Source organism: Elaeis guineensis, chromosome 4, assembly GCF_000442705.2.
Source record: "Elaeis guineensis isolate ETL-2024a chromosome 4, EG11, whole genome shotgun sequence".
NCBI classification, from domain to species: domain Eukaryota; kingdom Viridiplantae; phylum Streptophyta; class Magnoliopsida; order Arecales; family Arecaceae; genus Elaeis; species Elaeis guineensis.
The window spans coordinates 137,014,675-137,086,763 of NC_025996.2; the positions used below are offsets into that span (position 1 = coordinate 137,014,675).

At 36.4% G+C, this 72,089-nt stretch overlaps 3 protein-coding genes and 1 non-coding gene across 7 annotated transcripts; 1 reads left to right on the top strand and 3 right to left on the bottom strand.

The window, feature by feature from the left end:
• The first annotated feature begins 1,735 nt into the window (after positions 1 to 1,735).
• LOC105042545 (single-stranded DNA-binding protein, mitochondrial) lies at positions 1,736 to 15,178 on the top strand. Of its 3 annotated transcripts, none has more exons than XM_073256865.1 (8): positions 1,750 to 1,898; positions 3,923 to 3,999; positions 5,296 to 5,378; positions 5,598 to 5,758; positions 5,847 to 6,055; positions 6,207 to 6,307; positions 13,718 to 13,777; positions 14,525 to 15,178. In XM_073256865.1, the coding sequence occupies exons 3-8, from the start codon at positions 5,309 to 5,311 to the stop codon at positions 14,539 to 14,541; spliced, it is 618 nt and encodes a 205-aa protein (XP_073112966.1). In that variant the 5' UTR covers positions 1,750 to 1,898; positions 3,923 to 3,999; positions 5,296 to 5,308; the 3' UTR covers positions 14,542 to 15,178. The 3 variants fall into 3 exon arrangements, with proteins under 3 accessions (XP_010918110.1, XP_073112966.1, XP_010918112.1); XM_010919810.3 differs by having other exon boundaries at positions 3,923 to 3,982; XM_010919808.3 differs by lacking the exon at positions 3,923 to 3,999 and having other exon boundaries at positions 1,736 to 1,898.
• A 2,257-nt stretch (positions 15,179 to 17,435) lies between these two features.
• LOC105042544 (putative F-box protein At5g50220) lies at positions 17,436 to 19,515 on the bottom strand. 2 transcript variants are annotated; one of them, XM_073256867.1, is made up of 2 exons: positions 18,763 to 19,054; positions 17,436 to 18,696 (listed from the first exon to the last, which is right to left on the bottom strand). In XM_073256867.1, exons 1-2 carry the CDS (start codon positions 18,897 to 18,899, stop codon positions 17,739 to 17,741), a joined length of 1,095 nt encoding a protein of 364 aa, XP_073112968.1. In that variant the 5' UTR covers positions 18,900 to 19,054; the 3' UTR covers positions 17,436 to 17,738. The 2 variants fall into 2 exon arrangements, with proteins under 2 accessions (XP_073112968.1, XP_073112967.1); XM_073256866.1 differs by adding an exon at positions 19,065 to 19,515 and having other exon boundaries at positions 17,437 to 18,980.
• A 156-nt stretch (positions 19,516 to 19,671) lies between these two features.
• Positions 19,672 to 28,402, bottom strand: LOC105042543 (uncharacterized protein At1g51745). Its single transcript, XM_010919806.4, has 3 exons — positions 27,643 to 28,402; positions 23,223 to 24,250; positions 19,672 to 21,609 (listed from the first exon to the last, which is right to left on the bottom strand). Exons 1-3 carry the CDS (start codon positions 27,837 to 27,839, stop codon positions 20,291 to 20,293), a joined length of 2,544 nt encoding a protein of 847 aa, XP_010918108.1. The 5' UTR covers positions 27,840 to 28,402; the 3' UTR covers positions 19,672 to 20,290.
• Positions 28,403 to 58,553: 30,151 nt separating this feature from the next.
• LOC140857618 (small nucleolar RNA R71) lies at positions 58,554 to 58,659 on the bottom strand. Its single transcript, XR_012141110.1, has one exon. It is a non-coding gene; the product is annotated as a small nucleolar RNA R71 (small nucleolar RNA).
• Positions 58,660 to 72,089: the final 13,430 nt, after the last annotated feature.

The following is a 72,089-nucleotide window of genomic DNA, read 5'->3' on the forward strand; positions in this document are numbered from 1 at the left end:
CTCTATGATATTTGGAAGTCTCTCGGTCATTTTTCTATAGTGGCTATTCGACACATCTATTGAGAGACAAATAGGACTGTGGATTGGGTCACTTTCTTTGTTGCCGACCACACCGATAAGGAGATCAATGTCCTGGAGCATTGTGTAATATTTTGTATTCTGACTTCTTACACTGTACTTATATCAGAATGATGTGGTCGCATGCTTATAACAAAAAAAAAAGGAACGATCCAACTCGATATATGGTACTCTACTCAAATAATATGTTATGGCATTTGTGATAATTTTATGGAGATCGAGGCTTTCGGAACTCCTCTCCCCTTTTAATATATTGCCAATTCCCTTTCCCTTTCATGTTCCTAATAACACCACTCTTCTTCTTCTTTTTCCCAAAATAACCCTCCTTTGTATGAGGAGAGTTACGGAGAATAAAAAGTTCTATTCATTCCACAAGCAGTGTCAAACTCTTAATTGGGTAAGGCTCTAACTAGGTTAGAGGTTAGGGTTTTGTTATCGAGATAATCTCCTTTTGACAATTAGAGTATCTAGGGAAAATTGTTAGCTTCTTTTTTCTATATAATTTTTGATAGTTTATTTGTTCTTTTTCCCCTTAAATTCTTCGTTTGTTAGAATGAGACTTACTGTAATTGGTTTCTCTTCAATTCAATTAGGATTTTGATTTTTATCTCGAGGATTTTAGTCATAAGTCAACCCATTTCCCTTTGCTTCATCAACTATTACCTCTTGATTTGGTTAAGGGTTAGTACTTAATTTGATTTTTTGAGGAGGGTTCCTTTTGAGATTCTTGAGGAGGAGAAAAAGAAACTAGCCATGAGAGTCCATCTAGCATTGTGGAAGTGGAAGATTATCTTTGTCTATGATGCCAGCCTGATTTTTTTTTTTTGCCATCATTGCTACTTACGGTCGGTTGAAGCTCCACTGAGTATTTACCAATGTATTGGAACTCCCCTTAGGCCCCGACACTAACATCTTCATAGTGGAGGGCCACAAGTAGGGGAGGAACGGTAGTCAGATGGATTTTTTTAGATATCCAATCCATCTCAAATCCTAATAAGACTCATTTAATAATATCTTGTAGGATTTGAAAAGGATTTAAGATCTAAAATTAAAATCGGTTTGAATTTAGGACTTGTTTAAAATTTACTAACGAATATTCGCTATCCCAATCGATTATATATATATAATAGGAACATATTACCTAAGGCTGGCTAAATGTGATTTGACCCACCAATTCAATCTATATTCGACCGCCATAAGCAAATTTAAATTTAGGTTAAACAGATTCGAATCATAAATAAATAAATTTATTTAATCTGTTTAATATTTAGATTAGAGATATTTGACCCATTTAACTTGTTTAAGACCTATTTAACTATTTAAAATATATTTAACTTGTTTCTGACCATTTAATCCGTTAAAAATTTATTTGATCCGTTTAATCTAATTTGATCTATTTAATTAATAGATTATGCGAGTTAGATCGAATTATCTATTTATAGACAGATCAAATTTATATATAAATTTTTGATATATTTAATAAATAAATTAAATTAAAATTGATAATTTTTTTGATCTGCATCAATCCAACCCGATCTTATCCAATCGCCACCCTTGGTATGACCCATGGCTTAACCGCTACCCAAACCAATAAGCCACGGTTCTCATTTGATTGATAATATATTTATACCTTTAAACTCTTTATATATAAATAAATACCCAACACTAAACGCTTAGCCATCGCCTGAGCTTCCTTGTTCGGCCGCCCCAAGCCTCCCACCCGATTGAGGCTCCTGACGACGGAAAAAACAGAGGAAAAGCCGAGGGAAACCGTAGGAGAAATCAACGAAAACAAAGGAAAGATGGAACAAAATTAAAAGGTAAGACCTTTTCCCACATAGTTTGATCATTTTCTTAAGTTTCGGTTGGGGTTTTTTGTCTCAAGCATATGGGATTTTGTGTGAGTTTGTGGCGGTGTGAGTTGGTCCCTTGAGGTTTTGAGAGCTTAATCTTGGTAGAAGGATGATGGTTTTGTGTGAGTTTGTGGCAGTGCGAGTTGGTCCCTCGAGGTTTTGAGAGCTTAATCTTGGTAGAAGGATGATGGTTTTGTGGGGCTTGGGGGATTTTTAATCGAAAAGATTCTTCTTTGGCTACAAAATTCCCAATTTATCGAGTTCTGTTCTCATAATGATAATATGAATATGAAACCAAATCCATGGTGTGAGACTTGCACCAGGCTAAGTTCCACCTTTCTGAACCGTCATGTGGATGCATGAACACGGCCTTTCTCACGCGCTATTCAACTCCAAGGGCCAAATGCGTGTCATGGTAGCTTGCACCGGCCACCACAGAATGAGAGAGACCGACTCAAGGCTCATGGTTTAACATGTCCTCTTCCTTACTTTTTGGTGGTCTAATTGTTTTCTGAAAGGTTCACTTGCTCTTTGATTCTTGCTTGTATTGATTTTATATATGTGAATTTATTTCTTTTTGAAGTATTGCTTTTTCTTGATTCATTGTCTTCTAGATTTTAATTTTATTTGATATTTGAATTGATCAGGTAGGTTCGGATTGATCGGGTGTGTTCAGGTACCTGCATAATGTGACCCAGATAAAGGTTAATTAGGTGGGTTCGGGTACTTGGTGAGTTTACAAAATGGACAGGTTTGGGATTTTTGGATAATTTTGTAATCGGGTTTGGGACGGGTATAGGTAGTAAGATTTTAAACAGGTTTGGATATGGCTAGGGCCAATTTTGCGAGTATCCTACCTGTTGCAATTCCTAACTTGGGGTTGCAGAAAAACCTGCTGAATTGCGAACACAATCCAAACTGGTTTTTTCGGTTCGACACACACACACACACACACACACACACACATATATATATACACACACACACACATATGGTTTGGTTTCAGTTTGAAAAAGTGTTGAACTGAAAAAATTCAATTTGGTTTCGGTTTAAACCGACCCAACCGACCCGTGTATATATAGAAATATATATATTCAAACCCACCAAACTTGACCCAACCCGACCTGACCCATAGATACTTATATATATAAATTTCAATTTTTTAAAATTTTTTCTTATAAAGGTGGTGGTCGGTATGCTAGGGGTGATGGTGAGGAGGGGTTTGAGCTTGACTGATGGAGATCCCTCCTGCTGCATTCCACTTGATCGATGTGCTACCACTGCCTTTGCCAACAGCAAGCTCATTGTCTAAATCCTTAAGGCCAAGGAGGGCGTTGGAATGGATGAGATAAGAATGAGGGAATACTGAGAGAAGGGAATGTGTGGAGGCTTTAGGGGTTGATGTTGCCTACTGGTTGTACAGTAATATTATCACCACATATGTCTCTATCTCTTCCTCAGGGAGTTTTTCTTTCTTTCTTTTTTTTTTTTTTTGTGTTTGTTGTGTGGTGCGGGGGGGGGGGGAGTGCTCTTCAGATAGTCTTTCATCAAAATATGGGAAGATATTGGATGCCTTAAACATAAATGTCCTTGGATTTCTGTAATAATTATTTGCTCATATGTTGTCGTAGGGATTGGATTGGGTTTGGATGAATTAACCAATCACCATTTTGTTGTTCAAGCAACTTTTCGATGTGGAATGGAAGTTTCTTTTAATTTTCCTAATTTAGAATTAGATTTATCAGTTGAGGGATGTGGAATGGAAGTTTCTTTTAATTTTCCTAATTTAGAATTAGATTTATCAGTTGAGCTTATTGAGTCATTATTTAAATTAAATTCATTTTTGTGTACTACTTGCTTCAGTGTATGTCATCCAACTATGATGCAATTTTATTTTGTTATGTTATTGTGTTTGTTTGAATCTTTGTTCATTCCTTGTATAAATGGTCTATGTTCTCAATTTTTTATGTATCTGAATTGTTATATTTCAGATGATAAGTACTTGCATATCTGCTGTAGCGTTGATACCCTGACCAATTCACAGCTCAAAGGCAATGTCCAGAATTAGGTTTAACTATTTAGAACATGTTATTTCCATTTTTTTAATTCTTCGGTTTATCCTGTATTGCTTCTTCCATTCCATAATACTTTAGCTGCTCTTGTAGTCTCAATTTGAATAATAACAACACTACAGAACCATGTATGGTGAGGTGGGTTGATAATTTGTTGTTAGGGCATGTTTGAACTACAAGTATGGCTTTGAGCTTTTGCACTGTTAACTTCAACCTCCAATGCCTCTGAATGGGACTTTTATTAGAACAGAATGGGACTGATTTTTTTTTTTTTAAATTAACTAGATAACCATGCAGCCAGTTAAACCTTGCTTTTCCTATTTTACCCCTACTGAAATTTTTTGATGTGAATAAAAGAGAGAAGGCCATTGTAGAAAACTTAGGTATGGAATTAATGTCTTTTATGTGTGTTATAACTAGAATAAAGTTTGAAGTCTGGAACTATATTTTATGTAGAAGTCATGTGTTAATTGTAACTGATGTATCTTCAGGCCATGTCATATGGATAGTTGCTTGAGGACCCATGGTTATTTTTTCCTTGTTAATTGTTACTACAATTGCTTTCCTTGTTATAATTTGTGAGAGGCTAAGGACCCTTGGTTATTTCACATGGGCCTTATAAGACCCATATGCCATCCAGATTCAATTTCTGCCTAGCACTTAGGAACCACAATCAATGCAATCCACACTTAACAGTTGCACCACTTCTTCAATGGTGCTTTAATTTGCCATTCATGCTTTTTAAATTTCATGTCTTGAGGGTTCAGGGATTCGTTTCAGGGTTCAAGATAATCACCACATAGTTCTATAATGCAGCCATTGATGCCAATTAACACAGTAAACATTGCATTGAATGTAGGCAGTTACTTGAGATCTGTTAGGAAATTCTATATGAATGTTCACATATGTGCTGGAGCTGCATCTCTTTGCCTCTCTGTTTCTGAATAAAGATGAAAAAGAGAAAAAATGTAGAAAAAGAATCAACTTGTTTTGTCCTTATGATGTGTAGTTCTTGTTGCATTAGAATATGGATTCTTTTGCTTGTATTCCACATGTTATTTTGGTCTGCTTTTGTTGAATGAGAGGAATCAAATTGAATGCTTGTTTTTCTCCTCATTATATAAATTTGCAATTCCTTTTCTTGTTAGGTAACAAATAATCTGGTTTTGTCGGCTTTCAAGAACTTCATTTTTCTTTAAGTTATTTTGACAGATGCAAGTAATTGAACTGACTTTGCATGATATATATAGATTTTTTTTCCAATGTTTACTATGTATTTGATTTCACTGCAGCTGATATTTGAACATGGGTTCAATGAGAGGGGGATTTCTCAAGTGTATCAAAGAAGTGACAATGCACTCCAGGTTTCCAATTGGTAATTCTATCTTAACTTTAGGCAAGCTGCCTCAAATATTTGTAAAGGCTGGTATAAGCTTCTGGTAGTTATTCTGTAAATGATTTGCTTTGCAAGAACATGATTGTTAATTATCAAGAGCAATTTATAACCTCTAGTTGGGCATCCATGCAAAATGTAGAGTAAAATGCTAGAAACTTTTGGGAACGCACAGGTCCCTGATTTTCTGCATACTTTCAGGCATGTGTAGAGGGTCACAGTCATGGCACTCCACCATGTCCTTTGATGAATATGAAGAGAAAAATGATATAGAAGATGATGATTTTATTGATGAAAAGAGAGGGTTGGAACCCCAAGGTGTAGACCCCAAGAAGGGCTGGGGTTTCAGAGGTGTGCATAAGGTACTGTTGCTAATTCAGAACTCTGTTGAACTTATTTCATGATGAACTTAAGATGCAAATGCTAACATATCTTTTCTCTTCCAAATAGGCAATCATTTGTGGAAAAATTGGGCAGACACCTGTGCAAAAAATTTTGAGGAATGGACGGACTATAACCATATTTACTGTTGGAACAGGGGGTATGTATGATCAAAGAATTATTGGAGCTGAACACTTGCCAAGACCTGCTCAATGGCATCGAATCGTGGTTCATAATGAACATCTTGGTGCATATGCTGTTCAACAGTTGGTGAAGAAGTATGCTATTATTTGCTCTAAACAATTGACTTCTTCAATATCACATTTCTGGCATTAGTTTATTTGAATAGAAATGGTTTTGACCATTTCTTTCTTTTCCCCATATTGTTTTTAACAAAAACCTTTTTACAAATTTGGTGCCTCCATTCAGCTCTGCTGTTTTCATTGAGGGGGATATTGAAACTAGAGTCTACAATGACAGCATCAATGGTCAAGTTAAAAATGTACCTGAGATCTGCGTGCGCCGTGATGGTATGTTAAGCATGTTATACACCATTCACTAATTATGTTATTTGTTATGAGTAACTATGTTATAAAATTTCTGTTTTCACTTTTGAACTCAATTTTATTTGTTGTTGTTGGATGCTAAAGATGATGATGTCACTATAGGATGGTCTAGAAGAGTGCTTCATAGAGCTAGAGCAAGTTCATCTGAATTGATAATTAGACTAACTTCTACTTGTTTTAAACTTTCATCGTAGAGATAAAGCAGTATCTTTTATTTAAACGTGTAAGGACGAGAAGAAAAAAACTTTTCAGATTGTGAAAATGACAATCTGATGATAAGTGAAGTATGCGATGAGAAAAATTTGCCAACTACTTTAACTAAGAAGAATGGTTCATTTGGCAAAAGACAGAAAAGTGTTATATTCTTAGTTTCCAGTAGAACTCATTTATGATGGAAACAAGAGAATAAATACATGACATTAATTATCTGCTCCACCAATCTTTTGCCGTTGTGGTCTGTTAGATTTGCTGTCTCACCCTCTTTTTCACTGAGGGTGTGAATCATATTTTAATTCAAAGAACATCATTAATCTGCATACCATAATCGGAATTCTGTCGACTTCAAGACTGATGCGGTGGTTCTTTTTCTTGGTCACGCATGTCCATATTTTCTGGCTTTCATTCTTTTGAATGCATGTGCTTTGGCTAGACTGCTGGTTTGGATTGTATTTTCACTTTAGATAACTTATAAGCAATAAAGTAGTTGCTGAGAGATGTTCATTAAGTGTAGTTCATTCCTAGAATCAGATGTAGTTGGTAGCCTAATTGATTGAGCTTTCCAAGACCAAGAGGGTTGAATGCCCTTTTTTCATTTGTCAAGGAGAAGGAATGTAATATTACAATATGAAGCTGCAAACATAAGTACTGGAAAGGCAGTTGTGTAAGCCACTTCGAAGATTCAGCTGAAAAAATCAGGCATTTTCCTTTGCTAATAGATTAGACTTTCACCCTGAGATTCAGTTAGCTAAGATTCAGTTTTTGAGAAAGGTTTGCATGAATCACATATTTAGCAGTGATTAGTTAGCCTAAGCCTCATAAATGATTAATTTTTCAATAAAGTGAGCACATGGGCAGCGAGGCACTTGATTATAATATTAAAGAAACAGTGAGATACTGATTTGAATATTTCATAAGATGAGCAGCTGTTATTGAACATTGCAACCATGGACTTTGATTATAGAAGACAGCAGCATGTGTATTTTGATTAACCAACATATAGCAGCTCTCCACATGATAAAGATGCAATTTTCTTAAATCAAGATTTTACATATAGGATTAGGGAATGACAGGTAGTTGTCTAAATGATCTAAACGTGAGTGAGTTGGCTGCAGCTCTTGCTGCGCTTAAGCTTGAGTCAATCTGGAAAGGATGTGCTCAAGTTCCTCTCATTTAATTCTGAGCCAGCTTGAGCTTTTGCTAGCTTAGGTGGGAACCACAGCTCTTCAGTTTGGAGAATGATGAAGTAACCCTAGCTTACAAGGTGAACTCACTGCAGGAGGGATGAAGAGGAGAGAAACCCCCCTAAATGCTAGTGTGAATTTGAAACATTGCTGTCCTCCATCACAGATCATCAGCAATGGGTTGTCACTGACCATAAATTGGAGATATGGGTGAGAGATCTAGAGATTAAAAACCTGATTTTTATGGTAATTGCTGTCATCAATCTCAGCTTGATAACCAATGCTGTTGTCGGTGAAGGAAGAGGAAGGTATGGAAAGGAACTAGCAGACCTAATATTAAGGGCTTGGGAGATTAAGGTCATGGAGTTGGGTTTTAGCTTTAGGGTTGCCATTCATATATTAGAAGAGGAGAGGGTGAGAGATGAAATGGTGTGGGCCTTGGAGGATGAGAAGAGAAGAGAAGGTAAGAGTATATCTGTGAAAAAGGTTGTGGACTGGTTGTGCCAGTTCCATCAAAAGAAGGGTTGGCCTTGGTGGTTTATCATAAAATCCTAAATGATTGAAGCCATTGTGAGGGTATAATTGTTCATCCTGGTAACTGAGCATTGTATTCATTATATTGAGATCTCAAGGTTGATATTTATTCTAATTTATAAAAAAAAAAATGCCAATCTTTTTAAAAATGTCCAAGTATTTATTATTTAGACATTATTGAAGTGATACATATCATATGTTCTTTTTTTTTTCCCCCAATTTTGAGCTTTGTTTTTCTGAACATGAGCGAGCTGGGCCTAGCTATGTTCAGTTTGTTTATATTTTGAGCTCAAAAACTAGGCTCGTGTTCACCTTTTTACTAGTAGGGTGAGCCAAAATAAAGGTGTATACAAGCTGCTCATAAAATGGTTGGTTCATTTGTGATAATTTTAGGTATGACGGAAGAGCTAGTACAATAATGAATTCAGGGGAACAGATGGATTTGTTGGGTATGTTTGATATTACTTAGAAAGAGTGCATGACAACTTCTACAGCACAAAAGAAGTATCTACTGCATGAAGAGAAAATAGTGTGTTGGCAACCAATAAAAATGCATCTTAGATAACCAGAAGTCAAAAATGATAATTCATGGGAGAAGTTGAAGAAACTAGATGTTGGCTCGTGTTTATTCAGGCACCTATTTTATTTTGTGAGAATAATTGGTTTACATCCCTTAACAGCAAATAAAACTGGAAATCTAAATGTATTATGTAAATTCATGTGCATTCCAATTCATCAAGGACCCAATTTAAGCTAAAGGTGAGAACATGTTATTTGGCTTTGAGTCCTTCATACCTATTGTAGTCAAACTGAATCTAATTCTATGAAAACTGGATCCAACCATATTGATACCAAATAGAAATAAAAAGTGATTTTGTGTTATGTATTTGCTGTACACCAAACAAGTGACGAAGTGCTTTTGCTCAGAATGATTTAGTTGAAGTCTCCACAAGAAGCTTTTTTCAAAAAGCATGCCAAACATGTCTTTAAAGTTGTTTGCAGATTTATGCTATGGATCTATTTACAATATTATGGTGTTGTTGAATTTATGCTTGCAAATGCTTGGACCATGACTATTATGTTTCATGAGCTAAATTTTATAATTTCGGCTTTTTAACAAATATTGCAAGCTTATGCTGTTTGAATTTATAAATAATGAAGTGTTTCTTTGTGCTAAAACATATTAGAAAATTGTTGGCCAATCTAGTAATAAATATAAAGTGATGTAAATTTTGATACTGTCACTGCTTGCATTCTAAAACACGGGCAATGCTAAGCCCAGATGAAAGGGTTGGAGGTTTGATGTTGGGTTAGCAGCCACTCATAAAAGCATGCCAGGCTATGAAGTGGATCCAAACTCAGTACTTATGAATGCTAGGATGTAGAAATAGCCACGTATAGGAGTTCTTAGTGAATGGGGATTCACAATGTTAATCCCAAATATTTGGAACAAGGCTTGATGTTTATGGTTATGTCTATAGATACCCCATGCTGAAATGAATTGTTTTTGTTGCTTTCTGAGACTTATGTTCCTCATCTTAGCAAAAACTAACATTCTATTTGGATGGACAAAATTGTGTGGAAGTTGTTTGTGAGATTTCAATCGTGTTTGAGAATCTGTTCGGTCGAACCTGTGATCTGCATTAACCTCAATGAACATACTTATCAAGTACCTAAAAAAGACGAGCACACTGATCTGATTCCAATTGAAGTCAAACTAAAACCACTATTTTTTTGACTGCTCCAACAACTTATGTTGTTTGTTGGTAATCTTGCAAAAGAGACTATTAACATAGGAATTAAAATTCTGTAGGGGGTTCTCCATAATCGATCACATAGAGGGCTCTTTAAAAGCTGCCATGTTTGTTGGGTCAAAGACATCAAAGTAGACTTAGAAGGGAGGAAATGGGAACTAACAATGGTCTTGTTAGTTATCTCTTCGCTCCATCGGAATTAGGCCTCCAACTGAGACCATACATATTCCATCTCCCATGTAGCCATGTCCTTGGTTGGATCTGGCCAAACTCCTATCACAACGGCAATTAGTGTCGCCATCCAAGTGAGCAACATGGCTCACGCTTTAAGCGGCACCCAATCTCCGAATCATCGAGAGCCACAAGCCATGGCCGTGGTGGTGGCTGTGTGACACTAGTGGCTACTTGGAAGTTGGCATGGAGATGGTCTCTGGCAGTCGATGCTTCCTTGGGTGCTTAGCCAGAAGATGATTGAGGTGGTGCAAAGGGACCTCATCCAGGGGAAGGTATCAACCCCATGAACTTTGAGAACCCATAGGGAATAAAGACGGGGTGGAATCATGAGATTGGAATTGGGCTATGAATTGTGGATTAATGCCTAGATTGGTGTGATCGGAAGAGAAGGACAATAGGGTTGGTCTTTGTGGGCTTGATGGTCAGGGTTGGGATCACACTCGAAGTCTCGGTTGCATCCTCAATGCTATGGCAACTTTGGTGGCTAGTGTGGCAAGGCTTTGGTTGGGAGCCAACGTAGGGCACGGCAGATGGATAGGTGGGGTCTTGGTTGGAGGCTTTGCTTGGATGGAACATGGAGAGAACTAACAAGATGATCATTAGTTCCCATTTCTTCCCTTTTAAGTTTGCATTGAGCTTCCAAATAGGAGGATGTGGCATGTTTTGGAGGGCTTCTACATGATCTATTTTTTCCTACTATTTAGTATCCTCTTTATGGTTTCTTATTCTCCAAGAATTGTTATTTAAGGCAACCTTTGATGTTACACCAACTTTCTGCATATCCTTCCTCGCAACTACTGTCCATGTTATCTTAGGACTTCTCCATTGAATTTTTATTCACCAACATAGTAGAAAACCAATTTGATTTGGAGCTAGTATGGAGGCATATCTTTGCTAGTAATTTATCTTGTCAATTTTGGATAACACTTTGTTGGTTATGTGGGATTTCTACAATGTGCAATCTCTTTATGGTAGTTCTTGAGTTTTTTGCTTGGTTTTCTTTTTTTTTTTTCTTTCTTTTTTTTTTTTGAATCTAAATCTTCTTCCAAATGCTGATGAAGAAATGTATATTTCCCTTTCTCCCTCTTTACTATTGTTATTCTTTATCATGGATTCTGGAACTCTTGAGATCTACTAGAACTTACTTTGAACCTATTTAAGTGAAGAACTAATTCTATTTTACTCATTGACTAATTATCCTCACCATCATGAGTAACAACAAAGTGAATTAAAAATTTTGCAATAAACCTTCCAAAAGTATCACTAGTTTTATTTTTCCTGCTTCTATTTTTATTTGTGGATATTTCAAAGTATATCACTTTATTTTCTTTTTACTTATTTCACAGAAATGGCACAGTTTTAAAACTTTTTGGATGCTTTTGCCTCTTGTCCAGGAAGAAATACACTCTTGCCATTCCATTTAAAAATATGTGCATCCAGCACTCAACAAATAATGCTCATTTAGTACAAAAATGTTTTGGCGCTATCAGAATATATGCATTCACTATGAAAAATATGTGCATTCAACCCCTCTTTAAACACACAACCAGTCTGTGTCTGCAAGATCCAGGGCAGAAGTGCTTAAAAATTTCAAAATTGGTCCATCACTGCCAAAAAAAAAAAAAAAAAAAGGAGGAAGAAGAAGAAGAAGAAGAAGAAGAAAAGACCTGAATATGCAAAAAGGAAAATAAATTAGGCCATTTTTGCTGGGTGTTCTACATTTTGTTTTAACTTTGATGGTCCTTCTCCATTTACAAATTAGTTCTAGACCATAATATTATCATTTCTGAAATAAATAGGTATATGTCCACTCCTTTAGGCATATTGCACACTAAAATTTAATTTCTATTTGTTGATTGTTATCCTTCTCTTGCAATAGATAGCATAGATAACAAACATGGGCCATAGATAACCCATTTCTTTCTTTCTTGCTCCCTTTTTCTTTTTCTTTTTTTTTTTTTTTTGGGGGGGGGGGATCGAAATAAACTGCAAATCTCAATGAGATTAGCTTTAGGGTTTAGTTCATAGCATTAGACTTTGTATGCTATAACTAACTCAAACTATAAGATTTAAATCACAAAACATAGAGCTTAAAAATGTTGACTAGATGACTTTCAGGATGAAGGAAAAATGAGCAATTGTTAACTAAGCCTTCCTCGCTGTCATGTAAAATTCACAACCACACATCCAACGCCACTTTTTATGTGGGATCACATCTGATGTCCCTATCCTTCCCTGGTCCACATCCAAAGATACCCAGTAGCTCTATCCTCAATCATGTACATCTCAGGCTCTCTTTTGTCTTTTATAATCACACATGCTTTGCAAATTGGTCATAGAAAATGCAAGGGCTTGTCTATCTTTTGACAGCCAAAATCTTTCCTCATCTCATCATTCTTGTGCATCTTTCCAATAGTTGTGCCATGTCATCATTCTGAGAATGCATCAGATGTTCTCAATAATTGTGTGAATTTAAGGCAACTGTGTATGGAAATGTGGTGGCTTCTAGGGTGCTGAGTTTTTAATGGTACTAAAGTGCTGATATCATCATGCCATCATTTTTTTTTCTTTTTCTTTCTAAATGCCAAAAGCTGGTGAAGAATTATATTACACTTTGCTTGTGAAGCAAGTTCGACACTAAATCTCCTCTTAGCAGAAATCAACAATGGTTGAACTGCAATATTGTTTAGCTTTTTCCCCTCTGATAGGAAGGATGAATTTGTTGAAACTACAGATGAAAAGGTCTGGACCTTGAAAATCATATTAAAAAAAAAAAATTTGTGTCCCATGATAGAGGCGCAGAAGAAGACTGATAGTCCTCTCGGAAGAGATGGCCAAATTCAGTGCTTATGTTTATTTGTGTAGATAATATGCTCTTCTATCAGGACTTAGAGTTCATACATAGCTTCTCCTTGGTTTCAAGCTGCCATTATATGGGAAGTTGATATATCAGGTGGTCTGAGTTCTCCTATTGGGTCATGCTTGCATTCAGGTATATTTGAAAAAAGAGTGATTTGATGTCAAATACTAGCCGTAGGGTCGTGGGAGTTATTGAACTAAGTTTGAATTACTGAGATACAATAACATTTGAAAGTTTGGCCCACAGCATGGCTGGCCAGAATGTTTGGTACTTTGATGGCTTTTCACTAAATCTAGCTGACTTAATGGGCAGTAGATATAAATAGATGTGATATGGTTAATCTGAGTTTGTAGAAGTATTTTTTCCCCTTTCTTCTATTTTTTGTCGAGGCTAAGGATGTGTGACTGCAAGGTTTTCCCGTCTCCATACTAAAACAGCTCATTCTTTAGTACCCAGGATTTTATTCCTCTTAAAAATTAACTGTATTTTGATAATTTTTATATTCTGAGAAAACAGAAAGCAAGCATTTTATCTAATGGATTTTTTTAAAAAAATGTTGGGAAACAATAATGCGGTTGCATTCTCTTTGCAGGCAAGGTTCGCTTGGTAAAGTCTGGGGATAGTGCTACCAACATTTCCTTGGATGAGCTTCGTAAGTTTCCTCACTGTCCTATTATTATTGCTGTTTGGCCAATATTATTTTTTGTTCTTTTCTTTTGATTAATTAAAAGATGTCCATCATCTGTTGGAAGAAATCTTGTTCTCAGATTTTTGATGGAAATAAACGTTTCATGGGGTATTCTAGAATATCATTTTTCTTGCAATTTTTTTAAAAGATATCTTGAGATATAGGAATAAAGAAGAAACTTAAAGAATATTGTTAAGGATTCTAATTATAGATAATACGAAGGTAAGTTTCTTTCAATGAATTGATTGAAACAGCATGGCACTATTTTGAATATTTTTTCAAGTCTGGTCAAAATATTTTAAAGTGATATTTATTTATTAATTTTGACATATTTAAAGACTTCAAAATTCCATAATGTCACCAAAATAGTATGATGGTGAGTTTCTTTCGATGGATCTATAGAAACAGTATGACGTTTTTTTTACTATTTTCAAGTATTTCTGTGATCAAAATACTTTTAAATGATAATTGTTTATTAATTTTGATATATTTAAATACATGAAAATTCCGTCTCTTCAATTCTTCATTTAACTTCTCTGTTGAGCATATTAAGAGAAGAGCAAAATTGGGTGTATCTTTGCTTTAATATTCGCAAAGAAATCTGGGTGGGTTCCAGCTCTTCCCTTTCTTCAGATTAAAAAGGATTCTACTACGTCTTCTTGACTACCCTTTTCTTTGATAATTACGATAGCATTCAACTTCTGTTGGCAGGAGAAGGATTATTTTGAGAACTCAGTGGCACAGTACCTGCCTTGCCTTTGGGGGACTGACCTGAACAATCCAGTGAATTGCATGCGGGTTTTTCATGGAGCATCAAATTTTTAATGTGTATTTTGTTTTGTCTATTGATTTCTTCATCAAATATGTGGCTGCCTTGGAACTAATTGCTGTTTTCTCACACTCCTATGGGCCTTGCAGCAGAAATGACGACTAAACTGGGTTCTAGCAATCCAAGGCATATATGACTGCTTCCACAAATTAAACTACAGTTATAATAATGAGTTCTTTTAGGAGGAGACTGTAAGCCCATTTGCTTTTATTTTTAACAGCTGGCTTCCTTGAACGCCAATTGGGAGTCTAGCTATTGAAGCATATGGATCGAAATGACTTTGATAACTCAAGACTATGATGCCAAGCATCGTTGAAAGTGATCCGTGGCATTGGCCAAAACAATTAGTGGAACTGCCTCATGGCATGCTAGTTCTTCTTTGACTGACAAAATTAGGGATTTGGAAGGTTCTTTTTAAGTTCTTGTAAGCCTTGCATACATTTATTTAGCAGCTGTTTGAATATTGTTATAACTTACCTGATAATTATTTTCATATATATGGTTGCTGCTGAGGATAGATTAGCGGTTGGAAGTAAGTATGCTTTTTATCATGGAAACTAAAGATCATATGATCTCAATAGAATGGTGATACTCCACTCAGCCAAAAGTTCCATGTGTTCCAAGAATAGCTTGTGCTTGCACGTAAACAGGCCTTTGGATGCTAATGAGGCTGCAGGTTGTTTTGCATCCTATGGACAGTGTCTGAAATGAGTAGTGGGATATTACTTGAGATCCCAAATGGGCATATATGCTGTCTCTTTCATGAGTACTTGGTGAAATGCAATTTGAGTAACGACAAAACGTTAAAAACAAATTATCTTTCTTCAGTCAAAGATACGAAGATACGTACAAAACCACTAGCGCATGCAAAGCCAGTTAGGTCAATATAATCACATGACATCTTAGCTAAGCCAAGAGCATCAAAGCTATTCTGTGCTTCTCGTTAGAGATATGGTTTATGATAACAAGCAGTGGCAACGATAACAGTAGAAACACCATCAATAATAATAGCAGCAAAAGTAGCAGCAGTAGTAACAATCTATTCTCTCTCTCTCTCTCTCTCTCTGCAACTCTAAACCAAGAATAACAAATTGAAATTGCGGCAGTCTGATCATGAACATTGAATGGCATCAGCTACTTTGGCGCTGTCCAAGATGGTCAATGAGAACAGCATGGTACATCTGATAAGGCGATGAGGATCAACTTATATTCTCTTCATTTCCACAGTACACAACAAAAAGGTAAATTTTTATCGATTAGTAGATGGCGATGAACTTGTAAACATCGCATGACTCTACAAAACATTGACTAATTAGTCCATGAGCATGATATAACTTGTTGACCATTAATTTATATTTCGCATTTCATTAATATAATGTGTGCCATTTTATCTCGACTCATAGCTTCTGCTCTATTTGGAAAATGTTATATAATCTTTACATGTATGAACCATTTAATCATTATTTCCTGGTCATGAAATTGCAAAAGCATTGTGCCTAATTGGATTATCTATAGCACTTGCTTGAGTTAAGATGATATCATGTGAATATTTGGCTAATTGATTCAGGAGGAATAGTGGACCCATTGTGGATTGTTGGGCAACAGAGGGCAGCTTGGTCCCTAACAAAGGAGGTCAAGATGGGTGTGGCAAAGATGATGGTGAGAAGGATGACACATTGTGGAGGAAAAGGCATATCGAAACCGCTCCCTTTTTAGTACATATTTAGTTAGAGAGAGTTTGGTTCTAAAATAGAAATGAGAATGAGTAACTCTCATTTCAGCTATTTAATTAGGAAAGTTCTATTTTCATTTCAATTTCAAAAGGAGGTTGGATTCCAACTTTCCTCTAGTATTCAAGTCCTATATTAATTCTAATTTTGATTCCAATCACAAAGCAAACATACATCCATTCTTATTACCATTCTAATCTATTTCAATTCCAGTTGCAAACTAAAAATACCCTTAAAGTAGTAGAAATTGGGTGTGGGACTAGAGATGTGGCACGACCTCAACCTAATATTTCTTACACTTATATCTTCCATAATCCTTGCAAAGTTTATAAATTGTATTCCCAAAACTAGTCGCTAGTGAATTGGTTTTAGGCATTTTAAAAAATCAGCTTATACTATTGGTATCTACTTGTGAACCAAACTCTATATGGTCTTACTCCATCCAAACCTGATGAACGTTGAGTAGGGTGTCTTAGCACCCCAGACCTGAACCACTCATGAAATTACACCTACCTAGCAAGGACCAAATCAATTGTTGGATGAGTAGGGATTGAGTCAAATTAAAAATTAATCCTGAATCCCCTAGGTGTCCAAGTCAGGGAGACCGGAACTGACCTAGTAGAACACATAATTTACCAATGTAAAAATCAAAATACCAAAAGCTCCATAAAAGAGCCTCGAAATGGGGAAGATATAGAAGTAACGAGAGACCACTGCTTGCCTATGTCGAAGTATCATCTATGGTTAAAAAGAAATTATAATGAATTGGATTAAGTTTAGGTCGGGTGAGTAGGTTTTGGTCAAGTTAGTAGTCTCTCGGCTCCCACTGCCACCCTTGTCTATTATTCTGTGATTGGGATGTTATAAATGCTTGATTTTAAAAGTCTATATTTTGCATCTTTAAAGGCAAAATTTTAGCTAGAAAGGAATTTGTAGTAGCTGAACGTACGTTCCACTGCATTATGCATCAATGAGCTTTTTGTAGTCCATCGGTTACAAACTCAAACTTCATTCGACCTTCAGAGATAAAAAGATCATTCCAGCATGAAAAATAAGTAGAAAATCCAACTCACTGACTATCAAATTTCTTTGATATTTCAAAGCAAGAAAAGGATAATCATGTCACCATAATCTAAGTATCATGCAGAATAAAGAAGGAACTAGACATGAACTACTCATCCTCTATACATGATATAATTTAAAACTTTTCCTTGGGAAAACACTGAGCAGAAAAAAGTAGGAACTAGTATTTAGTTTGTAATGGCCCAGTAAAAGAAAAGGATAAAAAGAAACCTGCAGACTTCCGGAGTGGATCATATTTATTGAGGTCATCTTGCATGCTTAAATCAAATACCTTTTCCCCTTATCAAAACTCCGCGGTAAAGGGCATACCAAAAGTTTTGCAACTCCTCCAATCAACCAAACCTTCAATGTCAAATTTCTTGAGTGCATTGCATTTAGCATTGTAGAAGATCAGACTGTCTTGATGTTCTCTATAGTCACGGCACAAAAGCAAAATTTCTTCTTCACTTAGAGTAATTGGACGTCTAATGCTGTAGTTCATGAAACCGTGCATAGAGATTGTATACTGTTTGATCCAATGCTTTCTAGCACAGTCCTTTAGGATCCATATCTCCAACCTTGTTTGTGGCATAACTCTGCATAGACCTAGACACTGTGCCGTAATCACTATATGATTTTGATACCAGACATTGCACTCGGCAGGGTACGCCATCTGACTGAATTCCTCAGAATCCATATTGAACACAATAATCCCTTCGGTTCCCACCCAATGCAAGTTGTCATGCAGTGCCAGTGAATGATCCACCGTACAGGATGTAGGATGGTAAGTAGAAGCATTGATTACTCTCCATGAATATGTTCCCAAAGTATGCACCTCAAATCCAACTCCACACACCCTCGCCAGCAGTCTGTACTCTCCGGTCGATGGGTGGAAGTAGAAGCCACATAGATACCTAGGTTGTATTCTTGGAGCAATGCAAAAAGCTCCCAACCTAGGTTGTATTCTTGGAGCAATGCGAGAACCTTCCAGTGGGTCACTCATCTTAGTACTATTAGACTCGGGATAATTTGTGTACGGCACGCTGATCCACTCTTTCGTGTGAGGATTGCAAACATAGTACTGCCATGCTCGAAAACATAACAAGCCATCACAACAAGCAAGCAGGGAAAATTCAGACTTGACAGGTTTCTGTAAGGTTATCCAAGTAGATTCACTCGTGTTGTTGCTGTTGATAAGATACAGATCAATGGTATCTTTGTGTGTGTCTTCTTTGGGTTGGATGACAAGAGAACTTGTGGCTCTGAGAGCAAGGGAATAGATGAAGGACGAGTCCGAGATTATGGAATAGAATTGCTTGGAGACCCACCTGAACCGGAAGATGGATCTGGTTGGAAGGCGGAGGAGGATCAGAAAGATGATGTCGTTTGCCCAGGACAGCCTACGTTTGATCTCTTCCTGCTTGCTTGCTCCCTGGCTCTCCGCTGCACGCCTGATTTCTTCCATGGATGGTAATCAAATTCAGTAGAAGCGACGGTGGTGGAGAAGGGGGAGAGAGATGCTTCTTGGGAAGGAATGGCAGTTCTACTAGGAAATGAAATCAGTTAGAGAAAATCGGGATGATTCCGATCTGTTCTAATCCGAAAACAAACGGTCCCTTGTTTTGCTCACCTCAATCCGTTTCAAATATGATCCTGATATTTATCTTCTCCGTGAGTTAGAAAGTCTGGTAGGTCTCCTGTAGGCAGAACAAGTACAAAATCCCAGAAAGTGACATCTTTGGGTTGAACTTGACACTTTATTGTAGCTGCCACCTGCTATTATTAGTGACCAATAGATCAGGGTGTCTTGGTCTTCAAGACCTTTTCAGCGGTGCAGCTATACGAGATTATCAATAAGCAACATCATGACTCATCTTGTGATGTTGGCTGCAACCAATAATAGCTGAGATGCCTTCCCTGTGAAGATGGTACCGGAATGCAAGTTCCATTGCCTTGCCTAACAGTAGTTACTGCGAGACCAACATTTTTAGCACATAAAATTGTTTAAGATAAAATAACAAAAAAAAAATCCAATCATTGCAATATCTAAATACAAGGTCCACTCAAGGTGCTCCTGCATTGCCATCAAGCCTTCTATATTACTTTGTACCTTTCAATTTTCTATTGAAGAAAGAAAAACAGTTAATCATATCATCTCATGATCGCATGAACAAATAAACAAACAAACAGATCACAATTTATGTACAAAAGGCAGAAACAGATACAGGAGTACAGGATGTTCCAACAGTTCCTCTTATTCAGAAAAAGAAGATTCTTCAACAGACAACAGATGTGAATGAATGATCCACATCACGGTCTTATGTTTCATATACTACAGAACATTTCTTCAAAGATGCCCCCAATGCACGCTTGAAGCAGCTAGCCATTGACAATAAATTAAACCGGTATCTATCGGGTATATATATAAAAAAAAAGGCGGAACCAGCTAATAAGCTAAATTTGCAGTTAGTACTTTACAGAGATCCAAGTCAGCCAACCCGAAGGACAAAATATTACTGTTATCTGGACAGTGGGTGCTCCTTTACCTCACCAAATACCAGGTCAGCAATGCATGCTGCACTCAGGAACACCCTGCCGCGAGATATCAACTACAGGTCTCCATCTCCATCAGAAGAGAAACACATATGATTGCCATGATATGTTGTAAACAGCCTATCAGGTTCATTTGCCCAAGTCATTTGTCAAACAGAGTCACCTGATTACGCTTTGGAGAGAATATCACTTTCTCCATCTACCTAATGTTTTTACTGAAAATTTTATATGTAAACTTTATTGTACATGGGGCATTGGGGGCAGAGGGTGGCTAAGATTGCCAACTACCACTACCCTAATCCTTCACCGCTGGACCCGGATACGATCAGCCAAAGATGGCCTTCCTACTGCTTCACGAATCCTACTGAAGGCCACCTTCACAGGGACACAAGTGACCAGAGGCACTGTCTCCTCTGGTTTGATAAGACCTCCCAAAATACTGCTACCCCGAACAGTTTTTGCTCCCCTGTTCTCCACACCGAGCTTTGATTCAGTTCCAATAGAAGACAGAGGTCTAGTTTTCTGACTGGACAGAATTACCCTTCTAGTACTCTTCTTCTGGGACTTCCCTGATGATGGTCGGCGGGACTGAGAGAGACTCTTCTTTGCCAATTTGTCTTGTTGATTGAAATGACCAGAATATTTCTTCAGTGGTGCTTTGCTTTCTCTATCTGTATATCGAAGAACATTAGCATCTTCACCATCCAAGACTGATGGGTTAGAACGAGGAACTCGTTGCATGGCAGTTCTTCTTGCAGTCCTCCAGACAGGTGGGGGTGCTGCTCTTTCATCCACACAAAAAACATTTCTAGAAACAAGCGGATCAGTGGAACCATCTTCAAGCATTTCAATTTGGACAGGATGCCCTACAATTGCTTTGCCATTCAATCTACTCATCAGAGAAACCAAAGGAACACGCTCACCTTGATAGCTTGCTTTAACCTTCAAATCCACATCAAACAGCATAGGCCTCATCTTGTCACTGCGACGAGCAGCATAAACCGGCTTATAACACTTGTCAGAATCTTCCCAGTATGCCCTTCGAGCCCCATGAGATGGGCCTCCAGATTTCCAGACTGATGGGGAAATCATATGGGCATCATTTTCCAATTCTTTGAAGCCAGTGTGACTTCTCCCACGACCTCTAGCTGCTTTCAGAACCAAAGAATACCTTCGTCTACCATATCCAGTCAACTTTTCCGCACGACCCAGATCCTTACCAATCAAGTCGACTTCATCATCAGCATAGTTAAACTCATTATTGTAGAAACCATGTCCTGAAGTCCACTGGCTGGAAGCTCCCATTCTGCCCATTCTCAAACCGCTCCCCTTGGTTCCATACATTGCCCCTCTTATGGAACCACTACGTTTATCCAAACTTAAGACAGAAATCTTTCCATCCATCACATCAATATTCGCTATATTGCGAGCACTGCGTTTCCCTTTCACACCCCATTTTCCCAGATCATCAGAAACATATGTAGTGTGCTCTTGAGGAGGTAATTGAGGCACATGACTAGAAGGAGGCACCTCACTATTGTCCACATAAGTGAATTTTTCTGAAACTTGACTTGCAGAGGGCTCACAACCTGTTGCTCCCGATGGCAATGACTTTGTAGTATCTGGATATAAAACCAACATAAAACACGTGGTTCACATGATAAAACCAGTTGCAATATCAAATAGCACAGGACAAAAATTCAAGGGGCATAAAATGGAATATTCAGACTATCAACAATGTAATAAGAAACAATATCTGCTGAAGACAATTAAATGCAGAACAACAATTATTAGCAATACTAAGATAAAATACAGAATTGAAATTAACACACGACAGAGGCTCCACTAACTTCTGGTCTTATAGGTGCCAAAAGTACATTGACTAATAAATTGCAACATATAAGACAAGTTTGACCACCCAAATCTTTTTCTGTTTTCAGCTGGACCTAATGAATTTTGATTCAGCAGCTTTAGTAGTTCCTCTAATTTAAGCAGTTCTTGTTGGAAATAATTAACCATGAAGAAGAATGTTGAAGAATGAAGTCTAAAAAGTATATAAATGACCATCATATATTACTTTAGAAGTCTCCATCTCTCTTTCCCTCTTTCCTAGATTAAAACAGCCATCTGCACCTCCGAAGTGATACTGCATATGTTGACTAAAGCCCAAATGCACATCTCATCTTCTATACAGTTCCCACCTAAATATATGCCGTTAAAAAAGAAGCTTTTAGGAAATAATAGTTGATGGCTATTGAAGCATTTGGTTCATCTCTCAAGCTATTCAAACCCTCCATTTGACCCAGTTTCCCTTTTTTTCCCAATAGCACACAAACTGACAAACATACAAACAAGGCTTGTTCACTATTTAACATTTAGAATGCTTGTTTATAAACTGCATGCACACGTGAAACCAAGATGCTAAAAATATTATGTATTTTTACATTGATAAAGCTAACAAGTGTTGTGTTTGGCTGTTCGCAATGCCTGAAAAACCAAGTTTCAGAACCACAGCTATACTCAAAGAATACACCACACAGACAAAGTAATCTCCACAATATGACAGATAAAATTTCTGCCTAACATCCTAGAGACTCTAGCAGCACAATCCAAAAGTTACTACAAACAAACCTGACAAACCATTTTCAGCTACAATTACTGCCTCACATACCAAGTCAAGTGAAGTTAAAAAATGAATCAAAATAATCATTTTTTAATATTCTTCAACAATCAGCTATGATTCCTGCCTAATCATGTTAAAGTACCCTGCCTGATCATATCAATCTTGCAGAAGCGCAAGAGATATAAAAAAAGAAAAACCATCCTATAGGTGCACGTGCTATCAAACTATATATGTTTAGCTACTTTATTAAGGTGGGGGTGCTAAATCAATCCTGTCTAATTATTTTATTTTAATCATTTCTTACAGCATTACACAAGCCAATACATATCCTAAAAGTGCATGTGGCATCAAACTTTACACGTTTGGCTTCATAACTGAGGTGGCGTCACTATAATTAGTATCGTAGCAGAAGCATCTTTTCCTACAGAAAACACCGAGATTGTTATATTACATACTTAAATGACACCAAAGCCCACCCACAAGGGAGAATGGGAGAAAAAACTCAAAAGTCTATTAGAGAAGCAGCACACTACTACTTTATTATTAAGAAATTAACTTGCTATTATGGAAAAATTATGGTAACATAATGAAAGCTGGAAAACATCTCAGTACCTCCTAAAAGATTTGCCTCCTTATCAATGTCAGTTTCCAAGTATGCCTTTCCAGATAAATCAGAATCATCTACTTCCATCAATCCAGAAGATGCATATTCATCTGTTGAAGTACCAGATTGCTGAAGGCAGTTTTCCATTCCAAGCTGTGTTCCTGGCATTTTTTCAGGATATTCACCATGATCAAGAGAGTCATTTGAATCAGCAGGTAGATTGAAGCATCTGCTCCTTCTTGCCCGATGTATAACACCAGTGTGGTCCTTTCCTTCATGCATTGAGTCAACACCATGATCATGATCAGACTGAAAAGAATGAGGAGAGGGAAATTTTGGACTACTCTGTAGAACCTGATTAAGCGGTCGACGCCTATCACGTTTTTTAACAAGTGACTCTTCAAACATGCCCCCATGTGATCTTGTCTTTTTATTGGGCATGGAATTTTTACTGCTAGCATTATGACTTGCACCTCCCACTATATGCCCAGCATTAGAAATATCCATGTGATTATCAACAGACATTGATGGCTTTCTCTTTGAGGCAGCTATTCGAAGGCCAAAATCCTGCAAACCTCTCATCCTAGGAACATTTTCAGGAATATCCTCCTCCAACCCAACTTGGTTATCATTTTTTCCTTTGTTTATATACATGGAATTGCTAATGTTCTCTTCCTCATTGGACAAACATGCTCTACTTGAAAGCATCTGAGTGTTGTGGCTTGTATGTTTACCATGCACTCCAGGTTCCTCATTTCTCATGGAAGTCTCTGAAGATGAGTCAAATTCCTTTTTCATGGTACCTGAAGGTTTATTTGCTATACTGTTTGAGCTAACCCCCGACTTCTGCTGCTTCATTTCAAGCTGTTTCTTCTCAAGCTCTAGAGCATGAAGGATAGCATCTTCTCGGCGTGCATATTTCTCCCTTTTCTTAATAGGAACACCCTGTGCAGCTTCAGCCCTTTCAATACAAGCATCAAAATCCCCACATCGAAATGCCTTCACACGTTTTGATTTTTCTAAGTTGTACCAGTCCCTGCAAAAAGGATGGAAGAATGAAAAAGGATTTCGATGATGAAGATATTTCATATACTGGTCTCTGCTTAAAGAAATTGTTTCCAAAACTTGGAAAAAAAGGGTGGCAATATTTGGATAGTCAATGGTCAAGCTGGTACATTTAAGGGAAAAAAAAAACTCATTTATATAAACAGAAATTATTAATAAAGAAATTAGCCGCCAAGAATTGCATGGCTCCAAGCAGAAGAAACTACATCTGCAAATGCATACAGGAATTTGAAGAGAATAGAATTCAGTGAAAACATATATGATCAGAGAGTGAAACATAGTAGATTCAACTAAAGTTCATTTCCACCATTAGAAAGGAAGCTAAAACGAAAATGGTGGCACTTAAATATCTTCCAGATGTTTTATGTATACAATATTTTCATTCTGATGTCAATATCCCATTATAAATAAGAAAGGCAGCACAAATTTCCTTTTCGTTTCAAAACTGATTCAGCTATTGCATGAAATGTACCAAGAATGCTTGAGCTGAATCAAACAGGATGCAATAAGGAAGTAAAAAAGGCAGATGAAAGAAGAAAGCTCAAGCAAAGGAGACTGGACACAGATGTAAACCAATGTCAGAGAAACCTTAGGTCGTAATTTAAATGTCTTCAACACATGCATGATGCAGAAATTGTTCACATAATAATGCACGCGTAACAAGTTGAATGTTGTAAAGTTGGAACCAGTAAATACTTAACTGCTGAAAATCAGATGGAGCCCTAGAAATGCATAGTAAAACATCACTACAAGCTATTCCAAGAATTCTGTACCTTCTACACTTGACAGCACTACTACAGAAATGTTAACAAGAGGCCCTGAAAAATGTAAAGATAAACTTAACCAGCTGTCCCCACATATTTTCACCTGAAACACTTAGCTCCAGAAGTTAACCAGGTCTGCAAGATATAGGTGCTCAGGTTTAGTCCAAAGGGTCAACATTTAACATGGTGACAATGATGTTGACATCATAAGATCAGGTAATTTCATGTATAAATAACATGATCGCAAGCTCAGGATGAGAATCTAACAAAATAAAACAAGCAAACAAAGCTACAAAGTACTAAACAGCATCCAATGTAACACAATAGTTCAAATCTTGTAATGCACATGATATCTGAAAACAAAATGCTACCACAAAATTGATATGATTGGTTTCTCACTATCCAATTTACCAATAATGCTTGTAAAGAGTCCTAAATAACCGTATATGTTTCCTTTTAAAAAAATTGTCTGAGCTGCTAAAAACTCAAAAAGTCCTGCAAAATTGTATTTACTATCTTCATTATTTGAACCAAACGCAGATTTTAGTAGTCTTCCTCATAAGCATTATAGGTCATCTTAAATTTTAAACTAACTACTGTTGGTCCTTCCAAGCATATAATGAACAGCTCTGAAATAGAACTATGGCCATTATTAGCTCATCATGACCTGCCTGCCAGACTCAACTCAACATTCAGCCCCCACCTCTCACACCCCCCCACTCCCGCAACAAAAAAAAAAAAAAAGAAGGAAAAAGAAAGAAATAAATTAAAAAACAACTCAATCTCATATTTATTGATGAAAGATTACCCATGACCAAAGAGGATTTCTACACCCAACTTGAGTAAATGCATCACCACACAGATCTTCTTGAAACTAAATGGACCTATAAACCATACAAGTGAATGTTCCTATTTTTCCTGCCTGGCACAATAGGTTGATCTGGTCTAACAAAAAGATATGAAAATAATTTAATATTTAAAAAACTAAAAATACAATAGCATTAAATAAATAATAAAGAAAATGCAAAAAATTAAAAATTTGGGGGAAATGTGCCGAAAAATGAACAAGGAAAAAGTTTAGGAAACAAAGGCTATATCTTACAATTCCATTAGTTGATCTATCAGCTCATCATATTATCTATTCTTTTTTGTTCTTAACCATTGTCTCATCTCCTTGAGGTTCCATGACATCATATCATCTATTAGTTGGTTAAAATGTTCAAGTTAATGCCTTTAATGCTTTGGTATTTTCCAATTTAGATTTTGTTGCTGATATATGATGACACTTAGTGGGTATTATCTTCTAAATTTTAATGGATTTGCTCACATTTCTTTTTTTTTTTCTTTTTTGTATTTTCAAATTCACAAGACTGCTTTGAACTCTAGCAAACAACACAGCACCTATGCACCAAACAGTCACCCAGCCATCCATCTCCCATCTGCAGTCTTTTAAAACAATGATGGTAACTTACAAGTGATGTTGACTACTAAGGTAAGCTTTTGCAAGAACCTCAATTTATAATTAAATCATTAAACTTATAAAATCTTTTGCATCAAAAGATTTGAATAACAAGATGAACAGCGTATCAACAAAGACCACTTCACAAGATCTCCACTTCTATTGAACTAAAATTCTGGTAAATATTAATAACATTATACATTGCACTGATCAGCTGCAAGTTTCCAGCTCTAGTTCACATTTACATGTAACATTGCATGTCGCACCAGTCAAAGGCTTATGGAGACAACAACAAACATAAGAATCAACTGTTATATGTGCTGTCATAATTGGCATTCATATGATAAGGCTCAAATACTGAGGTTCACCTTTCTAAAATTTTGTATCACTTATGCATATAGACAGAGAAACAGACAGATAGACTCATACATATATACATTCATGCATACAAACAGACTCACAGTAAGAATAAAGAAAATAAAGAAAAAAAAGAAACACACAGCAAACAGTTGCAGAGCTGATTTTAGTGGTGTCTCATTCCCTGATAAAAGCTATTCTCCATAAATCCATCTACCATGAAAACCATGCATGGAGTTTCAGACAGGTTTCCAATATGAATAAAATTTTCAGTTAAAGTATTTTCAGAACATGTTCTTATTCATTAAACTGAAGATAAAACTTGTACCGGACAACATCTGTAGACTGACATTGCGAAGAAATGGTCAGACAATTAAATTCTAAAATTTACCTTATGTTGCTTTTCCTAACATACAATATATCGAAGCAAGCATCACTTCAACACGCAGCCATTTGGAGTATCTATCAGTCTTACGAATAAGTGTCTAACTAATCAAGAAGCTACATCATTTTAGTTGCCTTGCAGATGACCTACTGTCCAGGACTACCATTTGAAGCCCAACAGAATTAGAACTACAATCATAGAAGATTAAGTGTTTTCCAAAACTTCAAGAGAAAAATGAAAACGTATGAAGAGAAGGGATTGAGTAAGCATTAAATCAAACACACTGCAGATTTAAGATCATCGCTAGTTTTATCTATTCAAACCACAGCATGCATCATAAAACTTCGAATTTTTTTTTAAAAAAGCTATAAAATCCACAAAGGAAAAGAGAATCTCACACGCTGGCGTCCTCCCTTCCGAGGAGCTTGACCGGCGTCCCCGATCTCGGCGACATGAGATGCGACGCCGACAGCTCGTCGGGGCCGAGTATCCTCCCCGGCCACCAGGAGCCGTTCCTCCGCCGCACCCAGACGATGGTCCCCACCGAGCAGTCCACGCCGAACCCTCCTCCCTCACCGCCCTCAGATATCCCCATCTCCCTCCCCCTCCCGAACCCCACCCCACTAAAACCGAAAAAGAAAAGTATATATATATATATATGTATATATACGTTCAAAACCCTGGAAACCACCGATCCCGCGGCGGCGGCGACCCGGTCAGCCGCCGGAGAAGGCGAGCGCTGGCGCCCAATGCCGCCAGTGGATCGTCCCGCCGGAGGTGCTCGCGGATCCGGTCAGGAGACCGCCGCCGTCCCACGCTAGGGTTTCCATTCAGATCAGAGAAAATCTCATCCTTCTCCGTCCACCTCCATCTGCAGTCTCCCTAGGGTTTCTTCTCCACCACCATCACCGCCGCCGGCGCTCCGCCCTCTCCTCCGCCGCGGGCTCCCCGGCCTCGATCCCCTCAGGTGGTCCTCCGCCGACGAATCTAAGACGATCTCCACCTAAGATTCCGGTTTTTCTCCTATTTTTCTCCGTTTTTTTCGTTTTCTCACAGGATTCCGGAAATAATATAAAAAATAAAATAATAAATAGACGAACACACAGGCTCTCCGCCGCCGCTCCTCCCTTTCCTTTCCCTGAGGGTCGGTCAGGTAATAAAACACGAGCTCTCTCGAACCGGAGGTGTCCGGTTTAAGTACTTGGCCGGAGGGCAAGGTATTGTGTATTCTAGGAAGAAGATAAGTTAGCATGGGTTCAACAAAACTGACCGCGAGATGGAGATCGGGTGGAGGAGAAATTGGTTTTTCGAGTGGGCCTACGTGTGATTAGATTGGAAGTTGGACATGACCGACGGAGCGCTTTTAGAGATGGTTGGTTTCTGACGGTTGGATTGAAATCTGACGGGTGGGTCGGGTCCGTTACGGTAGTTTGTCTGAATGTGGGTCTGGGTGTGACGTCAATGGACCGGTTTTTGACCGTTGGGAATGGTCGGTACGGGTTTCGTCTGGTTCCAATCCGGTCGGATTGAACCGGCTGTGAGTCTGACTCGGTTGGGCCCTCAACAGGCCGGCCCGTCGGGGAAAAGCGAATGATTGGGGGAGGCTTCTGCCATGGAGAGCGAATCATTGCCTAATTATCAACGTGTTTCCAGAAGTAGTAGGGGGAAAATGTGATATGTGGTGTGGAATGGATGGAAAAATGGAAAGATAAGAAATTTGATGGGAATGGAAAGGAGAAGTGGAGCATGGTATTTTTGAAACAATGGTTCAAAATTTGATCAGCTCGAGTTGGGTGGACCAACGAACAAATTTGTTGATTTATGTCAATCCAGATGAAATAGAATTCAGTTTATGTTATACACATGAAAAAAAGTAGTATAATAACTTTTGTTCGGCTTTTTTTTTTTTATTATTTTTTATCATATCCTAAGATTTTACTATATATATTATCTATTATCTACTATTTTAAATAAAGCATGTCTTCTCCCCTACGAGTCCACTTTTACAAATATTTCCAAGGTAACCAACATTCTCCTTGGATTGACTGTCAATTTATATTTAATCCCTATTTATTGAAAATTATATTCCCTCTACTTAATTTGGTTGATATTTTGTATTGGCTTCCTGACCTCGTATAGATTTATATATTGCTATATATGTAGAAAATGTATGAATCATTAAGAATAGGCAAATTGTGTGGGAAATAGCTGTAAATGTTTACAAAACACTAGCTTAGCTATAAGTGAAGAGCATGGGGATTAATCATATGGGAGTGAAGAGTATGGACATTTCCGATCATACACTTCTACAATTAAAATATGAATAGATTGCATAAAGGCTATTCATGAGGATTTAAATAAACTAAGATCAGACAAAATATATCCAAAAAGTTGAACAAAATTGGCCTGATTATTTGACCTATAACAATATTAATTTTAGATGTAGAGATCAACACGTTGGCATCCTCTAGTTATATACGTAAATATATGAACACTCAATAAATACTGCATATGAAATTCTTTGATCTGCCTTCAACCCACTAGACTTCATTAATAATATCATCTCATATTGCTGCTAATCCATCAAAAACCTATTGTTTTGGCCACATATTACTTTTATTTTTTTGCCTTATCTCAAGAAAAAAAATTTCATTCAAGTAAGATTTGCTGCTCTCAATCCAAATTATAAATCCTACTAATACCTTTATTTTTTGTTCCGTTCTTCTTTCTAACCTAGTCAGCTAAGGAGAACATGATGTTGATCACCATCAACCAAAAAAATATTTATCAATATAATTTTATGGGATTAATACTTGACTAATTAGAGGTGGGGATTTAATTTGGATCCATTACAACATAGAAATCTTATCTTCGAGTTTGGCAAAAATCTTAATTAATCAACTATTTCTTGTATCATAGTATGTAGACTCTATAATCATCAATTGTCTTCTTTTTTTCTCAAAAAAAGTTAGCCATTGGTGATGCCTAGATCAATAGATGATGATAATTATTCTAATCTATGCCGACCCTTTCATTGAGCATAAGTTAGGAATATTTCAGCTTTCATTGGAGTGCTAGAATTTGGCCTATGTTTTGATAATTCAATAATGGATCAAAGCTTTGACCCAACGTGGATTATAATGATAGAGTTTATCTCATATCAAGCAGATATGGGTTGAATTAACTTTATATATGTAGTGTTTTCAAGGATAATTTTTTAATTAATATTATACTATAAAGAGAAGCTAGACTAGGTTTAGTAGGGTAAGCAATAACCATACAAAGAGATAAGAGTTTACCTAGTCTAGCCTCTGACCTATATTCATAAGCAATAATAGGAGAAAGCTTATTGATGGTGGAAGATTATAAAGTAGGAAAAAAATCTTTAATATGAAGCTTGCTATCTCACTAGCATTCAAAAGCTTAAAATAAGAACAGATAATCCCAGAACCCTCAAGAGAGTAAATAGATATTATAGACACCTCAAAGTTCTTTTGCTAATGTATCCTCTGAATACAAGATACAACATAATCCACTATATATTTAACTTACCATGGACCCAATCTACCAATAATCCTAAAAATTGGGTTGAGGTTAGATTGTATAGGGTAGTTTATGATTTGATCAAGAGTCAACTTACAAGATTGATCCTTGCATAAGTATGGGTCTAGAATTTCAATATAGCAAGTCAAATATATTCAGCTTTAGTCAAGATTGCAGGTGCTAGTGTTCTTAACTTAACTCATGATAACTCATATTTACATATTGTCATCTCTCCTAAACCGCTCTTAATTACCATGGGTCTCTAAAATACTTTTTCTTGATTTTATAATTTTGTCCCATTTAGCAATCATTTTAAGCATTTATCATTTTATATTACTTTTACTACTGAATTCAGTCAATAACAAGTCTCCACCCTTTGAGCAATTTCAATTTTTTTTTATTAAAAGAAAGGATTGAAACAACTTTCTTTGGCCACTAACCCCTAATGCCAAAAAGAAAAAATAGAAATAGAAACTACTCTCCTCTTAGATAAGTCTCTAGATTATTACTCTAAGATTATTATTACAAATATCATCACTCCATTTGCCCCTTTGGTTCCACGTAAATAGCCTATCACATTTAACTTTTGTCGAACGACTGTAAGCCAAATATTACCTTATCTATTTTTCTTCCTACTTTCTTTATTTATTCATGTTTATGCTCTATACTCTCACTAGTCATGAGGAACACGCACCTAAGACAGTAGCCTTGGTGTTTTAATTAAAAAATGAATGAAATCAGTATTATTAAAAGGGATTATGAGCATTTAATTTAGTTAAGATTTTTTATAATATAAATTTTGAAAAGTTAGCATGAACTTTTTTGGGCACTTGAAAAGCTTTAATACTTACTAGATGATCCTACTCAACTTTTTGTATTCGTCAGTGATATGTATGATATTCTTATCTCAAACTTGAATGACTTCTAAAATGTGAGGCATGAAAATTTTTATTTCTTAAGAGGTCATATGTAATAATATACATAACAATGCATGAACGAATCCATGCTGTTAACTACAAGGATTAGTTCAAATTTTAAATATGATGCTTGTCTCTAATAATTTTATTGATTTGGGTTTATGTGTGATGGTTCCAACATCATGCTTGAAGTAGTCCTAACAATTTGATTATCTAGATCTACTTTATTTGTTAAAAGGTTTTTAGTAATAGTACTCATATCATGTTTAAGATAGTCTCATTTAATCAAGACTACTTTAAACTTCTCATGAGGGATTGTATGAATCTTATAAAGTTTGAACATAAAAACAAAGTTTCTTTTTCTTTCCAAATCCCACTCTTCTTTATATCCCTATAAGATGTTAATTATCTTCCTGAGAAGAGGTTAGAAGTCAAACGCTGTCTCTCATCATAAAGGATGTGAATACTTGCTTCCATTCCCTAGCTTTGGTGAAGAGAAGGATATCCATCGATATTGAAGTAGTTTTTCTCTTTATAATGCACAAAAAATGATGAGAGTGCCTTTATTGAATCATTTAGATTTGAAACTTCCTGTGAGATGAACGATGTAAAAGTAAAAGAGAGAAGCAATATCTAATGTTTGATGGAGACTCATATTTAATTAGTTCATATGTCCCCAATAGGATGGAGATTAATGTTATGTATGTTGATATTATAGTTTGTTTTGCCAACTCAAAGTTTCAAATATTATGAGCATTGTTGGACTTCCTAGTTTTGTTTACAAGATTTTTATTCACAATTTAAAAAATTTATGGGTAGCTCAATTTGAAGCTATATCTGACCCAAGAGGATCACTAGATCCAATGTGAACTATTTTACTATGAGTAGGGATGGACCAGATCTAAGAACAATATCTATCATATTGAAAAATCAAATCACAAGCCAAACTTCGAAGAATATAACTTGGTCATACGATATCCGAAGAAATAATTTATTTTTTAAAATTAGATACATTCTCATGATCTACAACTTAGAGCCGATTCCTTAAGGGGTTAAAATAGCCCAAAATTTCATCATTTGAGCTCTAAAACAAACTAGTGAAACCAAATTTTTTTATTTATAAAAAGAATTTAACTGAGAACATCTTCAAATCTATGAAAAATCAAATAGAGAGATAGAAGACAAAATTGATGTAATTGTCAAAATCTATCTTCTATAGAATTTTAATTTTTTTCATGATTATTTCTATTAGTCATAATTATTTTTTGAACTTAAGAAATCCAACCCAAATTGAGAAAGGTAAGACCTCACTACTATTATAAATAAGAGCTATATATATACCTCAATTTATGATGTATGGATCATCAATGAAAGAAAAGGGCATGTACACCCTGCTTTCATAATTTTTTTTTCATTTTCTTCTAAATTTCTTTTGAGAGATTTAGATTGAGCAAATCAAAGACATTCTTTCTTTTCTCTAATTGGATCAATATTTTATAACTAAATAAAACAATATAAGAAATAAATTTAAATAATAAAATGAAGCTACTAAATTGTCTTGAATAATAATGCTAAGGTTTGATAAAAGTGGACAATCTATGCCACTCCATTACAATTAATAAATCTAAAGAAAACTATAACCAAAACTATCCATAGGAATTAACTTTTGAAACAAATTAAAAAAATTTGATTCTATTGGAGAGTTGAGCGCATCAATTTGTTAGGAAGAAAGGCAAAAGAACTAATATACAAGTCTTAGGATCCCTCCTAATGGCAACTGGACAATCAGTTTAGCAAAACAACAAGAAAGAGGGGCAGCCATATGCCTTCTCGCAACTATTAAGACTTTTACTATCAAACTTTCCAATCTCTAATTATCAAGAAAGTGTAAGAAAGAATTACATGGAGAGTTTAAGAATGATTAAGAAAGTTTTGAGCATCCCTTTTCTCTTAGAGTCTCGAATAAAGAGCCAACATAGCTTAATTCATCCATTTCCAATATCAGCTAGCACCCTTTTTCGATGCCTGAGAGTCAATATAGATAGGAGGTTGGAAGGCTTATTGGAGATATAAAGCTTTTCCTTAATCAATTTTCATAATGGCTCGATGAATGGGCAATGGAGGAATAGATCACCATATATTTAGAGGAGGTAGTTACAGAGAATACAATATTCTTTGACTACACCGTTTCTTAGCCATGATATTCTTAGTTTGCACATTTTTGAATAAATTATATTCCTGATCCTTGAACTAAATTAGATTTTCTTAAATAGTTCTTAAACTACAAAAAAGCTAAAGTTTAGTCTCTGAATTATCTGAACTAATTTAATATTATCCTCAAATTTGATTTCGATAATTTTCTCTCACCAGAAGTTCGATGCAGCAACCTTCGATGCTTATGTGGAGTACTCTTTGTTCGCATAGCTCAATCGATGTTACCGTGGCTTAAAATATTTTGAACCACATCATCTTCTTCTTTTTCAGATCTACTGATATGGCTAAAATTTCTAATCTCTCATCTCTAGGTCTTCATCTTCCTCCCCAAAATCTCTCATCTTTCATCTCTCTTTTTCTCATCTTCAAAATCCCAATGAAAAAAGAAGAGAAAGAAGGAAATCCTCTTCCCTCCCTAACAACCTTTTCTTCTTTATTTTTTATTGCTCCATCTCATTGAACTCTCTCTACCCACTATTTTCAAATCTCCCATCTCCCATCTCTCTTTTGCTTATCCCCAAAACTCCAATGAAAAAAAAAGAAAGAAAGAAAAACACCCTTCCCTCCATGACCCTATCCTCCTTTGCTTCCTTTATTCATCTCTCATCATGTCCTCCTAATGCCTCCCATCTAGCTGATGTGGTTTCATCATCTTCTCCTCCTATTCTAAATTTTCTTTCTCTCTGTGGCTCTATCCTCCTCAAAGAAGAGAAATCAAAAGATATCATAAAAAAAATAATAATAAAATTTTAGAAGAAACATAATTATTATTTTTGGCCATATCAATATTTTTTAAAAATTTTAATATCATATAAGTACCACATAAGCATCGAAGGTTACCATATCAGATTTTCGGTGAGAGAAAATTATCGAAATTATGTTTTAGGGCAACATTAAACCAATTCAGATAGTTCAAGGACTAAACTTTAGCTTTTTATAGGTTAGGAATATTTTAAAAAAATCTGATTTAATTCAGATATCAGAAACATAATTTACCCCATATTTTTTTTGGATAGAATCTTGTGAATTTAGAAAAATTTGATGAAATTGGTACTTTACAAATGCAATATTATGATAAATTTGCTATTTGACCAATTAACTATCCTCTATAACATAGTGGCTAGCTCAAAATGGGATATTAAATCATAAATATGACTTGATGTCCATAAAAAAGGATCCTGCTAAATGTTCCAAGATATGATAGTGGAAAATCTCTTTCCAACCAAATTCATATGGCATAAAGCATAGCATCCCTCCCGCATAATATAACTTTGCCAACCTTGCATTACTTAATATTGTAGGTTTTGACACTCAAGATGTATATCTCTATGAGAAAGGTTGGTACAAAAAAGGTTGGTCAAAATAAAATGCAAGATAGTGGAACCAACTTGATGTCCATGAGAAGGATATTTTAAATCTTATAATGAGAGAGGTAGTGATCTAAGGGATGATGGTCATAGAGTATTCTTCTGACCAAATTCACATAGCAATAAGCATGTTTCTTCCGATGTGGCAACCCTCTTAAGCAGCACGTGACTTGACCATTAGTGATGAGTATTCGGTAGTTTTGTAGGTTCCATGGTCAAAACATCTCCACAATAATCTTGGGTTAGAAACTTTCCCTTCTAGTAGAGCCATCTCCATTAAATATTTCAACAAAATTAAATTTAAAAGCCTTCATGTTGGTAGCTACCAACAAGTATTAAATACTTTAAGAGAAATAGCTCTAAGAATCCACACAACCCTAGGGAGCATACATGAGGATAGAGAGGCAAGGTGAAAACTTTAAACCAAAATATTAATTAGATAACCAACTTGCCTTAGAGGTATATAAGTTAAATTAAAAACTCGATTATCCCTTGCATTTGGGAGATTTCATCCCACAAAGCAAAAGATGTTGCTAACTTGATTTTGTACCTTTTATAGAAATCACATTTAGGTTTAATAAAATTATAAAATCCCATGTTGATATATGCCTTGATAATCTTCCACATCTGTTGTAAACAATTAATTTTGGTCGGTCAAATATGACTGACTCGATTTGCATATGGACATTTACTGGTTTCTTTTTTTTCTTTGGTGGAGTATGGGGGAAGGCCCAAATTTAAAGCACACCTCCAAAGGATTACAATCCTCAAGAAATACGTCACAATTTGCTTGAACAAGATGAAAGTGCCGAGAAATAGTTTCACATCCATGCAACTAGGCACTTATTGTTGGCTCTTACGATAGCTACCAAAACAGCCACCTGATCATCTTCACTGACAGCACCAAACTTATCGAAGAAAATGATGGAGAGCTTCATGCTTGTGAGGTCGAGAATGCAACTGGGTACTTATTATTGGCTCTTGTTGTAGCTACCAAAACAGCCACCTGATCATCTTTATTGATAGCACCAGACTTGCCGAAGAAAATGATGGAGAGCTTCATGCTTGTGAGGTCGAGGATTTACCGATGAGGCATTGTTAAGAATTGATCATCATGCTAAGGAGGACTATCACGAAGCCCCCCTCCAACCATAGATAGTTGGCTCCCCATTTATTGGCCTCTTTAGTTGTTGTAAGAAAAATAAAAGTTATTATTGTGGTTTTTGGTAAAAAAATGCCAAGATAATCTTTTGCATGTGATGCATAATAATCTATTCAACAGAATAGGAAGTCATATTAAAAGTTGTATTTTTGAGACACCAATCATAGTATCTCCAGAAGTACTAGCACAAAATTGGCAATATGATTTTGTGTGCTCAATCTTATCTTCCTTGAGACCATTGTGAATACTAAGACTGAAGCAATATTTTGCATCTATAAGGTTTTTGCTACTTCATAATCAATTATTTATCCATTTCCTTCATAGTTGTAATCATTACTTCTTCAAGTGCCATCAAGTTTCCATAAAAAGTACATGTTGCTTGCCCTAGTGCTTGCATAATTTGTACACCAAGTATAAAAAGATGGCAATTTACAACCCAACCACCATAAAAGAACACATATCTGTCCGAAGATATGCAAGTCTTGGTTTGACTTAGTAGGTTCTTGTTGATTGTTCTGACTAGGAGAGCACATGTGCTGAGCAACTTGTGAGCACTCCTCGTGCTTGACTCAACTATTATTGAGCTCAAGATGAGCTCGAGTAGTACAAATAATTTTTTAAGTCGAACTTAAGTAGTAAAATACTAAGCTCAAAAGATCACAAGTCTAGTTGGGTATATATATTTTTAATAATGATATATTTTATTTATAATATATATTATTAATTTAAAATTTTAAAATATAATAGTACTTGTATTTATTTTAACCATATATAAAATTCAAGCTCGAGTATAATTTAGTTGATATTCGAGTCAAGTCGAATTGAATGGACCTTGAGTATTGCTTTTTTCTGATCAAGCCAAGTTCAAGCTTAGATATTGAGGGTCGATCAATTTTGAGTCGAGTTTTGAGCTGAAGTATTTTGAATTAAGTTAAGCTCGAGCCTCCAGCTACTCAACTTAACTCAGCTTGATTGCACAGCTAAGCCTAACCAAACTTTTTATTTAATATGTCATATTTATGTTTAAGTTGCTAACTATCTAACTTGAGCTATTTAGTAAATGGCTTGCATCTAAATAAATATGACCCCACATATTTAAAACCTATTTAAACAATACCCTATTTAAGAACCACCTTAAATACTTTAGTTTGTGCATTAATATCAATCTCAAATCAGCTTAATAGGTCACTATAGACTCAACCCAAATTAGTTTGTTTATTGAATGAGTTATAAATATCTTCTTATAATACCTATCTAACAAATAAACAGGGGTTAGATTTTGATTTCTAGCTTATTTACTAAATAAATTAATTTTAGCATTGATAATTTTTGTAATAATTATTTTTCAATAATTCTCATTGGCCTAAATCAACCCATTGGCACCCCAGCTCCATAGATGCCAATATTTGACTAGACATGCATACGCTAGATATCTCAATCAAAAAGAAAATAGTTGCTATTTTCAATTAATTATGTAATGATTGATTATTAATAAAGCTAAGAATGAATTAGAAGTTGATGCTATTATAGTGGCTGAGTGACAAGCAACAATCCTAAAGATCTTGGGTTCAATTTTTTATTTAGTTATATATATTATAGGTACTTATGGACTGTTTTAACAAGATATTGGAGAAAAAACTTAGCGTGACTTTTAGTGACCCAAATAGAGTCACTATAGTGATCTTAGATCATCGATGATCCTCATCATTTGGTAATCTAATCCTTGATCATCAAATATCACCATATTTGGTATGCTATATTCTAGTGTTTCGAGATTTCTAGGTATCCATGATTAACCTATTTAGTATACTATGACAGTCCAAGATCACTAACTATCTAATACCAAAATTATCGTTGATATATTTCATATATTTTGTATATTTTAATTGGGGCTGAAGGGATTGGAGAGAAGTTAGGCCAATTTTTCTCATTAGACTAAGGGGCATTTTAATTTGTTGCCAAATTTCAACCAAACATCGCTACTCTAGGTGGTCTTGGAAACTTGTCCTCAACCACAGATTTAATATCACAAGGTTTGAGCAATGCTTTTAGGATTAGGGGTGCCTTAGAATCACTATCATGCAGGATCACTAGGATGCAACCAAACACATCTCATCATCTCCACCCATATAACCACTAATATTGAGGTCATCATCCCAAAACAAACATTACCTAACATCCATATCTGATATTGGACAAAATTATAGGCATATGTCAAGATTTATATCCGAATCTTATCAAATACAAAGATTTCTATCTGACTCGAAATGCAAATAGAAGTGAATTCATTTGGGTAATATCCAACATATTCTCATCCCTACTTATTAATTGAAAACATGTCTCACAACTAGAGACATGCCATGTGACCATCTCTAATTCTAATTTTAACTTTTTCTATTTCAATCCTAACAAGTTTCTCTAATTTCAAGAATTGGCCTCATTTGTCTAATTAGAAGCAAATTTTTGGATGACCACTTCTTCCATCAAAATCTCATTGTTAGAGATTAAAAAATAAGAAACTATTAAAGAATATAATAAATAAAGGATAATCTATTCAACCTGAATGGATATAGAAATGGATTCAATTAGATAATGTCGGACCCATTCTCAATCCTAGTTATTAATTAAAGACGAGTTTCACAAGTAAAGGTATGTTGTCCAACCATCTCTAATTCTAATCTTAACTTTCTCTATTCCTATCCTAACGAGGTTCTCTAATTCTAAGAATTGGTCTCATGTTTTTCATTGCAAGCAAATTTTTTGAGCAACCACTTCTTCCCCCAAAATGTCATTGATAGAGTTTAAAAAAATAAGAAATTATTAAAGGACTCAAACAAATAAAGCATAAATATAAAATCCTAAACAAGATAAGCATGTCCAATTCAATAGGAAGCTTGGAGGAAGGGAGAGAGAAGATACGGAAGGTTGTTTGCCAATTGAAGCTTGAAATTGAAGTCTTAAGGGCAAATGAGGAGACTAACGAAGATGCTTGGAGAGTGAGGTCTACAAAAATGAGATAGTACCTAGATGTCATAGCCAAAGAATGAGTCTAAAATTGGGCCTGGCAAAAGAATAAAGGGAGAAAGACAAGGGATAGAATAGAAAGAAGAGGTTATTAAGAGGTAAATAGAGACTAGTACCTACCCATCAATGCTCAAGGTCGAAGAATAGACTTTGAAAGTGCAATAGTGGAAGGAACTTCTCATATTCTTGATTAGCTCTTAGCCCGAAAGATGTACCAGATCAGAGAGGCAATTGGCAGGGCAAAGGCATACCTACCCTATGGCATGGCTTTGACCTTCATTTTCAGGGAGTTTGGCTTGCCACTTGACAGAGAGATCATCCGTGTTTTGATGCACTCTAACACATACAATGACTGGTCCCTGCATTATATAGGAAACCATAAGTCGAACGGTCATTGGGTATGCAAGATATCTAAATAGGAGCCATAAAGGCTGAGGGATAAGGTAGGACTGAGGCATCCTCAGCCCGAGTCTCCATCACCTTAATCAACAAAGTCTCAGTGCCTACTGGAGCACCTCATACATCTACTCCTCCTGTGACACCAACCCTAGCAATAACATCAGCCCCAGCATCAGTAGCAACAGGTTAGCCCTCTCGACCCTCCAATTTTTGATTAGCTGATGACTAGATGAGGAGATTGGCTGAGATGATTTTAGATGGATTGAGATCAGAGAAGGAGCAGCTATAATTTAAGCTCAGTGGACTTAGAGCTGAGTTAGAGATTGTTGGAGAGGATGGCAGCTTTGGAGGATAGAAATAAATCTGTTGAGCCATCTGATTTCTCTGATCTGACTCGGAAGGCTGCTCATCTCAAGGAGAGGATAAAGTCAGGAGTTATACAAGTACAGAAAGAGGTTAGAAGTTTAGGAATAGCCCAGAAGTCAGGTGTGATGTCATTCCTAATCACTATCAGATAGCTGATTGAACAGTTGTAAAGTTTTGCTCCTTTGAGTATGGCAGTAGTAGCAGCATCGACATCAACAGCAGTAGCAGCGGATCCATCTAGTATTCATGGTCAATCTACTCCTTAGCCGTCCTAGTGCACACTGCCTTCCTAGCCACCACCTATCTCGCAACCATCTACCTCCATTAAACCCACATCTAGACCATCATTGAGGACCTTCGCTAGATTTGGTGTAGGATTCTCATACTCTGCAATTGGGCCCTCTAGTAGGACCAAAAGTAGGAGATCTGGATTCTCTACCTCTAGGACTAGTTCGTTCTTAGCTTTAGAAGTCTCCTCTAATGAGGATTAAGTCTAGGTCATGATTTAGGATCTTACATTGTTCACCTATTATTATTGCTATGTTTTGTTTACTTTATTATTGTATTGATGTTTAGATGTACTATTGTAGACAACTTCTTGTATGCAGTATACTCTTGTAAAATCTCTTATCTTACATGAAATGAATTATATTTTCTTCTCAATATTACCTTTTATATATTGATATACTTATTGCTAATGACAAAAAAGGGGGAGAGATAAAAATAACAAGCAAAAAATAGAATAAATAATTGAATCAATAGTTGAATCAAGTGAAAATACAATGAATCTAAATTAATGCTAATAGTCAAATAGACTTAATGCTCTGAATAAATAACTGAATCAATAGTTGAATCAAGTAAAAATACAATGAATCTAAATTAATGCTAATATTCAAATGGACTTAATGCTCTAATTTCAGTGGTAGGATCGTCGCCTTTAATCAGTTTTTCAAAAAATTTAAATCTTCAAATGACAAGAAAAATTGATCTCTATATCAAGTTATGTGATAAACAAAAATTGATAATATACATACTCTTTTAGATTATTTTTGGTACATCTTTTTAGCTATTTATTTGTCTATACTCAAAGTTTTATCATCATCAAAAAAGGAGAGATTGTTGGCTCTAGAATTGATTTTAATAAGAATAAAATATTTGAATATATATTTGATACTAATGAATTGTTTAAGTTTTTAAAAAGAGATTTCAAGAAGCTAAACTCATGTTTCAAAGAATCCCATAGTTTTCATTTAAAAAAATCAAAAAAGTAAGGATCAAGGAGGCCGCACCATGAAAATCAAATGAAAAAGGTCTGGAACCGACTCCAAGCCTTACAGAGTCGACTCTGGCATGCTAACATCAGATGGCACAGTCCTCAAGTTAACTCTAGAAAAATTCAAGTTAACTCTCTTAGGAATGATAGAGTGCATATTTTCAGAGACTAGTCCTTTAGTGGATCTCTAAAAATTTTGAGTTAACTTGAAGATAGCTCGAGTCAATTTTTGAACTATTTGAGTTGACTCTACTCTAACTAACAGCTCCAATGACTAATTTTTTAGAATTATAATTTTGCATAGAAGTCCTCCAATAGCTATTTCTAGCCTCTCAATGGCTAGAAATCTATTTTTGAATACTCTGACATGGATATATGGGTGCCCAAGGCTTTAATGAAGTAAGAGAACAAGAGATAAGTGTATTGAACACCAAGAAAAAGAAGAAAAAAAGCTAAATTCAATTTGAGTATTTAGTGAGCTTTCAAGAAGAAAATCTAAATTCCAACCACCTGCTTCTTGAGCATTCAAGTGATTTTCAAAAGGAGGAAGGGTACATTGATGGCAAAGCTTCTTATCTCTTTAGCTTGAGCTACATCGACTTTCTATTTGCTCTTAAAGGAGATTTTTATTTATGCTTTATATTATATTTAATTTTTTACTATTATATGTTTCAATTGGGATTGAAACTTGATGGATAGGCTCATCCAAACTTTGAATTGGATTTTGTATAAGCCTGGGAGTGGTTTAGAAAAAGATTTTGATTAGTATGCCTAAGAAAAATTAGCTAGATTTAATTATAATCTCGATAAAATAATTGGACTATAATCTTGATGATTATAATTAAAATTTTCAATAAATTGCTTGGAGAGTGGATGTAAGTACTGAATTTGGTACCGAACTACTATAAAACTTTATCTTTGCATGTAATTTTGATTGCTTCTGCTTTACTCCATTTACTTCTGCATATTTATTTCTTATGTTCATTGCTTCCACTATATTTTTGTGTAGCTTATTTCTATTGAGTACATATCTGCTCTTAGGCTTCAAAAAATTTCAGAAAATCTAATTTACCCATTCCCCTCTTGGGTTGTCTCACTAAGCAACACCTATTATAAGACTAAGTTAAAAACTAAGTATCATAGCTTGTCACCTAAAGCCTTTAGATGCTCCCTAGTTCTTTTGCATTCTATTCATTTCTCCTCTCCAACCTATTTTCTCAAGAAGAGAAAGATGTCGATCACCTTTACTTGATAACGTATTGTCAATCAATTACATTAATACCATAATAAGAAACTTGAACTACTTTTGACGATAAATTATAAATTAATGATGGCTTCCTTCAAAAATAAAGCATCAGATGAGGATATTGTCTTAGCAAACATGAAAGTATGATAAGTACCAATAAGAAAAAAAACCTTCCACCCAGGCCCTTCTCCTTTCTAGCTCATTGTGCTTGTCCTAAGTTTACTATAATTTTTGACAATCTTAGAATGCTTTCCCTTTCTTGGTCTACCTATTATTTTGATTTGAGAGATGCTGGAGCAAAGACATAAGATTGGGTATCCTACTTTCAAAAAGAAAAGCATAGTCAAGGATTCACCAACACCTTCTACATTAGCATCAATAGAAATCTCATCAACAACAAAGTTAATTACTTGAAACTGGTTAATGAAGCTAACCAAAGCATATCTAAAAGTCTAGTATCTATGTTCTAGGTGTTGGGATCTTCCTTGATCTTCCCTTGGAGCATGGTGATCTTTGAACCAGCACCAAGGCTTGTGGAGGCATGGAAACCACAAGAAGTTGCAGCAGAAATCTGGGCAGCAACAATTTCAGCATTTGTTGTAATTGGTGTTGCACCTTGAAAATGATCTATGATGACTCGAGATTTGGATCTCTCTTTTCAGATCTAAAACACCACCAGCAGAGCTCCCTGAAACCAAGAAATAGGGCATGGAACCAGCCTTTGGAATGGCCAAAAAGAAGAAGGGATCAATATCCCTTGCGCAGCAATCACTTGGGGTGCTAGAAACCCTAGCACCTCCTTTTCTTTCCTTTCTTAGAATGGAGGCAAGAAAGCTAGGATTTCTTGCTGTTGGGAGGCATTAAGAGGGAGGAGAGAAAGGGGAGAAGTGGCACACCAGAGTTAGGGAGAAAAAATGTTTCATTCACATTCATTCGTTGAGTTACATTGTATATATATAATTCAAAAGGACTCAACCCAAAACAACTCCCATGACTAACCCAACATGATTACACTCATCCAAGCCCAATTATACCCTTAACTTGTGTGCACTCACTCATCTTGGAGTCAATCCTAGTTCAATAATGAATTAGCCCCTCAAGGCCCACATCAACTGGACCTCAAGATCCTCAAGGCCCTAAACTCTAGATCTTAAGACAGTGAAGGCTGACAGCCTTCACCCTAGAGCCCAAATGGCCCTAGAATCCCCATGAATGCCTCATGGGCCATAAACTTTAGCCTTTTCCTTAGCCAACTGAGGCTTGAGAGCATCACATTTGAGCCTACAATCTCCATCTTGGTGCTTTCAAGCCTTAGTAAATTCAGTCTGATCCATCATATCCATCTATGCCATAAAAGAGAGAAAACTATCTCGTGGAAGAGCCTTCATCAGAGAATCAGCCTAGTTCTCCTTTGTATGGACCTTCACTAGCTGCAAGTCACCCTCCTCCATCAATTCTCTAATCCTGTAGTATCTCACATCTATATGCTTCGTCTGTGCATGATAGACTGAGTTCTGGATCAAATGTAGAGCACTCTGACTATCACTGTGCAGTACTATCGTGCTCTGCTCCACCCCCATCTTGGATATGAGTCTCCTTAGCCAAAGAGCCTCCTTGACAGTATCTGTAATCCCTATATACTCGACCTCTGTGGTGGATAAGGTCGTGATAGGCTGAAGGGTCGATTTTCAAGAGGACGGCCCACCATTGATGTAGAATATATAACCTATTGTAGATATTCTCGTATCCAGATCTCCGATATTGTTTGCATCAACAAATCCTTCTAAGGGACTTGAGTCTTTCCTTGACACACTTGAGCTCCTCTCAAGTCTAACTCGCTACCCAAAAATCAATCCAAGCCTCCAAGTTCCTTATAGGTATCGCAGCATCCACTTCAGGGTCTTCCAGTACTCCTTGCTTGGGTTAGTCATATACCTGCTGATCTGGCTCACCGCATGTGCTATATCTGACCTGCAATATACCATGACATTCATAACACTGTCCATTACACTGGCATAAGAAACTCTCTCCATGTAATCCCTTTGTTCATCTATTTGGGGGTACTGTTGCTTAGAAAGAGAAATATGGCTCGATAAAGGTGTGCTAACTGATTTGGCTTTATCTATACCAAACCTTTCCATACTATTGCTTAGAAAGAGAAATATGGCATGATAAAGGTGTACTAACTGATTTGGCTTTATCCATACCAAAACTTTCCAACACCTTCTAGATGTATTCTTCCTGTGATAAGTGGAGAATACCCTTACTTCTATCTCTGCAAATTTTCATATCGAGAATCTTTTTGACCAGACCCAAATTCTTCATTTCAAACTCGACTGACAGTGCTAATTTTAGCTCACTCATAGCATCAGCACTCCTGCTTGCAATAAGCATATCATCCATATATAATAGCAAATATAAGGTGTCATCCTCATCTACATCCTTCACATAGACACATATATCACGCTCACATCTAGAAAAATCAAGACTCAAGATGAAAGTGTCAAACCTTCTGTACCACTGTCGAGGTGACTGCTTCAACCCATAGAGTGATTTCTTAAGTATAACACTTTTGCTTTCTATCTATGCACTATGAAACCTTCTGGTTATTTCATGTAGATCCTCTCCTCTAGGCTTCTATGTAGAAAAGCCATCTTCACGTCCATTTGCTCCAATTTTATGTCGCGTTCAGCAAACAGCAACAGTAACACTCGAATTGAAGTATGATGCACTATTGGAGAAAATATCTCTGTGTAGTCCACTCCCTCCCTCTGTGAGTATCCTTTTGCTATGAGCTTTGCCTTGAATCTTACTCCACCTTGTCCTAAAAGTGCCTCTTTCTTTGTGATCACCCATTTTGAGCCAATGGGTCGAGCATCTCTCGGGAGATCTACCAGCTGTCATGTCTAATTCTTGTCCAATGATTCCATCTCCTCCATCACTGTCTACATCCATGATCCACTATTCAGACTCTCCATGGCTTCTTCAAAGCTTTCTAGATCTCTATAGGTAGTGATAAGAGCATAGGAGATGGTCTCATTGATGCCAAACCGAACTGATTTCTTGATGGTGCGCTTCAGCTTGTTCAGGGCCACTCCCAATGAACCATATCTGTCATCTGATGTGGGTGACTCAACCTATGCCTTTTCCTGGACAAATGGCTCCTCTTTCTAGTCCTCAACCCATGTGCGAGTCCTCCTATCCATCTCCACCTCAAAAAATACATCTTTAGAGGTAGAAGTTGAAGGTACATCACCTAGCTGTGAAAGCTGTCCACTGCTGTCCTGTTTTACTTTCTCAGCCCTATCTATATCTATCTGCTTCTTCAAGATGCTTCTCTCATCAAAAATGATATTTTTATTGATTGTGTACTTCTGAAATTGAGGATCCCATGGTAGATAGCCTTTGATGCCTTGTGAAAATTTGATGAAGATTTGCTTTCGTGATTTCGGGTCCAATTTACTCCTTTCGATTGCCTCCACTAGTGCATAGGTCGGGCAACCAAAGACTTTTACGTGGCCAAGATCCACCTTTTTTTCACTCTAGATCTCCTCTGAAATTTTTTCTTTAAGCTTGCTATGAGGGGACCTGTTGATAAGAAAATAAGAACAAGTTATCGTATCACCCCAAAAAAACTTGGGCAATGATGCCTGTAGCCTCAAACTCCTGACCTTCTCCATGAGTGTCCGGTTCATCTTTTCTACCACTCTATTTTACTGGAGGGTCATCCTTACTGTGTAATGGCATTTGATGCCATTCTCCTCACAGTAACTTCTGAACTCAGTGCTCATATACTCCCCACCATTATCCGACCTCAGGCACTTTATCAATTTTTTTTGTTTCTTTCTCTACTTCAGCTCTCCAGGCCTTGAATCGGGCAAACACCTATAATTTCTTCCTAATAACATACACTCAAACCTTGAAAAGTTATCAATGAAAGTTAGAAAATATCTCCCCCACTCCTAGCTGAAACAGAGGCTGGTCCCCAAACATCCAAGTGCACCAACACCAGGACTCCTGCACTCTGCTTGAAACTATTGGCAAAACTAACTCTGCGTTGTTTGCCATAGATGTAGGGCTCACAAAGGTCATTTCCCTCCTTCTTTAATGCTGGAATAAGACCTCTTTTTCTCAATTTCATGAGCCCTCTATCACTCATGTGGCCCATCCGATAATGCCACACTCGATAGGCCAACTGCTCCTCCTGTGCTGTAACAAGCATCTCAGCATTATCAGTCACAACTGAGCCCTCTATGGTGTAGAGATTATTACTTAATCTCTTCTTTTTCATCACTACTAGAGTCCCCTTTGTGATCTTCAAACATCCACTATCCAGTTGGCTACTAAAAACATAGCCCTGCTTCTCCAAGTAGCCCAAAGAGATCAAATTCTTCTTCAGTTTCGAAACATGTTTGATACTAATAAGCATCCATATGACTCCATCGTATATCCTCATCCTAATCATGCCAATTTCAGTAACTCTACAAGGGTGATCATCACTAAGACTCACACTTCCTCTGTCTACCTCTTCATATACAACAAACCAGTGCTAATGTGAAGTGTAGTGATATGAGCTAGCCGAATCAAGCGTCCAATGATTTTTGTGCTCTGTGATGCCATCTGAAACCACCAACAAGTCATCCTCACTATCCTTAGATGAATTGGGCCCCACGCTGACCGAACCTCCCATCAAAATGCCTTTGCCCTTCTGGTTCTTCAAAAATGGGCAATTCCTCTTAAAGTGCCGAGTCTACTGGCATTTATAGCACTTTAAATTCTTCATCCGACTACTTCTTGACTTGGATCTCCCTTTGGACTTTCTTTTGGCCCTCTCCTTGGATGTACCATGCCTCTCATTCACAACAAGCACCTCTGAATTTGAGCTTTACTTGCTTATCTTCTCTCTTTGTTCATTGACCTCAATACACCAACAACTTCTTTGAAATCTAGGGTCTCCTTGCCATACACCACGATGGTTGTGAGGCCATCATATGATGCTGAAAGTGAACACAACAATAACAGAGCCCTATCTTCCTCATCGATTCTTACATCAAAACTCATCACCTCTAAGCAAACTTGATTGAATCTCTGAATATGTGCAAAAAGATCTCCTTCTTCAAGCATCCTCAAGTTGTACAATTACTTCTTCAACCATAGCTTGTTTGTTATATTCTTGCCCATATATGTGTTCTCTAACCTTTTTCAGAGCCCCTTAGTTATAGTTTTTATACAAATCTCTAGCAAAACTTGATCAATATAGTACATCCTAATAGTGCTAAAAGCTATCTCTTCTAACTTTTTTCAATCTTCAAAACTAATTTTCTCAAGTCTTTCCCTTACCAAGATCTTATAGATCCTCTGCTGAACCAGCAAGTCCTTCACCCTTTGCTGCCATAGGGTGAAATTTTTCTTGCTGTCATATTTCTCAAAATCCACCTTTAGGTTACTAGATGCCATGCCAAATAGAAAAACAAATAGACAACTAGCACACAAGCAAAAATTTATTTCAATAAAAATCTGTGTTGCACCTTACCATGATCCAGGCGAGATCTCGATCTTTCCTCCAAATCAAGTAATAAGGCTCTAATACCAGATATTGGGATCTTCTCTTGGAGCGTGGTGATCTTGGAACCAGCACCAAAGCTTGTGGAGGTGTGTAAACAATAAGAAGTTGCAGTAAAAATCTAGGCAGTAATAATTGAACGAACCAGATTTAGGGTTTCAGGGTTAGATCTTGAAACTTTTTCAAGATCAGACAGCGGAAGACTAAAATAAATCAAAATTTATCTTGTAAAATTAGAGAATCCCTAGATCTAAAATCCTATTACATGATTATTACATGATATTAAATCAAAAATTAAAATATAAAGAGCAAGAACTACATGTTGATCATATCAACATGTTTCTAGACTACATCTAATGTATGTAAAATATAATAGATTAGATCTATTACCTTGCAAGTTAGACGTTTTAACTTTGCTGATCCAGATTTGAGGATGATGTTATGAGCTGTACATACGTCCGACCTCTAAGAGTCATCCACACGAGCTCACGAATCATGATCAAAAGTCCTAATCCAAGAAATCAGCACAGTATGCTAGTACTGCGCTGATCCTTCTTCGATGGTCGATCAGATACCTCTTTCTTCTTGATTTGGACTCTTCTAAAGATGAGAAGTAGGAGAAGGAGTTTTAGATATGAGACACTCTCAGAAAACTCACAGATAGAGGAAGGAAAGAGATGAACTCAGCAACTCTAGAAGAAGACCCTCTTCTTCTTCTCTTTGCTCTCACCTAGACACCTAGCTTTGTGTCTATTATATCTCCACACCCCAACACTCTTTCTCCCAGATTTTCACACACCCCAAAGGTATCTCAATGCTCTATAATCTACAAAAATTTTAAGAAGAAATTTATCTTAAATAATGAGATATGAAGAATCTTTGTCTAGGTCAAATACCTAGCCAAGGAAAATCCAATCAGGGCAAGACAAGTGGTGCCCAACTCTTAGGCGCCCCCTCCTTCTTTTTCTACCATGGACCACCAGCAAAGGGCACACAATATGTGCCATGAAAGTCATGAAAATCTCAAAAAAAATCTAGGTAAAATTAGTACCATAAGGAAAGAGTTTTGGTTTCCTAAAATTCTATCTCATAGAATTTGAAATCCAAAATAATTTCTACTTTGACTTGGTCCACAACCACATTCCATGTAAGAGAGAAAAAGAGAAAAGTTTGGGGCATGCGTGAAGACCTGGGAGAGAGGGTTTTGTCATACAAAATAAGAGAGAGTGGGCATGGGATAAGAGAGAGTGGGCGTGGGGGGCTAAGGTGGCGCAAGGTGGAATTTTAGTCTTACTAGGATTCAATCTATGATTTGTTCAAATTTGATTTCTCAAACTAAATCAAACTAAAACCAAATCAACCTAATTAAAATAGGTCTTAACCTAATTAAGTACCTAATTTAATCAAATTAAATTAGATTTAAATCTGATTTAATTTTTTAATCAAATTAGAAATTAGGTTGACCCAAGTCTTTTTTGAACTAGAACTAATTTTTTTCTTGCACTTGGCTTATCCAATAAACCAATTGAACTTGATCCAATCAAGTTCAAACCAAATCTAATTAAATCATATTTAATTAGACTTAATTTCAACCCATTGACTTCATCAAATTAAGCTAATTAGCAATCAAATTGCTAATCGATCCTCCTACAACACTTGCACTAGATTAAATGTCAATCGTATTGATCGTTTAACCCTAGAATGATTCTTAATCGTTGATCAACCATCCGATCGGATCGTGAACTCTAATATATGTGACCTCATAGGTTCAAACCTAAGCTGGTAGCACAGAAATAAATTTTTATACCAATCGAAGTGGCCATCTAGCAATGGTACCCGACGATCGGATAGGTCGAATGTGTAGAACAACATCCTTAGAACCGTTGCGGATATAGTCTCAATATAATTCATCTCCTTGACCAAAATGCTCATAGGACACCTCAGAGTTCAACTGTCAACTCTGATCAGGTTGTCCACATTGTATTTCAAAATATCAAATCCATCTGATAGATTACCCTGGCCAAGGTTTTGCTAAATTGAAATACAGCGACTCATTCTTCTTCAACTCTTGGAGTGGTCAATCCCATCTTGATCACACTCCGACTTCGTAAGTACTTGACTATGCCCAAAAGCTTTCCGTCACTGAATTAAAAATTTAGTTGGTCTAGTACCAAAGCATAGTGAGTTGCTTGCAAGTCACTGAGATGATCTCAAGTCTAAGGGATACTTATACCTATATCTCATCAGAGACATTTTTGACAGCAGAATGCTCTGGAGTTGGTCATGTTCAATGATGATGTACCCTTACATCTCACCTGTATGCCATACCAATGTCTCCACACTCCTTGGTTAAGAGGACAACTAATCCATATGGCCTACAGTGATCTATGCTCGATAGAAGCTGTCATCCTTATTAACAGCCTATCATTTGGTCGTGAACAGTTTTAAGGACTAATAGATAAATTCTCTCTTTATCGAACCTAAATAGTCCTAAAGACTTCATCACAACAACGGAGTTCATTAGAAGATGAAAACTTATGATGAAAATATCAAAAATATATTTTATTTATTAACAAATCAATTACAATACAAGGTTGCTCAACCGTCAACAGATTGACGATTGACTTTTGGGATATATTTTTCAACAACTCTCACTTGTCCTAAAGCCATTCGGCACAGTATCTAATATCCATCTTCGACTTGTGGTTGTTGAACTCCTTTATCGTCAGGGCTTTAGTGAAGGGGTCGATCAGATTCTCCTTTCCGTCGATCTTCTGAAGGTCGATGTCACCTCGATCCACGATCTCTCGGATCAAGCACAAAATGTGCTTCGTATGCTGGTGTGCTTTGGATTCCTTTGCCTGAGTAATGGCACCAGTGCTGTCGTAGTAGAGCAGGACCGGACCATCGAGGGAGGGTGCTACTCTGAGCTCGGTGACGAATTTTTTTAGCCACACAGCTTCCTTCGTGGCATCCGATGTTGTAAAGTACTCCACCTCACAAATAGAGTCTGCCACAGTATGCTGCTTGAAACTCTTCCAGCAGATGGCTCCATCATTCAGAATAAAGATATAACCCGACACGCTTCTGCTGTCATTATGGTCAGATTGAAAGCTAGAGTCTGTGAACCCCACAAGTTTCAGATCTGACTCGTCATAAACCAACCATTGGCCCTTAGTATTTCTCACATACTTAAGGATGGCTTTAACCACTTTCCAGTGATTTTTTCTAAGATTAGATTGGTATCTACCCACTATTTCTAGTGAATATGCCATATCTGACCTTATACATATCATGGCGTACATGATAGATCCCATGGTCGAAGCATGTGAGACTCTACTCATACACTCTCTCTCTTCAGGAGTTGTCAGACAATCCTTCTTGGAGAGAGAAATTTCATGACCTATCGATAGATAGTCCTTCTTGAAATTCTCCATGCTGAACCTCTTCAGCACAGTGTCTATGTATGTGGACTGGGATAACCCAAGCATCCTTTTAGATCTATCCCTATAGATCTTCATCCCTAGGATATAGGATGCTTCACCCAAGTGCTTCATGAAGAACTGCGATGACAACCAAACTTTTATTCCCTGTAGTGCGAGGATGTCATTTCTGATTAAGAGAACATCATCCACGTACAAGACAAAGAATACCACAACTGGATTATTTGTCCATTTATAGATGCAGAGCTCTTTTTCGTTCTTAACGAAGCCATACGTTTTGATCACCTTATCAAAACGCATGTTCCAACTCCAAGAATCTTGCTTCAATCCATAAATGGATCTCTGAAGCTTGCACACCTTGGACTCATCTGTGGATGTAAACCCCTCAGGTTGTATCATATACACCTCTTCGGTTAGCTCTCCATTCAGAAAAGCTGTCTTTACATCCATCTGCCAGATCTCATAATCCAGATGGGCAGCTATTGCAAGCATTATCCGAATGGATTTGAGCATTGCCATAGGAGAGAACGTCTCGTCATAGTCAATACCATAGTGTTGACGATACCTCTTGGCAACCAAACGAACTTTATAGGTCTCCACCTTTCCGTCTGCGCCCCTCTTCCTTTTGAAGATCCATTTACACCCAATGGGTTTAACCCCTTCAGGTAGGTCAACCAATGTCCATACATCGTTGACCTTTATGGACTCCATTTCGGATTGCATGACTTCAAGCCATTTCTCAGAATCAGATCTCTGTATTGCATCCATATATGTGATCGAATCTTCATCGTTCTCATCGAGTTCGATGGGATCACCATCTCAGATCAAGAAATCGTAGTATTTGTCTGGCTAACGTGGTACTCTGTCGGATTGCCTTAATGGTGCAAGTACATTGGGCTCCAGATCTGATCTAATCAAATTCAACTCAGGTTCAACTATTGGTGTCGGTCCTTCTATCTGTTAAACTTCATCAAGTTCAACCTTAAAGGCAACGGTTCCTTCATCAAGGAACTCTTTTTCTAAAAAAGTTGCCTTAAGACTGACGAACACTTTTTGTTCATCAGCATGGTAGAAAAAATATCGTTTGATCTCTTTGAGGTACTCTATGAATGTGCATTTGTCAGACCTAGATCTAAATTTATCTGTAATTAACCATTTGACATAGGCCGGACACCCCCAGATCCTAAGGTGTGAAAGTGCTGGCTTACGTCCTGTCCATATCTCATATGGAGTCTTAATTACAGACTTACTTGGGATCTTATTTAACAGATAACAGACCGATTCGAGTGCATATCCCCAAAAGAATATCGACAAGTTGGTAAAACCCATCATGGATTGGACCATATCTAACCGAGTTTGATTTCTCCTTTCAGATATACCATTAAGCTGTGGTGTCCCTGGAGGAGTCCATTGAAAGAGAATCTCATTCTCTCCTTGATATATGAGAAACTCATCGAAAAGGTATTCCCCTCCTCGGTCAGATCGAAGAGTTTTAATACTCTTCCCAGTTTATTTTTCTACTTCACTTCGGAATCGTTTAAACATTTCAAATGAATCTGACTTATATTTCATCAGAAAGATATATCTATATCTGGATAGATCATCCGTGAAAGTGATAAAGTAGAAATATCCACCTCTAGCACTTATGCTCATGGGCCCGCATACATCAGTATGTACTAGGCCCAAGAGCTCAATAGCTCTCTCACCTTTTTCAGTGAAAGATGACTTGGTCATTTTATCAAGAAGATAGGACTCACAGGTTAGAAGTGATTCACAATCACTGACTTCGAAGATTTTCTCTTGAGTCAACTTGTTTATCCTGTACTTGTTTATATGATCTAGCCTACAATGCCATAAGTAGATATCTGATACACTATCTAATCTAGGGTGCTTGCCAGTAGAATAAACTATGTTAACAGGTTGTGATAACATATACATACCATTATTCAAATATCCACAAAAAATAGTAACACCATTTATAATGATATTACAAACTTGTTTCTTTATTGAAATTTCATAATCATTTTTGGCCAGAAGGCCTACAGAAATAATATTTAAAAAATTGAGACAGAAATGACAATCATTAAGAACAACGGTATGGGACTCAAATACAAGTTTCAAGATTCCTAATGCTATAACTGGAACTGGTCTTCCATCTCCAACGTTCAGGAACCTCTCGCCTTGCTCGAATCTCCTACTGACCTGTAACTCTCGCAATGAATTGCAAATATGGTAAGAGCTACCAGTATCCAATACCTAGTCAGTTATATCACAAATAGAGAAATTGTAAGAAGTTATCATATAAATATCTTGTCCAACAACAGCTTGCTTCTTTCTCTGCCTGTTCGGGTCCAGAGAGGCAATGTACTGAGGACAGTTCCTCTTTCAGTGCCTCCGCTTTTTGCAAAAGAAGCATTCAGCTTGACTCTTATCGGACTTGATCTTTCTGGTCTGACCCAACACTGATGTCCCAGCTTGAACTTGCACCTTCTTCACTTTCTTCTTCTTGTTCTTCTTCTCTTTCTTAAAGGATCGAGAATCAGAAGACGAACCTCCCACTAAGTTCACTGACTCCTTGTGGAGTTGGTAATCTTTCTCAAAGTTTTGAAGCAACCCCAGTAACCCATGATAGTTTACTTCAGGCTTTGTCATTCTATAATGAGTGAGTAATGTGAGATAAGACTTGGACAGCGAGTTCAGTATTGCATCTTTTCCAAGCTGCTCATGTAAGAGAAAGCTGAGCTTGCTCAAATGCTCCATCAGCTCGATCATGTACAATACATGATCAGTGACAGAGGCACCATCCCGCATTTTGGCATTGAAGATGGCATAACTAGTCTTGTGCCTCTCCACGTCATCGGATGTGCCAAAGGCATCCTCCAACACTTGAAGCATGTCTTTTGGTTGAGTCATCTCAAATTTGCGACTGAACTCATCGCTCATGGCAGCCAGCATGATGCAGCGCACCGTAGTCCGATCACTGAGCCACTTCTGATAAGTGTCTCTGACTGTTCTACGTACATTGACAGTTGGCTCCTCGGTGCAGGATCCGTTATCACATATAGGATCCGTTCATGCTCCAGGACTATCTTCAACTTTCGGTACCAACTACCGAAGTTAGGTCCCACCAACTTATCATTGTCCAACAATGATCGGAGCGATAGGAAAGTGGCCATATCTGCACAAAGAAAAATCATAACCTAATTAGTAATTGATTCATTAAACCTAAAGATTTGGACTTTAATCAAAAGGTTTTTTTCACTATTTTATTCGAATTGGTAGCCTTTACCTCCAATTTGAGAAATTATCCTAATTTCTTAGTGGGTACTAGAATCCACTTAGACCGCATACAAGCCCAACTTTGGTTGGCCAATCCATGTACATCTAAGGGTAGGTTTATAACCAATTGTTTCTCTAAATAATTTTTAGTAATTTTAATTTTGCCCCAGTCCCTAATCAGTAGGCTTTGGCCTCCACTAAAAAGTTTGATTAGATCCAACTATTAATATGACCATACTTGGCCCATCTAGCCAATGAATGATTAGGTCCAACTTTGGTTGGCTAACCTAACCACTATTTAGAAAGATGCAGTCAAGAAATCATATTATGAATGACAATTCCATCAGTCGATAAGCACCAGGTCTTTGGGCCTCCAATGATTATCCAACTGATGGACCCATTATCATCCACTTAATGGGAGGCTATGATCTAGTTATCACCATAACTATTTTATTTTAAGGATCTAATAATTTTAGAAAATTTAATTGATTTAGAGGATGAGGTCAGATGAACCAGCTTATCATGATCCTCCCACTAGCTTCACCAAGTCAGCTTAAGAGAGACCATTAAAAGGGCTGGTCTAGGAGCACCTAAATCAGTCATATTGATTTACCTAGCTGACATGGGTCAGCTCGAATAGTCAAGTGATCCGATCAAAACATAATTTCACCAAGAGATCAGGTAAGTTCGATCGGTAGGAGGATCTACCAAAGCTTGCTTTAGACACCATCAGAAATGGCCAGGTAAGCGGACTGCTAATTAAAAACCATCGATCTAGTTTACCTTAGACACCAACTGGTTTAATTAGTTTCGATTAGATCAACCTAACAGTTCGTGCTAGATAGCTTAGCCAAGAATCAAGTCCATTTGGTTTTCATTAAAGACATGGACTTGACCAACTACAACTATTGTAATTGATCTAGAGAATCTTTGGCCTAATCTAAGACAACAATTGATTAGATTTAGTCAATTCTATAATTAAGTCCATCTTTAATCTAACCTTAAGTCTAATCCAATTAATGGACTAATTTTCACTAACCCATTGATAAACACTTAATTTAAGTCATTTAAAGCAAAAAATTATATTTAATTTATTTTATTTATTAAAAATTTGATGCTTCTTTTTATGTTTTACAGGAAAGGGATCGCCGATACAAAGAGTCCAATTCGCAGATCAAAAAGACTCAAGTTTGAAGAAATTGGACTTAAAACAAAATTAAAATAAAAGAAGGATGCATACGGTATTAGAGAAAATGAAGATACTATGCAAGGAACCCAAAAAGGATATAGGCATCATTTTAAAGAAATAAAAGTTTTTTTTTGTAATCAAAAAGCCTAATAGAATGAGCGCGGCATGGTGGGTTCGCGGAGAGTTGTGCTGGCGGACACAGTGGCGAACAGACGGACAGCAGATGGATCTGAAAATTAAAGAAAAAAAATATAATACTTGAAAATACTTCAAGAGGAAAAATTTATATTTTCTTTATCTGCTTGTGATCTTTCCATCTCATCCATCCATCTTTTAGTCTTTAGTATTTTCTTTAGTCCCACATCTGAAAACCATGTAAAACTCCTCCCTCCTAACACCTATAAAAAGGCTCTTGTACTCCCATTGGAGGATCATCCCAGAAATTCTTCTAGAGCCTTGCATAGAGGAAGAGAAAGGGACTACTCCATGAGCAGCTAGGCTAGCAGTCTCGGGAGTGGAGAAGAAATTTTGTAACGACATTGAGTGGATTTATTGTTCTAAACTTTCTTGTATTTCTTTATATGCAATAAAGATTATGCTTTTTATTTAAATCGTTATGAGTTTTTTATTTGCTCTCTTTCATATGCTTTTATTTATACTTTCCTGTTAGATTAATAATAGGAACAACCTTTACTTTCCGAAGATGCAACGTGATCTATGGTACGGAGTGTGCTGAGGAAAGAAGAGTTATTTACCTAGTACTTTTCGAAGACGCACCATGATCTATGGGTACGGGATGTGTCGAGGAAAGATAGATATTTTTTTTAAGATTAATCGCATCTATTTAATTAAAAAAAAAGAGATACAACTCTACTAGTGCAAAATTAATTCAAAACTCCTGAGCTCTTTATTTTCTAATTACATCAATTTTAAGATAATTTATTTTCTAAATCAAAATAATGCTTCTTTCTTTTATTTTGCAATCTCAACTTAGCCCAAGATCCCTGAAGATACGATCTCGACTCATCCTACCTACATAGTGAGTAGAGTTATTTTTGGTGCTATCAACGACTACGCATCAAATTTTGGCATCGTTGCCGGAGATCTTGACACGGTTGAATTAAAAAAAAAAAATCACTGACATTTCATAATACTTAACTAAAATAGCATAACCTCAAATATAAAATTTTTTAACTTGATTGGATACCTTGTTTCTTTGCATTGCATATCCATAATTACCTTTAAGGGAGCAACCCATTAACTAAGATAAGGTGGAGATTTGATCACCCTTTCTTGGCCCACAAATCACTCCCTTGCATTTGTATAACCTAGACCTTAATCTAAAATTAATTAGACGTTGACCCCTAAGGATTTCGAGCTCATTAGGACAAGTGATCCTGAGAGTTGAACCAAGGTTAGACTTGGTCAGCTAGCTGGTGTCTAGGCAAGTGGTTTGTGAGACGACTAGGCCAGAAGGAAAGTGGTTTTTAATTGGTTCCGTTCGCTGACCTGGTTAATTTAATTGGTGTCTAAGGAAAGCAATAAGGGGACTCCCACCAACCTTACACTTATCTGGCCAGTTGGTTGGTCAAGCTCCGACTTGGAGGGCTTGAAGGCTAACTACAGTTAGGAGGTGTCTAGAACTAGAGTAACTTTAGGATAGAGAGTCCACTGCGTGCTAACTTGATTGTAATTAAAATCTAACCACAACTAATTCTTCTATTAGTTTTAGGACTTCTTAGGATCTCTTCTTTAGAACTTTTTTCTCTCTTCTCTTCTCCTCTTAATAAAAAATAATAATAATAATCCTTAACAGACTAGGATAGTCCTACATAGACTTTTTAGTCGCATGTTAGGTCGACGATCACTAAAACCTGACTTGCAACCATTAGACGAAGAATTAGAAAAGACTCTTAGGACTATCCGAGTTAGAAACATGGCTGCACCTGGTGAGGCTAATCCTCCACGCCTATTGAGAGAATATTTCACTCCATCCTCGTATACCTACTCTCCATGCATTCAAGCACCTCCAATAGAAGCTACCCAATATGAGATTAAGTCTAGCATTATTCAAATATTGCCATCATTCTATGGACTTAGTAATGAGGACCCATACAAATACTTGGATGAATTTTTTGAAATTTGTTCCACAGTAAAAATCCAAAACTTCTCCGATGATGCCCTTAGGTTGAAATTGTTCCCTTTCTCACTTAAGGACAAAGCCAAGCATTGGTTAAACTCCTTAGACTCTATAACCATTTTAACTTGGGATCATCTTCAGAGAGACTTTCTCAAGAAATATTTTTCAATTGGAAAAATAAATCAAATTAGAAAAGCTATCACTAGTTTTTTCCAATTGGAGGGTGAACTTTTTCATGAGACATGGAAAAGGTTAAGGGACCTCATTCGTAAATGTCCACACCATGCTGTCTCTAAATGGCAACTTTGTCAGTATTTTTATGATGGTCTATCAGAGAAACACCGATAAATGGTTGATGCATCATGTGGTGGGACATTCATGCTAAAGAGTGAGGATGAAGCCTGACAGCTCTTTGAAACACTTAGTGAGAATTTCCTACATCATATGTCTGTCACCTCTAGAGAACAACCCATGCTTCAACAAAAAAGAAGTAGAATTTATCAGATTGGAAACGTCATAGATATCCACGGTAAGGTAGATGAACTATCCCAAAAATTAGACCGTCTTCTAAATACTGGACAATCTCCGATTCCACCTAACACAATCCAAGAAGTTTGTGCATTGTGTGCAAGTCCGAACCATTTTGTTAGTGAATGCCTAGCCGCACCTCAATTTTCTGAGTTTGTGCACGAGCAGGTTCAGCAAGCTCAAGTCCAACAAGCTCACAGACCAGAAAATGATCCATATTTGAACACTTATAACCCCGGCTAGAGAAACCATCCAAATTTTTTCTGGAGACCACAACCAGTGGTTGGCCCTGCCACACCTTGACCTCAATATCAGGACCCAACATATAGGCATGGACCATACCATCAATTTCAAAATGCTCCTCAACCGTCTACTACTGGTCACAGCTCAGCTTTTGAGGAAAAAGTTCTGAAAGCACTAGAACGATTAGAAGTCAACACTCAGACCCTTAACTCCCACACACAATCCATTGCTAAGCTAGAGACCCAAATAGGTCAACTAACGACTGCATTTAGTAAGAGGAAAGGAAAAAAATTACCTAGCCAATCCGAGAGCAACCCAAGAGGGCAATTTGTGATTGAGAGCTCTAATACCCCAGAAGCTTTTTCTGAATACGTCAAATCAATCATGACTCTGAGAAGTGGGAAGGTCATTGAACACACTAGTAAAACCAATGAGACCGACCCTAAACCTCTAACCGAAGCCAAATCACCCAAGAACAAGGAAGACATTAAAATAGAGAATGAACCAACTACACCGAAATCATCTTACTTACCTAAAGCCCCATTTTCGGATGCCCTGAAAGCTCCTATTCCTGCAGATAAGAAGGGAGGAAGACTCGATGAGATGTTGAAATTGTTTAAGCAAGTCCAAATTAATCTTCTCCTTTTAGATGCAATCAAACAGGTCCCTGCTTATGCCAAATTTTTGAAGGATTTGTGCACCCAAAAACATAAATCTAAATCACAAATCTCAAAGAAAGTACACCTCACTGAACAGGCTAGTTCTGTCTTCCAGCATACCACTCCTCCAAAGCTTAAGGACCCAGGAGCCCCCATCATTTTCTGTGTTATAGGAGATTATCACATTGAAAAAGCTCTTCTGGACTTAGGGCAAGTGTGAATCTTTTACCTAATTCGGTGTATGAACTTTTTGGATTCGAAGAACTGAAACCCACATCAGTCACACTGCAATTAGCCAACAAATCAATTAAGGAACCACATGGAATGCTTGAGGATGTCTTGGTCAAGGTAGATGAATTTTACTTTCCAGTTGATTTTCTGATTCTCGACATGGAACTAAGTGGCAACCCAAGACAAATTCTCATTATCTTAGGACGACCCTTCCTAGCTACAGCAAATGCATGCATTAATTGTAGGACAGGAGTCATGGACGTATCGTTTGGGAATAAGAAACTGAGACTGAATATGTTTGGTGCTTCCCAAGGACCATCAATGGATAGTTACTTCGAAGTAGATACACTAGAAGACATTATAGAAGATGCAACACCCACAATTCTAGCACCAGATCCCTTAGATACTTGCTTGGCTCACTTTGGAATGTATGACTTTAAGGGATATATATGAAAGAAGTTAATACCTTGTTGGATACACCACACGATAAAATCACTCCTCCATGGACAATCAAGTATGAGCCATTGCCCACATTAGTCAGTACACCAATAGTCCCATCTTTAGAATCACCACCTACGTTAGAATTGAAATTCCTTTCTGCTACGCTCAAGTATGTATTTCTAGGACCCAATGACACCCTCCCAGCAATCATTGCATCAGACTTGATCCCTAATCAGGAAGCACAATTAGTTGGTATTCTGAAGGAATACAAAGAGGCTATCGGTTGGTCCATTATCGATTTAAAAAGAATTGACCTCTCCATTTGCATGCACCATATTCATTTTGAGGCAAATGCCAAACCCCATCGAGATATGCAGAGGAGATTGAACCCAAACATGCGTGAAGTAGTAAAGAAAGAGGTGGTAAAGTGGTTAGATGCTGGAATCATCTACCCCATATCCGATAGTAAATAGGTCAGTCCCATTCAAGTAGTACCTAAGAAATCAGATATTACTGTGGTTGAGAACGAAGAAGGTGAACTGCTTCCCACTCACATATCATCTGGATGGCGAGTATGCATAGATTATAGAAAACTAAATGCCGTTACTAGGAAGGACCATTTTTCATTGCCCTTCATCGACCAAATCTTAGAATGGTTAGCAGGACAAAGTTTCTTCTATTTTCTTGATGGTTATTCAGGGTACAATCAAGTACCTATATTTTTGGATGATCAAGAAAAGACTACCTTCACCTGCCCCTATGGCACCTTCGCTTTTCGACGTATACCATTCGGGCTCTGCAATGCACCCGCTACATTTCAACGGTGCATACTGGCCATTTTTTCAGATATGGTGGACAAATGTCTTGAAGTTTTTATGGATGATTTTTCTATATTTGGAACCACCTTTGAGGATTGTCTCCATAATCTTTCCAAAATTCTTAAACGGTGTATGGAGACAAATCTCGTCCTAAGTTGGGAAAAGAGCTATTTCATGGTGCAGAAAGGAATTGTATTAGGATATATTATTTCTGAAAAAGGGATCGAGGTAGATAAAGTCAAAGTTGAGGTCATTTCAAAACTACCACCCCCTACTTCAGTCCGACAAATACAATCCTTCTTAGGTCATGTCGGATTTTATAGACGCTTCATCAAAGACTTTAACAAGATTTCAAGACCCCTATGCAATCTGTTGGCCAAGGATACCCCATTTATCTTTGACGAAGACTGTTTGAAAGTATTCAACACATTATGAACAGCTCTGACAACAGCACCCATAATAAAACCCCCTGACTGGTCCATTCCATTTGAGATTATGTGTGATGCCTCTGACTTTGCAATAGGTGCCATCTTAGGCCAAAAAATCAATAAGGAGCCACATGTGATCTATTATGCTAGCAAGACTCTTTTCGATGCCCAATTAAACTACACCACAACAAAAAAAGAGCTACTAGTAGTAGTGTTCGCCCTTGAAAAAATTCGCTCATATCTGTTAGGGTCTAAGGTTCTAGTTTACTCTGATCATGCAGCTCTGAAACATCTCCTCTCAAAGAAAGATACTAAACCACGTTTGATTAGATGGATCCTTCTTTTACAAGAATTTGATCTAAAAATTCGAGATAAGAAGGGTTCCGAGAATGTGGTAGCTAATCACATCTCCAGGATCTTAGTTGAACACACGATAGGCATAGATGAGGTTAAAGAGAAATTTTCTGACGAACAACTTTTCGCAATCTCCTCTTGCCGTCCTCCATGGTTTGCCCATTTTGTCAATTACTTGTCAACAGGACAAGTACCTTCTCACTGGACAAAATAAGAAAAGGATCGATTTTTCTCGCAAATTAAACATTATTTCTGGGAGGAACCTGAACTATTCAAATACTGTCCTGACCAAGTTATTCGCCGTTGTGTCCCCGAGAGTGAATTCCAAAGCATTCTCACTTTTTGCCATTCTTCGACATGTGGGGGACATTTTAGTGGAAGAAAAACTGCAGCAAAAGTGCTGCAAAGTGGGTTTTATTGGCCAACGCTTTTCAAAGATGCATATGAATTTGGCCGAAGTTGTCTGCAATGTCAGCAAATAAAAAATTTATCCAAGAAGGATATGATACCGCTGACCCCTATTTTAGTAGTAGAAATCTTCGATGTTTAGGAGATTGATTTCATGGGACCTTTTCCAGCCTCATTTGGATTCGAATATATTCTGGTGGCAGTTGATTACGTGTCAAAATGGGTGGAGGCAATAGCTACATAGACTAATGATAATAAAGTTGTAACTAGTTTTATCCAATGAAACATCATTAGTCGATTTGGCTTCCCAAGGGTGATCATTAGTGATGGGGAGACTCATTTTACGAATAAATATTTTGAAGCACTTATGAAAAAATATAATATTACACACAAAGTGGCCACACCATATCACCCCCAAACTAATGGTCAGGTAGAGGTGTCAAATAGGGAGATTAAACATATCATAGAAAAGACGGTTAGGCCCGATAGAAAGGATTGGTCTCTTCGCTTAGATGATGCATTATGGGCTTACCGTACAGCTTTTAAAACTCCTATTGGTATGTCACCCTACCGACTAGTTTATGGCAAAGCTTGCCATCTGTCGGTTGAATTAGAACATCATGCACTCTAGGCCATACGAATGTTTAATTTTAACATGAAGAATGCAGGTTCTAATCGAAGGTTGTAAATCAATGAACTGGAAGAACTTCGCAACGATGCATACGAGAGTTCACGAATTTACAAGGCTCGAACCAAAGTATTTCATGATAAATATATCTCTAGAAAATCATTTGAACTAAATCAAAAGGTATGGCTTTTCAATTCCAGGTTACGCCTTTTTCCCGATAAACTTCGATCCCGATGGGATGGACCTTTCATTGTCACACAAATATTTCTACATGGAGCAATTAAAATTCATGACCCCCGGAATGGCAATACATTTAAGGTAAACGGTCAACGTCTGAAGCCATATGTAGATGAAATTGCACATAAAGAATAAATCGACACCATCTACCTGTGTGATCTACTTTATAATGAATAATAAACTGGACGTCTGGCTGAAGACGTAAAACTTAGCGCTTGTTGGGAGGCAACCCAATGATTTCATATTTTTTTTACTTTACTGCAGCTGCAGGAATTTAGAACAAGAGCCTATTAATCAATGAAGCTATCTTCAACTTTCGAAGTAAAATTATCCCAGGTGCACTCTCTCCTTTTATTTTCTTTGCTTTCCTACTCCATTGAGGACAATGTAGATTAAGTTGGAGGGGAAAAAAATTAATCAAATCCTCGAGTATGGTCAGAAATAATTAGTTTTGTGTATCCAAATTTTATTTTGATTAAGAGTCAATTAGGCATCCTAAGCAATGAATGATTAACGGTCAAAATAATTTTAGAGATACTGAGGAATAAATTATTAAGAAAATTCAATGAATGGTAGGATTTAGACTAGACCAAATTTTAGAAGTAATTTTACAACCCTCTTCTTACTGATCTCAATAAAGAATCTACTTCATGAGAGATTGGGTGAAAAGGTCGAGGTATGCAAAAATTCTCTTTAAAATTTTTATTTAAAAAAAATATTGGTTTTCTACTGAGTAACCGGGCCCCTTCGCCTAAGTAAGCGTTGTGGTTCGCGTAAAAAGGTGGGTAATATTAAAAATAATAATAATAATAATAATAATAATAATAATAATAATAATAATAATAATAAGAGAACTAATTTGCAAGAAGATAATAAACCTCTCTCACATTAAGTTAGAGGATTTAAAGAGTAAAGTAGGGAGTTGGTGAAAGAAAAGCTCTTGAAATTTTTTTAGTTAATACTCGCCACTAATTGGGTCAAATTGATAATCCAATGAAGTATCTCTTTAATGGTCTGATCAGGTATCATCTACCTTTTGAGATGTCTAACCTAACTTTTTATTCAAGATCGAGTTGGTACACAATGTTGATATATCTATTTTACTCGAGGACGAGCAAAATTCAAGTTGGAGGGTGTGATAAACACTTAATTTAAGTTATTTAAAGTAAAAAATTATATTTAATTTATTTTATTTATTAAAAATTTGATGCTTCTTTTTATATTTTACAGGAAAGGGATCGTCGATACAAAGAGTCCGATTCGCAGATCAAAAAGATTCAAGTTTGAAGAAAATTGGACTTAAAATAAAATTAAAATAAAAGAAGGATGCAAAAGGTATTAGAGAAAATGAAGATACTATGCAAGAAATTCAAAAAAGATATAGGCATCATTTTAAAGAAACAAAAGTTTCTTTTTGTAATCAAAAAGCCTAACAGAACGAGCGCGGCATGGCGAGTTCGCAGAGAGTTGTGCTGGCGGACACAGTGGCGAACAGACAGACGGCAGATGGATTTGAAAATTAAAAAAAAAAAATATAATACTTGAAAATACTTCAAGAGGAAGAATTTATATTTTCTTTATCTGCTTGTGATCTTTCCATCTCATCCATCCATCTTTTAGTCCTTAGTATTTTCTTTAGTCTCACATCTGAAAATCATGTAAAACTTCTCCCTCCTAACACCTATAAAAAGGCTCTTGTACTCCCATTGGAGGATCATCCCAGAAATTCTTCTAAAGCCTTGCATAGAGGAAGAGAAAAGGACCACTCCATGAACAGCTAGGCTAGCAGTCTCGGGAGTGGAGAAGAAATTTTGTAATGACACAGAGTGGGTTTATTGTTCTAAACTTTCTTGTATTTCTTTATATGCAATAAAGATTATACTTTTTATTTAAATCATCATGAGTTCTTTATTTGCTCTCTTTTATATGCTTTTATTTATGCTTTCCTGTTAGATTAATATTAGGAACAACTTTTACTTTTCGAAGACGCACCATGATCTACGGGTACGAGATGTGCCGAGAAAAGAAGAGTTGTTTACCTAGTACTTTCTGAAGATGCACCGTAATCTACGGGTACGGGGTGTGCCGAGAAAAGATAGATATTTTTTCTAAGATTAATCGTATCTATTTAATTAAAAAAAAAAGAGATACAACTCTACTAATGCAAAATTAATTTAAAACTTCCCAGCTCTTTATTTTCTAATTACATCAATTTTAAGATAATTTATTTTTTAAATCAAAATAATACTTCTTTTTTTTATTTTGCAATCTCAACTTAGCCCAAGGTCCCTGAGGATATGATCTCGACTCATCCTACCTACGTAGTGAGTAGAGTTATTTTTGGTGCTATCAATGACTACGCATCATCCATTAACCCAATGTGTTATGGTTTGTGACTTAGGTTCTTCAATTCATAATCCTAGAACCTAATCAAATAACTTCTTAATTCTTAATTAAGTTTTAGGCTGAGGATTGGGGTTCGGCTTTTCGAAAATAATTTTCATATTTATAAAATATTTTTACAATATGGTTCTACCAACCAAGTTGCATATTTGATTTATAATCAAAATGTAAGTAAAATAAGTATGAAACTACTTTAGATCTAATCTAAACAGGTTCATGTAATTGAAACAATTTCAACTTTAAACTGCACAAATTTTTCAAATAAATATATTATGATTCTTTGCATGAGAATTATTAACAAAGAGATTTTATTTTAGATTTAAACACCTTTTAAATCTAATAAATTATAAATTTAATCTAGATCACATCTAACAAATTTATGATTAAAGATAGATCTACACGAACTAGGATAACCTTTGCACTGTAAGGGGTAAACCTGACAGCAGGATAACCTACAGTTCATGATTGATCTAAAATTTTAATTTCAAATTTAATAATCAAATTATAAATTAGATCTAATCTAAAAAATAATCTAAGCATGTATAAATAATCATGTAATAAATAACCTAGGCTCTGATACCAATTGAAGGAACCAGATCTAGGGTTTCAGAGTTAGATCTTGAAATTTTTTCAAGATCAGACAGTGGAAGACTAAAATAAATCAAAATTTATCTTATAAAATTAGAGAATCCCTAGATCTAAGATCATATTACATGATTATTACATGATATTAAATTAAAAATTAAAATATAAAGAGCAAGAACTACATGTTGATCATATCAACATATTTCTATACTACATCTAATGTATGTAAAATATAATAGATCAGATCTGTTACCTTATAGGTTAGATATTTTAACTTTGCTGATCCAAGCTTGAGGATGATATTGCGAGCCGTACATACGTCCGGCCTCTAAGAGTCATTCACACGAGCCCACAAATCATAATCAGAAGTCCTAGTCTAGAAAATCAGCACAGTATGCTAGTACTGCACTGATCCTTCTTCGATGGTCGATCAGATGCCTCCTTCTTCTTGATTTAGACTCTTCCAAAGATGAGAAGTAGAAGAAGAAATTTTAGATATGAGACACTCTAAAAAAACTCACAGATGGAGGAAGAAAAGAGGTGAACTCAGCAACCCTAGAAGAAGACCCTCTTCTTCTTCTCTTTGCTCTCACCTAGACATCTAGTTTTGTGTCTATTATATCTCCACACCCTAACACTCTTTCTCCCTGATTTTCACACACCCCAAAGGTCTCTTCTCAAGAAGAAATTTATCTTAAATAATGAGATATGAAGAATCCTTGTCTAGGTCAAATACCTAGTCAAGGAAAATCCAAATAGGGCAAGACAAGTGGTGCCCAACTCTTGGGTGCCCCCTCCTTCTTTTTCTGCCATGGACCACCAGCAAAGGGTGCACAATATGTGCCATAAATACCACAAAAATTTCAAAAAAAATTTGAGTAAAATCAGTGCCATAAGGAAAGAGTTATGGTTTCCTAAAATTCTATCTCATAGAATTTGAAATCCAAACTAATTCCTACTTTGACTTGGTCCACAACTACATTCCATGTAAGAGAGAAAGAGGAAAAAGTTTTGGGCATGCATGAAGACCTGGGAGAGAGGGTTTTGTCGCACAAAACAAGAGAGAGTAGGCATGGGATAAGAGAGAGTGAGCGTGGGGGGCTAAGGTGGCGCAAGGTGGAATCCTAGTCTTACTAGGATTCAATCTATGACTTGTTCAAATTTAGTTTCTCAAATCAAATCAAACCAAAACTAAATTAACCTAATTAAAATAGATCTTAACCTAATTAAGAGCCTAATTTAATCAGATTAAATTAGATTTAAATTTAATTTAATTTTTTAATCAAATTAAAAATTAGGTTGATCCAAATCCTATTTGAACTAGGACTAGTTTTTTTCTTGTACTTGGCTTATCCAATAAACCAATTGAACTTGATCCAATCAAGCTCAAATTAAATTTAATTAAATCATATTTAATTAGATTTAATCTTAATCCATTGGCTTAATCAAATTAAGCCAATTAGCAATCAAATTGCTAATCGATCCTCCTGCAACACTTACACCAGATTAAATGTCAATCGTATTGATCGTTTAATCCTAGAACGATTCTTAATCGTTGATCAACCATCCGATCAGATTGTGAATTCTAATATGTGTGATTTTATAGGTTTGAATCTAAGTTGGTAGTATAAAAATAAATTTTTATACTAATCGAAGTGACCATTTAGCAATTATACCCGACGGTCGGATAGGTCGAATGTGTAGAACAATATCCTTAGAACCCATGCGAATATAGTTTCAATATAATTCATCTTCTTGACCAAAATGCTCATAGGACACCTCAGAGTTCAACTATCAACTCTGATCAGATTGTCCACATTGTATTTCAAAATATCAAATCCATCTAATGGATTATCCTGACCAAGATTTTTCTAAATTGAATTACAGCGACTCATTCTTCTTCAACTCTTGGAGTGGTCAATCCCATCTTGATCACACTCTGACTTCGTAAGTACTTGACTATGTCCAGAAGCTTTCTGTCACTGAATTAGAAATTCAGTTAGTCTAGTACCAAAGCACAGTGAGTTGCTTGCAAGTCACTGAGGCAATCTCAGGTCTAAAGGACACTTATACCTATATCCCATCAGAGATATTTTTGATAGCAGAATACTCTGGAGTTGGTCATGTTCAATGATGATGTATCCTTACATCTCACCTGTACGCCATATCAGTGTCTCCACACTCTTTGGTTAAGAGGACAACCAACCCATATGGCCTACAGTGACCTGTGCTCGATAGAAGCTGTCATCCTTATTAACAGCCTATCATTTGGCCGTGAACAGTTTTAAGGACTTATCGATAAATTCTCTCTTTATCGAACTTAAATAGTCCTAAGAACTTTATCACAATAATGGAGTTCATTAGAAGATAAAAACTTGTGATGAAAATACCAAAAGTATATTTTATTTATTAATAAATCAATTACAATATAAGGTTGCTCAATCGTCAACAGGTTGACGATTGGCTTTTGGGACATATTGCCCATATATGTGTTCTCTAACTTTTTTCAAAGCCCCTTAGTCATAGTTTCTATACAAATCTCTGGCAAAACTTGATCAACGAAGCACATCCTAATAGTGCTAAAAGCTATCTCTTCTAACTTCTCCCAATCTTCAAAACTAATTTTCTCAAGTCTTTCCCTTACCAAGATCTTATAGATCCTCTGCTGAACCAGCAAGTCCTTCACCCTTTGCTGTCATAGGGTGAAGTTTTTTTTGCCGTCATATTTCTCAAAATCCACCTTTAGGTTACTAGATGCCATGCCAAACAAAAAAACAAACAGACAACTAGCACACAAGCAAAAATTTGTTTCAATAAAAATCTGTGTTGCACCTTACCATGATTCAGGCGAGATCTCGACCTTTCCTCCAAATCAAGTAATAAGGCTCTAATACTAGATATTGGGATCTTCTTTTGGAGCATGGTGATCTTGGAACCAGCACCAAGGCTTGTGGAGGTGTGGAAACAATAAGAAGTTGCAGCAAAAATCTAGGCAGTAATAATTTTAGCAATTGTTGCAATTGGTGTTGTGTCTTGAAAAGGAGCTATGATGACTCAAGATTTGGATATCTCTTTTCAGATCTGAAACACCACCAACAGAGCTCCCTAGAACCAAGAAATAGGGCATGAAACTAGCCTTTGGGGTGGCCAAAAGGGAGAAGGGATCAATATCCCTTGGGCGGCAATCACTAGGGGGCGCTAGAAACCCTATTGCCTCCTTTTCTTTCCTTTCTTGGAATGGCAGCAAGAAACCTAAGATTTCTTGCTGTTGGGAGGCATCAAGAGGGAGGAGAGAAGGGGGAGAAGTGGCACACCAGAGTTAGGGAGAAAAAGGGTTTCATTCACATTCGTTCATTGAGTTACATTGTATATATACAATTCAAAAAGACTCAACTCAAAACAACTCCTATGGCTGGGTAAGGACCCAACTCAAAACAACTCCCATGGCTAACCCAACATGATTGCACTCACCCAAGCTCAATTACACCCTTGACTTGTGTGCACTCACTCATTTTGGACTCAATTCTAGCCCAATAATGAATTAGCCTCTCAAGGCCCACATCAACTGGGTCTCGAGACCCTCAAGATCCTAAACTCTGGACCTTAAGATCGTGAAGACTGACAGCTTTCACCCTAGAGCCCAAACAGCCCTCGAACCCCCATGAATATCTCATGGGCCGTAAATCTTGGCCTTTTTTCTTGGCCAACTGAGGCTTGGGAGCACCATATTTGAGCCTACACTAGGCCCTACATTTCTTCTCATAAATTCAAGGATTGCTAGGCTAGATCAAATGTGTTTCCTATACATTTTAAGGATATCCTATGAAAATCTAATAAACTGAAAGCAAATCTAGCTCCTTCTTAAGAGAATTGGATGATGAAAATTATTCGACCATTTTCTTAAAGTTCTTTTATCTTGAATTTCTCACTCTTCTTTGAAACTCTCATTAGATATTCCTTTTCTTTTGAATACCTTATTTTCTCTATTTGATTCCATGTGCACTCGAAATTTTCTAATATAAAATACTTTCTTTTGTATCTTTGTATCTTTCTCTTGTTGTTTCCCTTTTCAATTTTTTATTTCTTTAAGAGTGATGGTGGAAGGGCTAGTACTTTCTACATACCAATTTAGAGTTTGGTGGTGGAAAAGTCACAACATTTTTCATCTTAGTTTTCGGTGGTGGAAAAGTCATAACATTTTTTATCTTAGTTTGGGGTTTAGAATCTCCGAAGGTGAGGTACAAACAACTAAGCCCCCAATACTAGAGAACGAGCATTAGCGATATCTAAAGTTCTAGTTTTATGGCTCTTTTCTTCGTTAAATAGAGAATGAGTATTTCTTTTGAGAACACCTCATTGAAAAGCTCTATTTCAATGAGATAGTTGCTAGATCTTGTGTATATACATCCAGTTTACATGATCAATTATGTACCATATGACTATAGTCACAAATTTATGAATAGTACTAATTGAAAGAAGATTTAAGTTCTATTGATGATAACGATTGGGAGGAGATTTATGATGAAAATCAAAAGAAATAAAGTATTGAAAAATCAAATGAATAAGAACTTTGAAAATTGATTTAGGAAGCTAATCTTGTCAATATCAGTGGGTTCTAGCTCTTAAAAAAGACGTGATCATTCATAAGATACAAAAGAGCTAATTTGTGATGGAATTTTATATTCCATGGCACTATTGTTAGTTGACCATATTAAAGCACTATTGACTCAAGAAAATGACCTATTGAAGTGCTTAGCATGCTTAGTTTTCTTACAATTTAAACTCATAGATTTTCAATGACTAATAGTACACAAAAACAAAAAAGAAAGCTTGTTCTGCTCTTATCTAAAATTTATGCTAATACATACAATATAAAGACATAATTTTTGAAGATGTATTGATGTTTGATATTATTGCCTACCCATAAGAATATACGTTCATCTATCAATGCAATAACAAATGTATTGTGTGGGATAAAAACAACAAAAATGAAAGCAAAAAAAAAAAAATTAAAATATACATACCTTAAATATCAAAGTTGAACAATCTTTAAAATTGGCTATGCACTTCAACTACAAAAGATGAGGGGGGCCATTATAATTTGTTTATATATATATAATAGTATGTTTAATTTTTTAATCAAATAACAGTCATTTAACAAGCATGCAAAGTAAAAGAACAATAATGTCATATTTATAAGAATGCATCTATGTTATTACTGAACCCATATCATAATTACAAACTAAATGGCCTTGAGGATTCATCAAGTCCATTAACCTTTGCTCATATACTCATGATTTATAATTCATATTCTACTATCCATTTATGATTAATATGCTTGATGATGAGATTAGTTAACATTAAAATTTAAGAAATCTTTGTCATACTCTCCCCAATATTTGATGATTATTTTATAGCCTTTATAATTTACAAGTCAATTACCATAAAAGAGTGCTGCTTTAGAATTGTAATCCAAAAGATCTTCTTTGGATCTTAATTTGTAGAAGTCTGGAATTTCCTTCCAGCACCTCAATTCTTGTAGGATCAATTACTTACTACAAGGATAAATATATATGCAAATTAAAAGTTGTCTTCTGTTGTCATGGGGGATTAAATTGAAGACTTTGCTCGTAAACATGTATATGTAGACTTTGTTAGAGGCAGGATGGGATTCAAAGTCCATGAACTAAAATAGATTAACAAAAAAAAAATCATCTTTTTCAAATTTCTAGCCAAGCTCCAGGTGTCAAACATTAA

Bases quoted from the DNA above. Each gene is read 5' to 3' on its own strand.
- LOC105042543 (XM_010919806.4), bottom strand. From the start codon at position 27,839: ATGGGGATATCTGAGGGCGGTGAGGGAGGAGGGTTCGGCGTGGACTGC. The intron at 24,251-27,642 runs GTGAGATTCTCT...TCCTTTTTGCAG, and splicing joins GGAAGGGAGGACGCCAGCGT to GGACTGGTACAACTTAGAAA. The intron at 21,610-23,222 runs GTACTGAGATGT...TTTTATATCCAG, and splicing joins GGAGGCAAATCTTTTAGGAG to ATACTACAAAGTCATTGCCA.
- LOC105042545 (XM_010919808.3), top strand. From the start codon at position 5,309: ATGGGTTCAATGAGAGGGGGATTTCTCAAGTGTATCAAAGAAGTGACA. The intron at 5,379-5,597 runs GTAATTCTATCT...GCATACTTTCAG, and splicing joins GCACTCCAGGTTTCCAATTG to GCATGTGTAGAGGGTCACAG. The intron at 5,759-5,846 runs GTACTGTTGCTA...TCTTCCAAATAG, and splicing joins GTTTCAGAGGTGTGCATAAG to GCAATCATTTGTGGAAAAAT.
- LOC105042544 (XM_073256866.1), bottom strand. From the start codon at position 18,899: ATGGAAGAAATCAGGCGTGCAGCGGAGAGCCAGGGAGCAAGCAAGCAG.